The sequence below is a fragment of the Sciurus carolinensis genome, unplaced genomic scaffold (assembly GCF_902686445.1).
Source record: "Sciurus carolinensis unplaced genomic scaffold, mSciCar1.2, whole genome shotgun sequence".
NCBI classification, from domain to species: domain Eukaryota; kingdom Metazoa; phylum Chordata; class Mammalia; order Rodentia; family Sciuridae; genus Sciurus; species Sciurus carolinensis.
Genome location: NW_025920122.1, coordinates 2,924,823 through 2,996,911, shown reverse-complemented (window position 1 = coordinate 2,996,911; position 72,089 = coordinate 2,924,823). Strand labels below are relative to the sequence as shown.

Here is a 72,089-nt window from a genome sequence, read left to right as displayed (position 1 = left end):
AATCTCTGGGACACTATGAAAGCAGTACTTAGAGGAAAATTTATTTCATGGAGCGCATTCAATAAAAGAAGTAAAACTCAACATTAAACACCCAACACTATGACTCAAAGCCCTAGAAAAAGAAGAACAGACCAACACCAAAAGTAGTAGAAGACAGGAAATAGTTAAATTCAGAGCTGAAATCAATGAAATTGAAAACAAAAGAAACAATACAAAAAGTTGACAAAATAATAGTTGGTTCTTCGAAAAAATAAACAAATTGATAAACCTTTAGCCACACTAACAAAGAGAACATGAGAGAAAACCCAAATCACTAAATCCGGAATGAACAAGAAAATATCACAACAGACAAGATTGAAATACAAAAGATAATTAGAAGCTATTTTGAAAATCTATACTCCAACATAAAAGAAAATTTTGAAGACATCAGCAGGTTTCTAGAGACATATGAATTGCCTAAACTGAATGAGGAGGACATACACAATTTAAATAGACGAATTTCAAATAATGAAATAGAAGAAGTCATCAAAAGCCTACCAACAAAGAAAAGTCTGGGACCAGATGGGTTCTCAGCCGAGTTCTACAAAACTTTAAAGAAGAGCTCATTCCAATACTTCTCAAAGTATTCCAGAAAATAGAAGAGGAGGGAACCCTCCCAAACTCATTCTATGAAGCCAATATTCCCCTGATAACTAAACCAGACAGAGACACATCGAGGAAAGAAAATTTCAGACCAATATCCTTAATGAACATCGACGAAAAAATTCTCAACAAAATTTTAGCAAATCGCATACAAAAATATATTAAAAAGATAGTGCACCATGATCGAGTGGGTTTCATCCCAGGGATGCATGATTGGTTCAACATCAGGAAATCAATAAATGTCATTCACCATATCAATAGATTTAAGTCAAGAATCACATGATTATTTCAATAGATGCGGAAAAAGCATTTGATAAAATACAGCACCCCTTCATAGTCAAAACACTAGAAAAAATAGGGATGGTGGGAACATTCCTTAACATTGTAAAGGCCATCTCTGCTAAGCCCATGGCTAATATCATTCTAAATGGTGAAAAACTGAAAGCATTCCCCCTAAAAACTGAAACAAGGCAGGGATGCTCTCTTTCACCACTTCTATTCAATATCATCCTTGAAACTCTAGCCAGAGCAATTAGACAAACCAAAGAAATTAAAGGGATATGAATAGGAAAAGAAGAACTCAAACTATGCCTATTTGCTCATGATATGATTATATACATAGAGGAACCAGGAAATTCCACCAGAAAACTTTTAGAACTCATAAATGAATTCAGTAAAGTAGCGGGATATAAGATCAATGCACATAAATCTAATGCATTTTTATACATAAATGATGAATCTTTGGAAAGAATAATTAGGAAAACTACCCCATTCACAATAGCCTCGAAAAAAATAAAATACTTGGGAATCAATCTCACAAAAGAGGTGAAAGACCTCTACAATGAGAACTACAGAACACTAAGGAAAGAAATTAAAGAAAACCTTAGAAGATGGAAAGATCTCCCATGTTCTTGGATAGGAAGAATTAATATTGTCAAAATGGCCATACTACAAAAGCGCTATACAGATTCAATGCAATTCCAATTAAAATCCCACTGACGTACCTTACAGAAACAGAGCAAGCAATTATGAAATTCATCTGGAAGAATACAAAACCCAGAATAGCTAAAGCAATCCTTAGCAGAAAGAGCGAAGCAGGGGGTATCGCCATACCAGATCTTCAACTCTACTACAAAGCAATAGTAACAAAATGGCATGATATTGTTACCAAAATAGAAAGGTAGATCAATGGTTCAAAATAGAGGACATGGACACAAACCCAAATAAATGCAATTTTTCTCATATTAGACAAAGGGGCCAAAAATATGCAATGGAGAAACGATAGCCTCTTCAACAAATGGTGCTGGGAGAATTGGAAATCCGTTTGCAACCAAATGAAACTAAACCCATATCTCTCACCATGCACGAAACTAAACTCAAAATGGATTAAGGACCTTGGAATCAGACCAGAGACCCTGCAGATTATAGAAGAAAAGTAGGTCCACATCTTCAACATGTTGGCTTAGGACCAGACTTCCTTAACAGAACTCCCATAGCACAAGAAATAAAAGCAAGAATCAATAACTGGGATAGACTGAAACTAAAAAGCTTTCTCTCAGCAAAGGAAACTATCAGCAATGTGAAGAAAGAGCCTTCAGAGTGGGAGAAAATCTTTGCCACTCATACTTCAGATAGAGCACTAATCTCCAGAATCTACAAAGAACTCATAAAACTCTACACCAAGAATGCAAATAATCCAATCGACAAATGGGCTAAGGAAATGAATAGACACTTCACAGAAGAAGATCTATAAGCAGTCAACAAACATATGGAAAAATGTTCAACATCTCTAGTAATAAGAGAAATGCAAATCAAAACCACCCTAAGATTCCATCTCACCCCAATTAGAAAGGCGATTATCAAGAATAAAAGCAACAACAGGTGTTGGCGTGGATGTGGGGAGAAAAGTACACTCATACGTTGCTGGTGGGGTTGCAAATTAGTGCAGTCATTTTGGAAAGCAGTGTGGAGATTCCTTAGAATACTTGGAATGGAACTACCATTTGAATCAGCTATCCCACTCCTTGGCCTATACCCAAAGGATTTAAAATCCACATACTACAGAGATAAGCCACATCAATGTTCATAGCTGCTCAATTCATAATAGCCAGATTGTGGAACCAACGTAGATGTCCTTCAATTGATGAATGGGTAAAGAAACTGTGGTATATATATATATATATATATACAATGGAATATTAATCAGCCATAAAGAAAGATAAAATTATGGCATTTGCAGGCAAATGGATGAAATTGGAGAATATCATGCTAAGTGAGATAAGCCAATCTCAAAAAAACCACAGGACGAATGATATCGCTAATAAGTGGATGATGACACATAATGGGGTGTGGGAGGGGTTAGTGTTAGGTTTAGAGTTAGGGTTAGGGAGGGGGGCAAGAATGGAGGAGGGAAGGACTGTATAGAGGGAAAAGAGTGGTGGGAGGGGTGGAGGGAAGGGAAAAATAACAGAATGAATCAAACAGCATTACCCTATATAAATTTATGATTTCACAAATGGTATGCCTTTTACACCATGTACAAACAGAGAAACAACATGTATCCCATTTGTTTACAATAAAAAAAAGAAATACAGGGGACATATAAATATATTTAAAAAAAAACACCCTGGGTATATAATCTACAGAATCTACGAAATTCTACAGGATAAATGAGGTGACCTGGTTCCTTTGCAAATAAACTATAGGGCAAACAAACAAACTAGGATAAAGGTGACCTAGAGGTTAAAAGATATTTAAGGACATATTAACAATATATGGATTTTATTTGAATCCTGATTCAAGCAAACAAATAATAACAAAAAACAAACAATATAATTTACCGAACACCACAAAAATCACTTCATGTGTCCCATCCACATCACACCTTCTCTTCCTTCCAAAATTAAATACCATCTTTACTTAAAAAAAAAAAAAGATGAACTTTTATCTGAAGGTCTCACACTCCATGTGTCCATGTGGCTGTGTCATGTGTTTCTGTGACAGGTTTCCCCCCATAAGGTTGAAAGCTCATGCATTTGAGGACTAGTTTATAAGCTACACAGGTAAAAACAGCAGCATGAGCCCCTTGCTGTGTCAGGTTTTCAGCTTCAGGAGGTACTTCTCACCTTGGGCAGGTCTGTGTCCCCTCAGGTCAGTCAGTGCTGGGTACTTCTCTGAACTGGTCACAAATGGATCCCCCAATTGTGAAATCTTCCACAACACCATGATTAGTAATAAGGATCATATGACCACTGCCCATTTCTTCCCCTCTGTTTGCAGCACTGACACTAGAACAGGCACCTTGGGAGCCAGATTCTACCATGATAGCCTCCATTCTGCAGATGAGGAAACCTAAGCTCAGGCAGAGTTGGCTGACTCTGGAGGAGTCCAGTCTGAGTCAAGCTGGCCTGGTGCTTGAGGAACTTCTTCCCCTGCTCTCCACCCTCTGCACTGACCCAAAGCCTGAGTAGCTCCTTCCTGTTATAGGACTCCAGGCTTTGTCCCCCTGACTCCAGACGACTCAGGTCTGATCATGCTTTGCTGTGGCAAGCTGTTGTGTGCCCTGTAGTGTGTTGAGCAGATCCCTGGCATCTACCTGCAAGATACCAGGAGCATGTTCCCTCCCTGCAATGGGCCCAAAATATCTCCAGTCATACTAAGTATCCCTGGGCCACATAACCATCCCTGGTTAAGAACCACTGTGTTTGAGATCAGGGTTTCACCTTTGATTTTGATAGAGTTTCATGGTGGCTCTTATTTGGGAGCTGCCCATTTAGATTTCTAACTTTCTAATGTAGGTCCCAATGGATCTAAATGATCCTGGAAGCTATGCACAAAGCTGATTGCATGCACATTTGTCCCCCCCTGGGAAGACAATTCATGTTTTTCATGTGATTTCTAGGCTGGTCTGAGAACACCACTTCTCTTTCTGAGATTGGATTTTTCCCTGCCTCTACCCACATCTCTCCCTTCCATTGTCCAGATGAAGGGGACAGGAAAGCCTTGCTTCCTTCCCGTGTGTGGTATTTTCTGGGGAAGACCCAACCCTTTATCATTATGGGGCAGGTGACGGGAGAGCCGGGGTGGAAGCAGGGAGGAAAGAATTGAGCCACTGAGTTGTGCAATCGAAGACCATTGCATGGCCGTCTTCATGGGAACCTTTCAACTGACCTTGCAGCTAAGAGCCCAGAGAGCCTGGACCACAGCCCCCAGAGGCTTCCCTGGGCAAGTCTCCATCTCACCTCACCTCACAGGTCCCACACTTGGTGGGATGATGGGCAGAATCTGGGCTTCTACCCACCAGATGCCAGCAACACCCCTCCCCCTCCAGGAGTGAAAACCCGAAATATCTGCAGGCACTGCTTAAAAGCTCTCTATTTGAGATAAGGTTTTCATGTTCTGTTTGATTGAAGTCAGGTCTTCACTGCCCTCATTTGGAAACCACTGGATTGGATAATTCCTCATGCAGGTTCTTTGTTTTCTTCCCGTGTCTCTTGTGTGGTAGCCACCTTCTTGCTAGGCATGCCCCGCAGCAGCCCTCTCCTGCACCTTGCTGCACCCTCTCCTTCCTTCGTGACCTTGAAATCTCTTTATCCCCTAGAACACAGCATTGTGGTTAAAGACATTCCGTGCAAGCAGACTGCCTGGGTTCAAAGTCCAGTTGCATCATCTCCAAGCTGTGTGACCTTGGGGAAATTGCTTCGCCTCTCTGAGCCTTGGTTTCCCAGGTTTAAAGTGAGGAGAATAAGAGTCTCTGCCTCCCAGGGTTCTAGTGGTAATGTGGTGATGTTATACATGTGAAGCTTCAAGCATGGTACTAGCACCTGCTTAGCATCTAATAAATTTGAGTTGCTATCATCCCTGTAATTATGGTTTCTCATTCCCCTTTCTTCTTGACCAGGGTCTGGGCAGGGGGATCCTTCAATCCATTGATCCCAAGCTTTGGGATGGCTTAGACTCAGGCATGTGGGGTTGAGTGCCATCATGTGTCCCTCCTTTCCTTAGCTGAATACTGACTTTTCCCTTAGTCTGTGCCAGGAGGCACCTGCAAATCCAGAAGGTAGAGCTGGTTTCCACCTGATCAGAGTGGTGATCAGGAGGGTTAGACGATAGGCAGAATCTGGTCTTTATCATCAGGACAAGGAAGAGCTGAACTGAGTTTTAAGGGGGTCAACACATCAACCAGACAACACCTGTTGTTGCTTTTATTCTTGATAATCGCCTTTCTAATTGGGGTGAGATGGAATCTTAGGGTGGTTTTGATTTGCATTTCTCTTATTACTAGAGATGTTGAACATTTTTCCATATGTTTGTTGATTGCTTGTAGATCTTCTTCTGTGAAGTGTCTATTCATTTCCTTAGCCCATTTGTCGATTGGATTACTTGCATTTTTGGTGTAGAGTTTTTTGAGTTCTTTATAGATTCTGGAGATTAGCGCTCTATCTGAAGTATGATTGGCAAAGATTTTCTCCCACTCTGTAGGCTCTTTCTTCGCATTGCTGATAGTTTCCTTTGCTGAGAGAAAGCTTTTTAGTTTGAATCTATCCCAGTTATTAATTCTTGCTTTTATTTCTTGTGCTATTGGAGTCCTGTTGAGGAAGTCTGGTCCTAAGCCGACATGTTGAAGCTCTGGACCTACTTTTTCTTCTATAAGATGCAAGGTCTTTGGTCTGATTCCAAGATCCTTAATCCATTTTGAGTTTAGTTTCGTGCATGGTGAGAGATATGGGTTTAGTTTCATTCTGTTGCATATGGATTTCCAATTCTCCCAGCACCATTTGTTGAAGAGGCTATCTTTTCTCCATTGCATATTTTTGGCCCCTTTGTCTAGTATGAGAAAATTGTATTTATTTGGGTTTGTGTCCGTGTCCTCTATTCTGTACCATTGATCCACCTTTCTATTTTGGTACCAATACCATGCCGTTTTTGTTACTTTTGCTTTGTAGTAGAGTTGAAGATCTGGTAGTGCGATACCCCCTGCTTCACTCTTTCTGCCAAGGATTGCTTTAGCTATTCTGGGTTTTTTATTCTTCCAGATGAATTTCATAATTTCTTGCTCTATTTCTGTAAGGTACATCATTGGGATTTTAATTGGAATTGCATTAAATCTGTATATCACTTTTGGTAGTATGGCCATTTTGACAATATTAATTCTTCCTATCCAAGAACATGGGAGATCTTTCCATCTTCTAAGGTTTTCTTGAATTTCTTTCTTTAGTGTTCTGTAGTTCTCATTGTAGAGGTCTTTCACCTCTTTTGTAAGATTGATTCCCAAGTATTTTATTTTTTTCGAAGCTATTGTGAATGGGGTAGTTTTCCTAATTTCTCTTTGTGAAGATATATTGCTTATGTATAGAAATGCCTTAGATTTATGTGCATTGATCTTATATCCCGCTCTTTTACTGAATTCACTTATGAGATCTAACAGTTTTCTGGTGGAATTTCCTGGTTCCTCTAAGTATACAATCATATCATCAGCAAATAGGGATAGTTTGAGTTCTTCTTTTCCTATTCGTATCCCTTTAATTTCTTTGGTCTGTCTAATTGCTCTGGCTAGAGTTTCAAGGACGATATTGAATAGAAGTGGTGAAAGAGGGCATCCCTGCTTTGTTCCAGTTTTTAGAGGGAATGCTTTCAGTTTTTCACCATTTAGAATGATATTAGCCATGGGCTTAGCATAGATGACCTTTACAATGTTAAGGAATGTTCCCACGATCCCTATTTTTTCTAGTGTTTTGAGCATGAAGGGATGCTGTATTTTATCAAATGCTTTTTCTGCATCTATCGAAATAATCATGTGATTCTTGACTTTAAGTCTATTGATATGGTGAATGACATTTATTGATTTCCTGATGTTGAACCAACCTTGCATCCCTGGGATGAAACCCACTTGATCATGGTGCACTATCTTTTTAATATGTTTTTGTATGCGATTTGCTAAAATTTTGTTGAGAATTTTTGCGTCGATGTTCATTAAGGATATTGGTCTGAAATTTTCTTTCCTCGATGTGACTCTGTCTGGTTTAGTTATCAGGGTAATATTGGCTTCATAGAATGAGTTTGGGAGGGTTCCCTCCTCTTCTATTTTCTGGAATACTTTGAGAAGTATTGGAATGAGCTCTTCTTTAAAGTTTTGTAGAACTCAGCTGAGAACCCATCTGGTCCTGGACTTTTCTTTGTTGGTAGGCTTTTGATGACTTCTTCTATTTCATTACTTGAAATTCGTCTATTTAAATTGTGTATGTCCTCATCGTTCAGATTAGGCAATTCATATGTCTCTAGAAACCTGTTGATATCTTTGAAATTTTTTATTTTGTTGGAGTATAGATTTTCAGAAGAGCTTCTAATTATGTTTTGTATTTCAGTCCTGTCTGTTGTGATATTTCCTTGTTCATTCTGAATTTTAGTGATTTGGGTTTTCTCTCATATTCTCTTTGTTAGTGTGGCTAAAGGTTTATCAATTTTGTTTATTTTTTCGAAGAACCAACTATTTATTTTGTCAATTTTTTGTATTGTTTCTTTTGTTTCAATTTCGTTGATTTCAGCTCTGAGTTTGACTATTTCCTGTCTTCTACTACTTTTGGTATTGGTCTGTTCTTCTATTTCTGGGGCTTTGAGCTGTGGTGTTAGGTCGTTATTTTTTGAGTTTTACTTCTTTTATTAAATGCGCTCCATGAAATAAATCTTCCTCTAAGTACTGCTTTCATAGTGTCCCAGAGATTTTGATATGATGTTTCTTTGTTCTCGTTTACCTCTAAGAATTTTTTAATTTCCTGCCTAATATCTTCTGTTATCCATTCACATATAATAGCATATTGTTTAATCTCCAGGTGTTGGAGTAGTTTCTGTTTTTTACTCTTTCATTTATTTCTAACTTCAATCCATTATGATCTGATAGAATACAAGGTAGTGTCTCTATCTTCTTGTATTTGCTGACATTAGTTTTGTGACAGAATATATGGTCTATTTTAGAGAAGGATCCATGTGCTGCTGAGAAGAAAGTGTATTCACTCTTGGTTGGATGGTATATTCTATAAATGTCTTTTAAGTCTAAATTATTGATTGTGTTATTGAGATCTATGTTTTCTTTGTTCAATTTTTGTTTGGAAGATCTGTCCAGTGGTGAGAGAGGTGTGATAAAATCACCTAGTATTATTGTGTTATGGTCTATTTGGTTTCTAAAATTGAGAAGGATTTGTTTAACATACATGGATGAGCCACTGTTTGGGGCATAGATGTTTATGATTGTTATATCTTGCTGATTTATGCTTCCCTTAAGCAGTATGAAATGTCCTTTCTTATCCCTTCTGACTGACATTGGCTTGAAGTCCACATTATCTGAAATGAGGATGGATACTCCAGCTTTTTTGCTGAGTCCATGTGCATGGTATGTTTTTCCCCATCCTTTCACATTTAGTCTATGAGTATCTCTTTCTATGAGGTGATTCTCTTGCAGGCAACATATTGTTGGATCTTTCTTTTTAATCCAATCCGCCAGTCTATGTCTTTTGATTGATGAATTCTGGCCATTAACATTCAGGGTTATTATTGAGATATGATTTGTACTCCCGGTCATTTGGTTCATATTTAAAATTTTAATTATTTATTTATTTATTTTTTGACACATCTTGGTTCCTCCTTTATTTGACAGTTCCTTTAGGATAATTCTTCCCTTTGCTGATTTGTTTCTTTGTTTTTTATTTCTTCCTCATGAAATATTTTGCCAAGAATGTTCTGTAATGCTGGCTTTCTTTTTGTAAATTCTTTTAGCTTTTGTTTATCATGGAATGATTTTATTTCATCGTCAAATTTGAAGGTAAGCTTTGCTGGGTATAAGATTCTTGGTTGGCACTCATTTTCTTTCAGAGCTTGAAAAATGTTGTTCCAGGCCCTTCTAGCTTTTAGGGTCTGGATTGAAAAATCTGCTGATATCTGTATTGGTTTCCCCGTGAATGTAATTTGGTTCTTTTCTCTCACAGCCTTTAAAATTCTGTCTTTATTTTGTATGTTAGGTATTTTCTTTATAATGTGCCTTGGTGTGGGTCTGTTGTAATTTTGTGTATTTGGAGTCCTATAAGCCTCTTGAACTTGATTTTCCATTTCATTCTTCAGATTTGGGAAATTTTCTGATATTATTTCATTGAATAGATTGTTCAGTCCTTTGGTTTGTTTCTCTAAGCCTTCCTCAATGTCAATAATTCTTAAATTTGGCCTTTTCATGATATCCCATAGTTCTTGCAGATTCTGTTCATGATTTCTTACCATCTTCTCTGTTTGTTCAACTTTGTTTTCGAGGTTAAATATTTTGTCTTCAATATCTGAGGTTCTGTCTTCCAGGTGTTCTATCCTATTTGTTATGCTTTCTATGGAGTTCTTAATTTGGTTTATTGTTTCCTTCATTTCAAGGATTTCTGTTTGTTTTTTTTTTCAATATCTCTAACTCTTCATTGAAATGATCTTTTGCTTCCTGAATTTGCTCTGTTAACTGTCGATTGGTGCGATCATTCAATGCCTCCATTTGCTCTTTCATCTCATCGTTTGCTTTCCTAATCATTTTAATTAGGTACATTCTGAACTCCCTTTCTGTCATTTCTTCTGCCATGCTGTCATTGGATTCTATTGATGTAACATCTAGATTTGTTTGGGGCATTTTCTTCCCTTGTTTTCTCATATTGTTCAGGAATCAGTGGGTCATTAAGATATTGCAGATTTCCTCTATCGACTTATAATGTCCCTGAAGATTGCTAGTATATCCCCTCTTATCCTTCAGTAGCCTGAAGTCTTGGAGGAAGTTGATAATGGGGAGCTCCACGAAGAAGCTGCCTCTCTAGGGTGGTGACCCTCAGGTGGTGTATATTCCCTGCTAGTATTCAGAGGTGTCTCCACTTGTTGACCCATGGTCATCCAATGGGTAGCTAGGCTGCGGGCTGAGGCAAGGCCTATTTGTGCCTGTGTCTCTGGTTTAACCGTCTCTGTGGGAAAACCTTTCCCGGTAGGGAAGACTCACTCCATGGGATGTCTCGCTGATCAGTTCCCCTCCTAGAGGTTCCCCTCAATCTACAACTACCACCTGGGCTGGGCTGTCTTTCTCTGCAACGTTCCCTGGGGCCCAGACCTACCTCCTGGGCCTGGGAGCCTCACCCTCCGCAGGCGAGTCTCCTTAGGCTGCCTCTCCCAGATAATCTGCCCCCAGTCCTGGAAACTTCGCTCCACCCCTAGGCGTGTCTCTGTGCGGCTCTTCCAGCAAGAAGCCACCTAACTCCTGGGACCCTACTCTGCACCTAATCGCCTGGCTATGCGTCCCCTCCTCTGAGCCGCCACCTGGAGCCCTGTACAATAGCTCCGAGACCCAGAGACCTGCCACACACCTCCTCCACTGGACAGCAGCCCGGTTTCCGACGCAGACACTAGGAGTCCAAGCAACTCACTTCACGTCTCCTCCTCCCGCCAACCTCCCGTAGCCCTAGGCAGTCATTCCAAGCCCAAGTGACCCGCCCTGTTCCTCCTCCTCCCCCTCGGGGTAGCCCCCCGGGTGTTCAGGGGCGGTGGCTCCGAGACCAAGTGACCCACCGCGCTCCTCCTCCAGGCAGGCCACCGGTGTTCAGGAGCGGTCGCTTTGAGTGCAATCAACTCACCACTCACCTCCTCCTCTGGCAACCGCCTGTGGCTCTGATGCAGTCACTCCTAGACCAAGCGACCCACCGCGCTTCTCCTCTTCCTCCGGGCAACCCCCCGGTGTTCAGAAGTGGTTGTTCTGGGTCCAAACAGCTCGCGATGCAGCTCCTCCTCTGGCAACCACCTGTGGCTCTGATGCAATCACTCCTAGACCAAGCGACCCTCTGCGCTTCTCCTCTTCCTCCGGGCAACCCCCGGTGTTCAGAAGCGATTACTCTGTGTCTAAACAGCTCACCACGCAGCTTCTCCTCAGGCAGCCGCCCGGAGCCCCAGTGGTTGCTTCGAGTCCAAGCGCTGTGCTGAGCCGCTTCCTCTACGATGATCCCAGTTGTCCGTGTTTACCGCTCCAGCGGGGGGAGGGGCGTCTCGCCGAGCAACTCCACTTCACAAAGTTCCCTGCGTTCCGGGGCTACCGCCCCATCCGGGATGCCTCCCCAATGGGAGAGACTCACATGGCAGCTTTGAATTGGTCCCAAGTCTCTCACTATCTCCTCTTTTGAATCCTGCATCCTGGAGCAACGTGAAATGCAGCCGCCCTCTAGTCCGCCATCTTGAAACTCCTGGATTCAGAATTTCTGAGCTAACCCCAGACATGCCAATTTCTAGAAGCCCAGGGCTTGGGTGCCTGCCTAACTCATGTCTCAGAGTAGATTTTCTCCTCCTCCTGCCTATCCCCACTTTAGAAGACAGGAAGATCTGGTCACACCCAGGATGACTCCCTCCGTCCCTGCTGGCTGGCTGGCCATTCTCCATCATCATTCGGCAAATAATTCCAGAATACACAAAAGTCATTTTTGTGCAGTACATCCCATTGGGTGACCATGGTTCATTTCGGCGAGCTGTCCATCTGGGGCCTGAAGGAGAGCCCAGCTGGGATACGCTGGCACCTTCGTGGGAAATTGGATTGAGGGAGCAGGGCTGGGGTGAGAGGAGCTCCTCCCTGTCCTGCTACATAGTCCTCCCCTCCCTGGGTTTCGCCCTGCACGCTGGCAGATTGCAGACTGTAAATTTGAGGGCAAACGGTAAACCTGCAAATGTGATAAATAAATATGTTGCTTCTGTGAGGATAGATGACGCTATTCTCCAGATTTATAGCCCTCCTCGCCCAATCGCCAGGCTTCCAGGTGACATTGCTCAACTTCCCCCTCTCCCTCCTCTCCCCTCCCCAACATCGAGTTCTGTAAATACCAACATGGACAGGGCACAAGTCTCCTCTCCAGACGGGAATACATCTTGACGGAGGTTGTCTTTGGGGATGATTATTTATAGCAGCTAAGAGCTATCCTATAGTAGGGCACAGGGTTTTCTTCCTCCTTTCTCTAAAATACAACATATTTTGGTTTTTCTGGTGGGAAAAAGGGCCAGATCAATGATTTGCCAATGATTTGCGCCCCCCCCCCGCGCCTCTCTCCTCTCTCTCTGCTTCTGTGTTTGTCTCTCCACATTTTCTCCCTCTTCTGTCTCTTGCACTTTCTGGACAGTCTCTGGATTTGATGCAGGTATTGTCACCATCTTTTGCATCTCAAAGCAATTCACTCAACTCCTCTGAACCTCTGGCCACCCTCAGGGCTGGGCTGGGTTCCCCCAGGGAGAACTGAATGAGGGGCTTTCCATCTGACTGAACACCTCCCACCCCCTCCCCTGCCTGCCAGAGGAGCTCTGGGGAACAGGGAGCTGTTTTCAGCAGATTGTCCTCCCCTCCTTCACCAGGTCCCTCCTGCCCTGTGTTCTCCATCTCAGTCAAAGGCTCCACCTCCTGGGAACTGCCCAGCTCAGGACCTTGGGGTCCTCTTTGCTCTTTTGGTGTCCTCCCCTCCCCCCATCTGTGGGTTCTTACTCCAGGTCTCCATTTAAATGCTCCTTTCTGACCCCACAGCCTCTGCCTCTCAGAGTTTTGAGTATCATCAGAGTGTTGGGCACTGAGCTGGTGTCAGACCACTGTCCTGTCTTTCTCTCTCCCTTTCCTTACTGTCAGAGTGAAGGGACTGGGCAGTGCAGCATCTGCCTGCAGATTCTCTTGCTGAGGAAACCACTTCCTTGGTCACCAGCCTGGGTGCCATTTGTCTCACTGTGTCTGGATCCTGCCAGTTGCCCCTGTGCTCCAGGATGAGGAGGCTGGAGAGGACCTTAGGGGTGGGGGGACAAAACAGAGAAATCCAGAGGCAGAGATGATGGAGAGACATCACAGGAGCCAAAACAGCCATCAAGAAAGAGATGAAGATGAGATGATGGGGAGAGGGTGACTGGGCGGGGGGAGGAAAGAGCCAGGGTGGGAGAGAGGAGAGGAGCAGGAGCAGCTGGAAGGGAACAAAGAGACCACAGAGGAGGAGGAGGGTGAGGAAGGGTAGCCAGGGAAGGGGAAGGACAGGAAAGAACAGAAATGAGAGTAGGGGAGGGGAAGAGGAGCCAGCCTCTGGAAAGAGGAGGGGTCCACACAGGACCTGTCCCCAGCATATCCATTGCCTCCCTCCCACACTGTCCCTGGGAGACATCTGCAGCCACCTCCAGGGTTGCTGGAGAAACCTGGAATAGATTGTAGCCTGGGGGTCCCAGCATTGAGGACCACTGGGATCTGCAGCTTTTCTTCCTCCATGGATGCACTTTCACATTCACATGGGGACTGTCACTTTCTGCAAAGGGGATGGTCTTTGAGGCCCTTGAGAGAGAGGGCAGCAGCCTGGGCTCTGGGGCTCAGGTCAGTGACTGCACATGCTGAGCGTACAGGTCCCCAGAAGAGGGCGTTGATCTCACTCTGTTGACCTCGTGGGTTGGTGGAGAGCAACTCAAGTCCTTTTCCTTCCCTGCCCCACTGGTCACCTACCCCAAGACTCTCTGATGGCTTACAGATACCTACTCAGGGTCTGGTTCAACGCGAACACTGCAGGAACAGGGAGTGATGCCCCTTCCGTTTTAGTCCCTAGAATCAGGAGCAGTGCCTGGCGCACAGTATGCGCTCTATTGGTGTTGAACGAATGAAGGAACGAACAGGTGCTGGCTTAGGTCCTTCCAAGTCTCAGATTTGACGACCTGATTTCACAGGGGTGAGGGGTGACAGCAAAGGCAGACACTGGCAGAGAAGGGGCACCAGCCTGTGTACCCCAGCCCCACCCCTGTTCCAGCTCTTCCCACCTTCTGGTTGTTCCCCATAAGGAGGAGGTTCAGCCGGATGTGGCAGAGAATCTGTGAGGCCCCAGGGGAAGAATCCAGGGCAGCTAGATGCTCCACGGCTTCTCTTTTTTCTGGTTGGCTGTGCAGATACTATCAAGAGAGGTAGAAGGAAATTGGCACATTAGTCGTGGGACCAAGCCTGGTACCAGAGTCAAGGCTTTATCTGAAATCAGGCCAGAGCTCAGAGTGACCAAGGTCAGGACTCATCCAGGTCCAGGATGGAAGCTCAGTCTGTGGCGAGAATTGGAGCTTGGGTGATGGATCAGGGCTCAGTCATCAGCATTGGTTCCAGGGTGGACTGACCCAGGTGGGAGGAGTCTCTGACCAGGGTCAGGATTCTGGGTGGTTAGGATCAGCCTGGGACTCAGTGTGGAGTGTGGGTAAGGGACCTGTGTGAGACCAGATCATGGATCAACACATGCCTGGAATCAGGGTTCAGTGCAGGGTTTAGCTATGAACCAGGTTCAAAGGTGTGGGATTGGGTTCTGTGACTCGGTCACACTTGGCTGAATAACAGGGTCCCAGTGTATCCTAGGGCACAGATAAGAGCACAGAACGGTTTCCAGGAGGCAGCACGAAGCTCTGAGAAGCGGGATGCTGCCCTCAGCTCTGAATAACCTCAGGAGCCTTCCCTATCTCAGTGACCTCAGGACGCTGGGTTCTGAACCCTCCCCAGGGTGGGGAGAAGACCCTGCCACTCTTTCTTCTGCCTCTCCAACTCCTGGTCCCACACCATCCACACTGCACATTTAAAACCTTGTCCTTCCTCCTGACTGGGAACCAGTCCCTGGGCACCTGCAGGTGTCCACAGAAGTCCCTCTGCTGTGGAGGGAGAGAGGACACAGTCTTCCTCTGGCTGTATTTAGAGGTGTGGAGACCACCCATGAGGGAACCTCTCCCATGGACGACCTCTTCTGTAACTTGCACACACCCAAGCAGAGATCCTTCCACCCACATACCCCCAACACGGTTGCCAGGGGACAAAAAGACCATGCAGAAGGCTGGCCCTCCAAAAAAAAGGCAGCTTCTCACACTTGGGGTCCATCCACACTGGTCATTTCCTTCTACACACACTCACAATTCCACAGACACCTTAGAAATGGGACGGTCATCCCACCCACTGGGGAACATGGTCTCACACAGAGGCATGCAGTTCTACAGAGCAGGGCTCACAAAAGCAATTAGACACACCTCTCCCCCAAACAGTCTCTATATCTACCTGTCTGTCACACACACACACACATACCCAAACATGCGCACACCAAGAATATATCCCATTTGTGAACACAACACTGCCATGTGGTGGAATTATGGACAAAACTCTCATTTAATGGTTGTGTTGACCTGAGGAATCTTCAGACAGAAGTGTGGGGTCAGAGGTGACCACCAGCAAAGAACTGGCCCAGGTCTTGGACTGAGTCTCCCAGACAGATGACCTCCAAGTGGGAGCAGAGGCCAGGCCCACAACTGCTTCATGAAAGAAGACTAGAAATTAACCTGGGGAAAGGAATGCATACAAAATACATTCAGAGCCCCCTGGCCGAGCCCTGGGGTGGCCCTAATCCTAATGATGAGGGAATCGGAGGAAAACAGGCCCCATTCCTGGTCCTTTGCATGACCAGGGTTGGGGGTGGAATGTATTAGTCATATACCTCTTAAAAAATATATCTTTCACTTGCCTTGCCCACGGTCACTTTACTGTTTGGGAATGAGTACTTACTGCTCCCCAAGACTTCAGAGGGAGGCCCAAGGAGGCAGCCCCAGACAGAACAGCAAAGAGGCTGTGACCTATGGCTTTTGCATCTACATCAGGGAATGTCGAGTGGACCAGATGAAAGCCACGGGGTCCCATATGGAGGAGGGAGGGGATCCTGGATCAGTGCTGTTTAAAATGTGTGATCAGTGACTCAGGCCCTCAGAAATCCTTTCGTTTGGTGTCTCAGCATCAAGAGAGCAGCAGTGTTCTGGAGAAGATGAGCCATTGGTGACCCTGTTCTTTGGAGGCCCCCCAGAGGAAGTGGGTCCTGTTGGGCTGTGGTCAAGGGGAGGCTAATCTCTGGGAAGGCAGGGTCTTCTGTTTTGGGCCTGGTTCCATCTGGTCTGGAGCAGCCTGGCTCTCTCAGCCTACCCCTAGGGGTCACAAGGGCAGTGTAAGATCAAGGTGTTAAGACCCCCCCACCACATGTCGCTGGGCTGTGTCTCACATTGCACAGGCATGAGGGCCTCCTGTTGGGTGAAGAGCCTTGGAAATGAGATCTGGAACCCCAAGTTCACCTCCTAAACACACAGGTGTGGGAAGAAGTGGTGTGATTCAGCCCTAGTAGGGGAAGGGTGACCTGCTTTTTCTCAATACCTCCTGACCTGCCTGGGGTATGCTCACGATGCCAGTGACCCCGCCTGGCAGTGCCCAAACTGCCCTGAGCACCAGGTCTCATCCTCCTACCTGGAACACCGGGAACCTAAGGCCTCGGAGGCACTGCCAGCACTTCCTCCCAAACAAGAGGTAACCTGGGCCATGTCAGTGCCAGGGCTTCCTGAAGGGAGAGAGGCAGCTGTGGAGGTGCAGCCCAGGATGCCGTTCCTAACACCCGCCCCTGGAGCCATTGCACCAAGGTCTTAAGTAGCTGGCCCTTTGGGGAGGGGACTTTTCTCATCTCCATGATGACAGTGAACCAGGGAGCCCACTGGTGGAACCTGGAGTTGTGGGTGCAGGGACTCTGGTGCCTGTGACCAGAACTGCCCCTACCAGGTGGCCCACATCTCAAAGAGGGAAGGGGCGGAGTGGAGGGTGCAGGGACCTGGACCATCTCTTCCCTCAAGCCTCTTTTGCCATGCAGGAAAGTTGCCGAGGGCAAGCCACGGCCACCGGCTGTCCCCAAACCAGAGAGGACAGGCGAGCAGGGGCGGCCGGGGCTGTCAGGCCCCCGGCCTGCTCGCCGGGCTTCACCGCGCTGCCGCATCATCTGGGCTAGTAGTTGTTGCGGACACCGGTAAGGTTGCGCCTCTGGAGCGCCACGTCCACCATCTTGATGTAGGCGGAGATGCTGCACCCCATGTCGGTCTTTTAGGGGTTGGACTCCAGCTTGCAGCAGCCCAGAGCACTTGAAGTTGCTGTCCTACTGGCTCTGCACGCACAGGAGCTGGTCCTGCCGCATGGCCACGCCCAGCAGGCAGACCATGCGGCCCAGCTGCACGAACAGGTCCTGCTGCAGGTCCTTGAAGTGCACCACCAGCACCTTCTTGCCAAGCTGGAGCCAGTCCAGCGTGTGGGTGGCCCACCAGGGGGCTAGTTGGGCACGAACTCCAGTCACTCTGCGGAGAGGAGGAGCCGGTGGTCAGGCAGGGCCTGGGGTGGAGCCGCCCTTGACCGTGCGTGGAGCAGCGCCTCCTCTGCCCTCCAGACCTCTCCCCGGCACCACTGCCTCCACTTGGTACCGCGTCCTTTGCTCCTCACTGAGGATGATAGCACCCCTCCGTGCCTACCACGTGCCAGGCACAGTCCTGTGTATGAATCTGTGTAACTATGGCAGAGAAAGATTCGGGTAACACAGGACACAGAAATATGCAATCATATAAATATAGATCATGCACATTATACTACACATACGAACATAGGAAATACGTAAATTATGTGCACTGCAGATCATACAAGATCAATATATAAATATAAAATTTATGTAATATTGCATGCATATATTATATGTATTGTTACATGCATATTTATATTATCACATATTAAATATATTACTTACCCCTTAATATAACTATAATGCATATATAAATTTATTTAATAATATGTGATATATGTAATATACAAATAACCATCTATCACATGTAAATAATGTATCTATAATATATAATAAAATACATGTCTAGAATTTATATTAACATGTCAATTATGTATTATGGGTATGTAGTTATATTTATATTTTAATAGCTATATTAATATAACTCTCAATTCCACTTAATCCTGACAACCTTATGGGGTTGTCATCATCACTTGATTGGAAACTGAGGCACAGAGAGGTTAAGTAACTTGCTCGGAGTCACTCATCTAGGACGTTATCGCACCTCCTTGAGGCTCAGTTTACCCATCTGCCAATCAGCAGTCCAGCATAGACCTACCTCCTACAGCTGCTGTGCAGACAGATTGGCAAAGACCCAGCACAACATCTGGGGCTCAGGAGGTGGGCCCCCCAGCATCTCTGGAGACACTTGAAATGACCAACCATGTTGGTATGAGCCTCCCTCCAAAAGCTCAGCTGCAACCCAAGCTGTTTCTGCCACAGACACGGACCCTCTGTCCCCTGCTGTGGCAAAGCTCCTAAATGACTTCACTGGAAAGAAGAACAAAAATTAAAAACAAAAGTCCTCAATTAACTCAGGATTCCTGGTGATTGGTTTCTCCCTGGACATCTGGTAATAAAGGCTCACTAAGCTACCGGACACCCCACAACCAGTGCCGGTTCCATCGCCACTGAGGCACCTGTGCGCCTGGCCAGTCTCTGCTCCATCGTCCTGTCCACGGGAGGAACCAGGCCCTGATGGATGTCTTCCCTCTACTTAGTTCCCCACAGAATCATTAACCACAGTCTCTGTCTCATGAAAGAGATCCAGGACAATTCACCTTGTGTAATCATATCACATGGAATTTTACTTTGGACTCACTCCAGGGAGGTTGTAAAATTAACGTGGTGGTAACAAAGGGGGGTGTGGGAGCCTAGACCCAGATATAATTGGGAGGGGGGCAAGAGGAAGGGGGGGATGGGCCTGCACAACAGCTGGTTGGCCTCTGCTTTTGAGGGGCAACCCTCCTGTTGGACACCCAGTGCATCCTAAGTGGTAATTCTCAAACTTTCAATGGCACTCCAAGCACCTTGGAAATCCTGTTGAAATGCAGATTCGGTTCCAGGAGGAGGAGGCTGGGCCCTGTCTGAGTCTTCTCTGTAACTTTGATGTCTGTGCTGCTGGTCTGTGGTCACACTTTGAGTAGGAGTGGTTTCTAAGCCTGTGTTCGCACCAGGAACTCCTAGAGGTCTGGTCAAACTGCAGAGGGCCTGGCCCACTCCCAGAATTTCAGATTCAGTAGGGCTTGGGCCCAGCCTGAGAATTTGCATATCTAACAAGCTCCCTGGCCATACTGCTGCTGGTGGGGTGGGGGTGGGGAGTCCCCAAAAGCAAGGGTCTCAAACTCAAGTGGAGAGGGAGGTAGAAGAGGCACCCGCTGGGTGGGGCCTGGGAGCTCTGTCTGTGGGAAGGGTCTTTGCTTGAAGACCTGTGTTGGACCTGGGAGGGGGATGTTGGGAGAAGCCCTCTTTCCAGACTGATGTGGGACTCCATGCTCATGTGAGACGGGTGTGGCAGACCACCACCCAACCACAGCCTCCTGGTCTGAAGCCGAGCTGGTGGACGTGGCCAGGAGAGGGGGTGGTCTGAATGCATCCCTGGGGGCAGTGTCTCCTGGTGGGCAAGGCCTCCACTTGAAGTCCCTCAGTCTGTGCCTGGGGCTTTAGCCAGGTGACTTGGCCCACCTGGGGGATGGGTAGCCTGTCTCCCTTCGCCTGGTTCCTGGAGGGTTTAAATAGACTGCAGATACTCAGGGCCCATGGGCTTCCCTGCTTGATCCCCTCCCTTCCCCTCGGAATGAGGGAGGTCAGAGCTGCAGGAGACCCAGCTTCTCAGGCCAGTCCTGCCCCTGTGTATCCCAATGACCATGGCAGTCTCTAACTCTCTGGGCCTTGGTTCATCAATAGGGAACCCAGGGCTCTGGACCCTGCCTGGCCTTTGGAAGGAACTGAGAGCCTTTCAAACAGACAGATGAGCCTGCTCCACCCTGGTGATGCTCAGGGCTGCAGCTGGGCCCTGGGATTTTCCCAGGCTCCTCTGGGGCTTCTGATATGCAGCTCAGACTAAGGATCAGGCTTTGGAGGTCTCCCAAGTCTGCTCCAGCTCTAGCAAGCAGGGTCCGTGCCCCTGGGACCTGACACTGCCACACGCACCCCCAGTCACCTCAGTCAACCTCTGACTAGGCTCGCTTCCAATTGTTCTGCAGTTAAATAATTTAGAGGCCTCTTTACTCCTGGGAATAAGTGAATGCATGTCACACAGTCCTAGCTTCCCCCCACTCCTGGGAGAAGAAGCTGGTCTGTGAGAGGGACACACCAGCCCCCGAGTGAGCTGGGAATCCAGGGGCACAGTTGGTCAGGCAGGGCCAAGGTTTCGCATGAGGAGACCAATGCAGAACTCTTCTCTGTGGAGGGGCTGGGGCTTTGCGGTCTGGTGGCTGGACCTGGGGACAGCTCACATCAGCTCCCATTCACAGAGAACTTGCTGCGTGTCCATGGCTCTGGACCAGGTGGCTCACGGCCACCAAGAGCTCAATGATGTAGGCTGGGAAGATAGCTCAGTTGGCCCTGGGTTCGATCCCCAGCAATGCAAAAAAAAAAAAAAAAAAAAGAGTTCATTGACAGGTGCCCTGATCAAACCATTACAAATGGAAAATATTGCACGTAAACACCTGTAGTCCCCTGACACACCAAACCTCCCAGTTCAGAACACACTCCTCTGTCAGGCCAAACCATCTGACATGAAGCCTACATAGAACACAGTGTGGACTCACTGGTGAAGCACTGAATAATAGAATGGTTGGCTGGAGATGCTCTGGGACCACCATAAGTCAAACCTGCATTAAGTTGAACCGTCATGAATCGAGAGCCATCTGTATCCATGATCACAGTGCGGGGCCCCTAAGGGCCTGAGTTCGGGAGCAAGAGTCCTCGGGTTTAGATCCCAGTTTGGCCACTTCTTGGAAAAACTCCTTTTCCTGCCTCATCTTGACTGAGATATCACTGATATGCAAAACCCCACATGTGATTTAATATCTGCGATTTGGCAAGTTGGGGTTTGTGTATACAGTGGTGCTACTCTCACTACGATGAAGGTCAGAATCATTTCTCTCACCCCTCTGTGTCTCCTTGTGTCTTTGTGTGTGTGTGTGTGTGTGTGTGTGCGTGCGCGCGCGTGTGCACGCGTGCGCACATGTGCTAAGAACATTCCACCTGAGATGTGACAAAACTTAAGGACAGAACACCTTCTTGTTGGTTACAGGCACCTGTTGCACAGAAGCTCTCCGGAACCTAATCATCGGGCATGACGGTGACTTTGAACTCCCTGAACGGCGACTCCCTGTTCCCTCTCCTCCTGGAAAAGCTCCTTGACTTCTCTGAACTTGGGTTGTCTCAACTATAAAATGGGGAGGATTATGTAGGAGTTTAGGAAGTTAACCCTTATCAATAAGGCTCAGTAGTGGTGACCATGGTGACAGAGGTCATCAGGTCAGCACTATGGGACTTTAAGACCCGGAGGTGTTAGAGACACACAGATGGCAGAATTTGGATCTGAGTTCCAAGCTCTGGCTACCAGCCTGGGCTGCTCTCTGTGCTGAGATGCTTATCCATACACAGCCCTCTGGTAGATCATCTTGGGGGTCAACCCTGTGGCTTCCCAGCTGTGTGACCTGAGGACAGTCACTTAACCTCTCTGAGTCTCCCAACCCAGGATGGTTGGGAGGATTCATGAAATGATGCTCTGAACCTGGGCTCTTAAGAGCTCCTGGCCTGGGGCAGGATTCGTGTCTCTGGATTCCCAGGATAGGGCTCTTCAACCTGCCTGGATGTCACATGACATCCAGAGGTTCTCCTGCCCTGTGATCTTCTCACCCCTTCTGCAGAGGCTCAGCCTAAGTTCAGGTACCTCAGGAGATTTCTAAGAGTCAGTGCTGGGACTTGAGTCCCAGGGATCTTGCAGCCAGGTAACAGCTGGGGTCTGGCGGCTGATGCTTGTGGGTGTGGTGGTCGGTGGGTCCCCGAGAAGCTCCGCCCTGCATAGGGACTGCAATGTGACCCCTCAAGAGCGACCTCCTGGACTCCATGCACGAGAGGCCCCACCAGGCCCTGGCCCGTCGCCCTGACCCCTGCACCTGGGCCCTCTGCTCCGCTCCCAGGTCATACCTTTGCCCTTCCAGTGTGCACGTGGGTCGCAAAGCTGATGTGACCTCCGTACTTTCCCCGTGGGCAGTTTCATGTCATGCACTGCATTGGTGGGACCATGCCTGACAGGGACCTTGGTTCCTTTGTGATTTCCTTTTCACGAAGCTCCATTTCGTGATGAGCTCAGCGATGGAAAGGCAGCCAGGTAGGGGGTACACAGGAGCCCGTGCAGACTCCAAGGGGAAAAATACATCATCAGGAATGTAACCAGACGGTCCAGGGACGCCCAGCCACACCCCATTCACCTGGGACCTGAGGCATGTTTCTTTGTTTGCGATGGGGTCAACCTCAGGTCATATTTATGGAGATTAAAAAGCGAACATGAACGAGAAAAATGACCCACTGGGAGAGAGCTCCAGATTCCAGACTTTGGTGCTTAGGAGTGATTCTAGAGGAAGCCCCAGAGGTGTCGTGGGGTGGGGGATTCCACCGAGCAGAATATCTGCCAGATAGAGAAGCACCTAGAAAGCAGGTGCTGAGAATCCAGGCATGTGCTTTCCTGAGCGCAGCAGGGGGTGGGTGGCCAGGCAGTCCTCTAAGGTGACCTGCGGGCATCAAGGGGAATCAGATGAAAGGCTGGGGCCAGCAGAATGACTGACCCCACCACCAGGGGTGCACTTCCCCACCGCTGCTGACAGGAGACCAGCCCTCCATTCATTAATGTGGCAGGGATTTAAATCCGCGACTTTTTAAGAGTCACCGGAATATTGGCTTCTTTGGGAGCATCCACTTGACTCGCGAGTTCTGACAGGGCTTCCCAGGCAGCTGCCTCAGGATGCTGTGCAAAAGGCTCCTGTGGCTGGAGTCACAGTCACAGAGAGCGAGACAGGGCAGACCCTCCAGAGACCTGAAGAGAGAAGAGGATCCTGAGAGACAGCGAGAAGGTGCAGATGGACACAGAGGCAGAGAGCACTGTACTTTGCAAATGCTAAGCCTCCCATGGAAGGGAAGTGGGAGGAGGAGATGGGAAGGGGACAGAGGTTCCCTCATTCCTTCACTCCTTGACTCTATTGTCCACCCCCGGCCCCCGCCAATCTCTTATTTTTTTTTTATTTTAATTTTTTGGTACCAGGTGTCGAACCCAGAGTTCTTACCCACTGAGCCACCTCCCCAGCCCTATTTTGTATTTTATTTAGAAACAGGGTCTTGCCAAGTTGCTTAGGGCCTCCTTTTTGCTGAGGCTCGAGATCCTCCTTCCTCAGACTTCTGAGCCTCTAGGATGAGAGGTGTGTGCCACCATCTGGATCCTTACCAGGCTCCTGGTGGAGTGAACCCTTAGCCAGGGCGAGAGGAGAGAAGAACACAGAAAATGCAGGGGAGGGCAGAAGATGCCAGGTGGCCGGTCAGACCCAGGAGGACTTCGGGGATCCCAACACTGGCTTCTCTTAGTGGAGGAAAGGGGAGGGGCAAGAGACAGGGGTGCCCCCAGGCATCCAGCAAGTGAGAACCCCAAAGGATTTAATCTCTCATCAGGAGCTACTGGGGGTCAGAACAGCACAGAACCATCCCCAGGTCACCCACTCAGGTCCCAAGTCGGACACCTGAGCCTCGGTCCCTCACTTCTGTTCAGTGACCTCCTCCACACCCACCTCACTGTCCCCTCTTCAGCATGATCCATGCCTGCATGGCCTGCAGCCTCCCAGTTGCCAGGAAGGGCATCTCAGATGTGCTGCCTGTGAACATGTCCCATCTGCTCCTCTGGACAGTGCCATGACTCCCAGAGAACATTCCAGGTGCCAAGCTAGATGCAGTCCTGGCTTCCCTTCCCGCCACCCCCAGCCCCACTCCCTCCACTGCACGACACCAACAAACTGTATTTGTCCACCAGTCCTGCCGCCTGTGTCTGCATCTCTGCCTGGGACTCTCTCTCCTTTGGAGAAAGTCCAGTCTGTCCCCTGTGCCCACGCCTAAGAGTGAGTTAGCAAAACAGCACCCCGAATGGGGCTGGGACCCTGGTATACATCTGATACCTGGTCACACTGCCCAGTATGAGGAGCAGTGATGTGGATATGTTAGTCATAAGAGCTATGGAGAAGATATACTGGGGTCAAGGAGGACCTCAGCCCTCCAGACTTTGCAAAGGTGGCTTTTACCTGCAGCTTGAGAGCAGGCAGATGAGCTGAAGGGTAGGTTGGCAGAGCCCACTGTCCCAGGACAGCACAGGCAAGCCTCTGGTGCATTTCAAACTGTGAAGTGCTCCTTCCACCTGGAGTCTCATGTCCAAGAGAGGTTGCCCTGGGGACAGGAGGCTGGGGTTGCCTCCCCCGGCTCCTTCCTGCCTCAGGGGTTATGAGGACTCTGTTCACTACAGCATCTTTCAAAGGTGACAGTGGGGACTCGGTGGTGTCCACATGAACTGATGCTTCTGAGGCCGGGGGTTCTTCTCTGCCTACACCCAACTGCAGGCCAGGAGCTCCCGGGAAGCCCCCAGTGAATGGACAGCTGGTTCAACCCCTCAGCTGCCCGTGACCAGCCACCCTGCCTTTCTCAGCCAGACTGAGACCGGGTGAACAGACCCAGCTCGAGGTAGAGGTATTTATGGGAGGTTTATATTTTCTTTTCTTTCTCTTTTTTTGAAAGTTGAGTTAGGATCTGAGTAGACACCTCACCCCAGTAAGAATCCCCGGCTATTCCTGCAAGACTAGATCAAAACAGGGCGAGATGGAGTTATGGGACACTGTGGGTCTGGAAGGAAGGGGACTGGGCAGTCAGCCCCAGTTGGGAGGTCCCAGCACTGGCTTGGCATCGAAATCCCCTGGGGAGAGTTTACAAAACCCGAGGCCCTGGACACTGCGACATTGACCTTGAAGACTCAAGAGCTCCAGGTAACTTCAGCGTCATCAGGGATCAACCTCCCTTGGACGTAGACTAGGTGACTCTTACACCTCCTGCCTCAAACATGAGCCTAGGGACCCCTTTGGAAAATCTGAGTCCAGTACTGACCAGATAGTATAGATGAGGAAGTTAAGACGGAAGAGGTGGAGAATCCTGTCCAGGGTCCCATCGCTGAGAAGCCTCAGGGAGAACCTTCAGGCTGAAAGTTCGATGCTCTGACTGTCCACAGAGTCCGTGTCCCCTTCTCTGAGGTTAGGAGGTTGGGGGTCATGAAGGCTTGGCCTACAGGTCACTGTGCACCATGTACACTTACCACAGGCAGCTCTACAGAATGAAGTCGCTTTGTTTCTGAGGGAGAACAGAACCTCAGAATCCTTCTTAACACATCATCTTAAAGGAGGGACCACTGGAATGGACTCATGAGATTAATGCACTTTGGATCCTTGACATCAATGATCCTGAAGGACCCTTCTATTTGTGACAGGAGGGTTAGATGGTGGCTGAGCCATGGAATGCTTTCTGACCTGTTCCCTCTGGCCACTGCTACCGAATTTGCCTGGGTCCCTCGCAGAAATCTCCCTAAAGACAGTACAGCCTAGGCTTCAGAAGCACAGGGTCTGAGTTCAAATCCTGATGTGAACATTCAACACTCTCAGCATGGAGACTTGTACATAACAGGTGCTCAGTAAAATGAGTACAGACTGAGATGGGATTCCAGGGTGGGGTCCCTGCCCTACTGCCCTGTGACTCCAACGTTCAACCTGTCCTTCTTCACCCTTTTGACCTTGTTTTCCAGTCTCTACCTCCCCCTGCTTCTCTCGCTGGGAAAGACATGTGCCCTGAGATCTCCCAAGCTAGGGTTCAGGGATGGCTATCAGCCCCAGGCTGTGCTTGGCACCCAGACCATAATACTCAGCCTATTTTCTATGTGCTGAGCATGTTACATGTATCCATTCATGGTCTTTTACAACCTCTTATTTGTGCATAGTCACACAGGATCAGAGAGGTTGTTGCTTGCCTGAGGTCACACAGCCAAGAAAGTTATAACCTCAGTAAGAAACCTAGGAATTTCTTGCCTGTTTGATAGAGTGAAAAGGACATGGGCTTTTGATTGTGTGGTTTAGGCATGTTATTTCCCCTCTCCCAACCCAGGCTCCCTCTGCAGGGCTAGACAAGACCACACACACTGGCACAGCCAGGAGAGCATCTGTGGTGGTCTGAACCTCCACAAGTTGCCTGGCACAGTCGGCGCTCAGAAAGGGGCATTCCTCTGCCTTGTGGGTCTCCTGCTGCCCCCTCCGTCTCCTCACCTTTATTGTAAAGGGAACCGTTGAAGTAGTAGCTGCCAGTGTAGAAGCCAGTGGCCAGCTCGATGAGGTGGTGGGCCCATGTGTTGCCAGGGCCTGGGAAGCTGGCCAGAGCAATCAGCTGCCTGGACTTGGCTGGGAGGAAACTTCTGTCCGTGCAGCAGTTGTCTATAAAGGATTGGGCACAGATAAGGGTCAGCAGGATAGCAGGTAGGGCCCCGTCCAAGAAGGACAAGGGTGTGAGTCTCACCCCAGGCCACTTCTCAGCTCTGTGACCCAGCACAGCATAGTTACGCTTCTGTGGGCCTTGGTTTCTCCATCTGTAAAATGGGGCAGTGGCTCTTCCCTCAAGATTGAGGTGAGGGTTAAATGAGATAATGCAAGAAAAGGGATAATGCTGAGCTGTTGCTGCAGGCCAGGGGCCAGCTCTCTGCTTGGCACATAGTGGGGATTCCAGGACAGCCAGCTAGGTGGGTGGCGAGTCCACAGCCTCGGCTTCCGCCAGCAGAGTGAGCCTTTTGCTCTCTTCTCCAGAGGGAGCCCTCCACGTCGCTGGGACCCCAGGATGGGATCGAGCCCAAAGTTCTCCCTTGACCTCCAAGCCCTGCATGGCCCACTGAGCACCAGGGCTGGCTCTGCCTGGTCCCCCTCTGTCTTTCCTCCCTGACCCCAGGAACTGGCACAACCTCACTTCCAGCTTGTCTCCTGCACATCGCCGATGGCAGTAGTGATTCAGGTGATCCCAGTCACAACTGCTTGACAAAAGGGATGCATCGGGGAAACGCACCATGAGGGGACTCTACCCAGGTGACAACCCCAGCACCTACTTAGACGAGCCAAGCCCACAGCCTCGCGCCTGCAATCTAGGGCTCAGCTTGGTGCTCCCTGGCTGCACAGCCTGCAGCATCGACGGTCCTGAACACAGCAGGCAACTAATGCAGTGACCTGCAATCGCACCTCTCTGCCTGTCTCAATGCGGAAAAGGGGGAGGACGAAACTACTGGACAACAGGAACTTGTGAGCTCCGTCCCAATTGGAGGGGACCACAGTTTTACACTGGGGCTGTCAGAAACCCTCCCTGGAGATTATTTCTGGCTCCCCACAACCTTGGCAAATGTTTCTGGGGGTGGATGAGTGGGGGTGAGGATGGGTGGGGAGTGGGAGGCAGGACGCGAGGGGATCAGAGGGAAGAAGGGCTGGATACCAGGATGAGGACAAGATCTACTTGGTGGGGCTTTCATGGGGATTAAATGAGATCATGCATAGATTTTGTTAATACTCTAACGTGCTCCAACAGAGCAGTCATGCCTTTTCTGCAGGGCTCACTTCTCTCATCTGTAGAATGGGCTGGGTGAGCACCCTTCTGATATTCCCCAGCCTCTGACTTTCTAAAGTGCTCTGGAGGCCACTACTGGCAGAGTACATGGAAAGGGAGCCCCGGCACCTCCCACCACAACCCTGCCGGAGCCTCTGGGGCCCAGGGGCTTCTTTGGGCCCCTGTGCCTGGAAGGGAAGCTGGCCTGGCACCCCAGGACCACCGTCTCCAGGACCAGTGTCTCTCCAGCCGCTCACAGTCACATGTCCCATGGTGGCTGCCCCCTCCACTGTCAGCCCCACCCCTGCAGCAGTGCTCCCTGAGGTCCCTGAGGTCCCCAGAGATCCTGCAGTGCTACACTCAGCCCAAGCACAGGTCCTGTCCACCTGGCAGCAGCGGATCCCTCTGCTCTCTGGTGCTCCTCCCCAGGGTTTCACCTGCTCTGCGTTAGCTCAGGCTCATTGAGGTTCCACCGTGAGTCTCACTGATTACACACAAGCCTCTGGGAGGGCAGATGGGTCTGAAGTCCTAGATTTAAACACCAGGTCTGCCCCTCATTTCCTGGGTGATCTTGAGGAAATGGTTCCACTGAGCCTCAGTTTCCCCAGATGTAAAATGGAATGACTGATGGCCTGCAGGTGTTGGGAGGGTTAAACTGAAGAGGAACATAGGGCACTGGCTGGCGGCTCACGCCCTGTGAAGGGCCAGGGTGATGGTTGAGCTGTTGCTGCAGGCCAGGGGCCAGCTCTCCAGAACACACCTGAGCACCTTGGTGTGGTCATCTGCGAGTGGCTCTCCTGGGAACGCACTTCAAAGAGGAGCCAGGCGATGGGACTCCGGACAGAAAGACCACACTCTGTGTTTGGATAGCAGTCGGAATCGCCAGGAGGTCATTGGTGTGCGCACTTAAAAGTTTGTGTGATTCGCTCTATGGGAATGGGACTTCAAAGATGCCCCAGGAAACAGGCAATTAGTATTCATGAGAAGCCTAGTGCCATACAACGTTTGCAACTTACTCCAAAATGCATCAGAAATGAGAAGGACCCAGGGAAAGGCCAGGAGAGAGCTTTTTGGTCAAGTCAATGTGGCACAAGGTGAACAGACATAAGTCTGGAATGAGCACAGGGCTGCACCTTCTGAAACTTTTTCTTTTTCTCCGGGTTTGACTTATTTTATAATGAAGGGTTGGGTGTGGGGGCAGGGAGCTGGCTCCTTCACTTCTGCAAACAGAATTCTCTGTTTAAGTATTTCTTGGGAGTCAGGAATAACCCAGAGGAAGAGACTCATTCTCCACACTAAAAAGAAAGCTTAGTTGGGCCTCAAGCCTCTGGAGTCAGGCAGAGGCTGCAGGCAGCATCTGCTCAGCTTGGGAAGCAGGCAGACCTGGGCTTCATCCTGGACCTTCCCGACATTGACACATTGAACATGACTCTTCATTCCCCTGAGCCTTAGTTTCTTCACTTATAAAACAGAGTTCATAAACCTCAAAGGATTAACTGGGTATACGGAATGTAAAAGATTCTCAAGGTCTGTTGAAGAGCTGTGGTCTAACAGTGCAGTCTTGGGTCCTGGAGCACCAGGGTTTGAGTGCCCTGTCTTATCTTTGTGACTCTGGCCAAGCTTCTCAACCTCTCTGTGTTGTTATCTCATTTGTAAAATGGTCATCACAGCCTTTAGATCATGAGACTGTTGGGAAGTTTGTGTCAGTGAAGCCAGGTAAAGAGCTCCCAGATGCTTGCCACGTGATAAATGTTCAATGATAATTTAGTTCCCATCGGGAACATGCATAGGCACCCAATACATGGCAGCCTCGGTGGACCAGGCTCCTGGCAGCCAATGAACCTTCCCCGTGTACGGAAGTGGCCAGAGTGACATGGAAAAATTGAGAAGCATTGGGAACCTGCAGGTAGGACACTGGGAATGAGCAAGCTCATCAGTTAGAGGCTTTTTATCTGCTATTGAAAGGATTTCAGCATCTATTTGGGCCACATCAAAGCTGCTCATGGTCACAGCATAATTAATCCATATAGGGCTCTCCACTCTGGTGGAGAGACACGGCTTCTCCCAGACTAACCAACACAGCCCTGGACGCTGACAGACATCCATCCTTCCTCCATGCAATGGAGACAGAGCCAAGAGCCAGGCTTGCTGTCAGGCTCTGAGCAGGACTTCAGCTGCCACAGAAGCAGCCAGGCTGGCCACTGCTGGAGCCCCTCCGGACCCGACAAGGGGGAAACCACTGATGGGGTTGCTTCCAGCTCTTACAGCACTTCTGTGCAAATCAGGAAAAGGTAACTTTCTACTGGGCAGATGTGATGTCATCTGCAGACCACCACAGGCTGGCTTTGGGGCACCATTTTCCTCAGACATCATGATTGTGCAGTGCCCAACCTGCCTAACTATACATGGCAAACTAGTTATAGGGAGATGAGTGGGCGGAGGTGTTTTGTTGATTCTTCAGGTTTCAGAGGGTGTGGGGAGTGTTCTTCCTACCCTGGGTAGAAGTTTCTAGCAAGGGCTCTGGAGGCCTGAAAGCAAATTGATTTCTTGGATGTGTAATTGTAGCCTGTTCCCTACCCCTCTGGGTCTCTCATCTATAAAACAGCCCTGATCATCAGTTTACTGATGATGTCCCATCACTGAATGAGATGAGGCTTAGCCTGAGGATGGGTGCACAGTGGGTTTGCTGCAAGGACATCCTCAGGGGCTTTCCCTGTGGTCCAGCACAGAATGCCCCCTAGGTGCCACGTACTGTTCATGATGCCCCAGGAGAAAAGGGCTACAGTGTGACTTCAGGAAAATCCCTCAACACTGGTTCTGTTTCCCTCCCTGAAAGAGGCATGATGACTGTCCCCACCTTATACTACAGCCGAGAAGATTCAGGGAGAAAATGCATGTGAAGGACTCTGTACTGAGTTTGACACAAAGTAAGAACTCAAGGAATCCCTAGTGTTGCTCACCACCACCACCATCACCACCATCAACAATCACCACCACCATCACCATCACCATCACCACCATCATCACTACCACCATCATCACTACCACCATCTTCATCCTCCTCCTCACCACCACACCTGGTGGCCCCAAGAGCAGAGCAGCAGGTGTGATCCCCACTAGCAAAGTAAAAACAATGGAAATGGAAGCAGAGTGAGACAGGGAGAGGAGCTGGGAGAGGAGGAGGAACCGAAGGAGGCATGGCCACCAGGGACAGAGGGACTGGGAGGTCAGCAACCTGCAACTTCACTTTGCAGCTGGAGAAACTGAGGCCAGGGGAGGAAAGGACTGCCCAGGACCTCACAGTGGGTCCATGCTGAAGCTGGTGGGGCCTGGGCCTTTTCTTCTTTTCCCTTTTTTAGCCAGGGAGCCACATTCTTTATTAGTCTTCACTGGACACCATTTCAAGAAACAAAATGCTTGTTAAATATCCAAACAGAAAATTCTATAAGCCTTTGAGTTGAAAATGGAGATGTATGACTCTTAAAAATTTCTTTACACTCTATCCTATTTATCACCATATTGCCTTTGAAAGTACCATTTGAGTTAATGACTTGATCATTATTATAACCTCCTTCATAAAAGTAATCTGCCTTGTTAGTTCTTAACCTTGGCTGACTCTGTAGTCACCCCAGGAATTTAAAATGCATTGAACCGAGTTTCACTCCTGGACACTGTGATTGATTATCTGGGGTATACCTTGGGCAAGGGTAGTTGAAAATGTCTCCCAGATTCTAATGCACAGCACAAGTTGAGATCTGCTGTATCAGATGACACCTCATCCCTCCAGTCATTACTTGAAACATTCCCAAGGATGGGCGAGATAGGAAAGGCCCAGAGACCCTAATTTAATGGAGTCTTCTTTTCCCCTTCCTTCCTCTTGAAGCCTTCCTTTCTAGAGTTTGGTTACTGATGATAACTTGGAGAAAACATTAATACACGGAGGTTGGTGGAACTGGTGGAGATGGTTAACTTAAGGAAATGGGTAAAACCAGACAAACTCAACTGTGGGATCATAACCTGAGCGACACTGTCAACTCGTGTGGTTTTTAATGTAAGTATACAGATAAACTCAAAGATAGATAATCTCTCCCTACAAGGTTAAGGTTAGGAAAGACCAGGGCAGACTGAGGAATTAACGAAAGTCCCCAGACATGGCAATGACAGACAGCAAGATCCTGGATAGGATTCTTGGACTGCTACTTGGTTATCAGCAAAATCTGGATTGGATGACCATGTGGAATTGATGCTGCTTTGATTTTGATGGTTGTTTGGTGGTGACCTGGGACAGCTGTCTTTTACTTAGGAAATACATTGAGACAATAAGGGGTAATTGAGAGTCAGGTCACCATTGTCTCAGTTCAGGAGAGTGAACACTCGGGTCGTATTAAAGTGTTCATTCTATTTTGGTAAATTTTACATATTTGAAAATTGTATCAAAATATTAAAAATGAAAATGTAAATCAATATCATTCTTCTGATCAAGATCTAACCCAACATATGGCCACACAGACTTGTATGTAAATGAACCGGAAAGACCGCAAGTGCCTATCCATCCATCAATGGTGCACAGTGCCGACACATTCAGCAACTCAGATGTGGATGCAGGTCACATCATGCCGAACTAGCAGAACAGGGACAGTAAGCAGAGCCGCAGTTGCTCAGGACTGAGGGTGGGAAGCACTGGCTGCAAGGAATCCAAGGAGGCAGCTTTGGGTGATGGATGCTCTGCATCTTGATCCCAATTGTCTCATGACTATCCACGATTGCCCCAGATCATCCCACGGCACCCTGAAAGGGGTGACTTGTTGCGTGTGAATTGTAACCCAACTGTAAACTCTCCCTGTTTCACTAGGACATACCAATTCCTTAAGAAGCTCGCACACGCCTCTCCAGCCCCCACCTTCTCATTCCCTACACCCAGCAACCCTGACTTTCTAGGTCCTCTGACCTTGTGATCTGGTGACTTAAAGAAGGGCCCACAGCTTAGGATCAGGTCACAGAATGCTTTCTGTTCTCAAAGAGCCACAGTGCCACAAGAAACTGCAGGAGCCATTGGAGGTGCCTGCGCGTCCACGAGCAGCCTTTTTTCTAGTGAATCACTGTGGCTCTGTTTTACCCAGATGCACCAGCTGAGCTGGGCGCCTGGGTTAAGAAAGTCACTCAGCAGAGTCCAGCTCTGAGTGCTGGGCCTCTTTCTACTGTCTTGATGCTTCTATGCTCAGAGGAGAGCCACCAGAAATCCTTGGTGATGAGGGACAGAAGTAGGGTCCTATGAGGGACAGAGGTGGGGTCTTCAGAACCTCCTGCTTGGGCATTCCTCTATCCCCTATGGAGGATCCCCAGGCCTCGCCAAGTCCACCAGCCTTGCCCCTGCTCCTGCCCCTGCCTTCTGCCCCTCCCCTCTGCCCCTGCCCCTGCCCCTGCCCCCTGCCCTGTGGCCTGCAAGGTCTCTCCAGCTGCGGCTCCACTGGAGGTAATGGCCAGGAGTGCGGGCATCACATGGGCTCTGTGTGTGCAGGCTCACCTTGGACCTGCTTCTGGTCCACGACAGTGACTGGGGGTCCCGCAGCTCTCCAACTCCTCGGTGCTGCACTTCTTCATGCACAGCTGCTCCTCCTCCCTCTGGTGGAGCGGGAACTGCATGATGGGGAAGCCGCAGTGGCAGGGGGTGCCCGCAAGGGCGGCCAGCAGGTACTCCTGGGGACGGTGGGGAGGAGAAGCAGGCATGTCACCAAGCCCGGGATGCCCTGACTCCAAATCTGGGGCAGATCTGCACCCCTATGCCCGGGCCCAGGGCCTCCCTGGGCTCCAGGGTTCCTGGTCCATGCGCGAGCGACCCCTGCGATCCTGCCTGTCTGGGTACCTGGGATTGTTATTCAATTGCCTGCATCAACTCAGTGTTTGAAACTTAAAAATTTGAAGGGAAATTGATCACTCCTACAGGAAGTACTCACGGAGAAGTTGTGCATATTTCCAGAAACTAAATACAATCGCTCAGTCCTATAGAAACAGCAAGGTACCACCAGACTCTGTGCCTGGCATTCCTGGTCCGCAGATCCAGCCAATGTGGATTGAAAATATTCAGGGAAAAATTGCACATATATTGATAATGTGCACACAGATATTTTCTTTTTCTTTATTCCTTAGAGTATAGAAATTATTTATATACCTTGGCATTGTGTTAGGATTGTAAGTTATCTAGAGGTGAAGATTTTTGTTTTGTTTTGTTTTGTTTTTTGGTACCAGGGATTGAACCCAGGGGTGCTTAACCACTGAGCCACATCCCCAGCCTTTTTTTTTTTTTTTTTTTACTTTTTATCCTGACACAGAGTCTTGCTAAGTTGCTTAGATCCTCACTAAGTGACTGAGGCTGGCCTCCAACTTGCAATCCTCCTGCTTCAACCTCCCTCGCTGCTGGGATGACAGGCATGCACCATCATGTCCTGCTAGAAATGAGTTAAAGCATACGGCAAGATGTACAAGGCTCTCTACAGGAACTCCACCATTTTACATTAAGAACTCCAGCCTATGAGGACACAGTCATCTTTGGGACACCTGAGGCCCCTGCCCTGCGGTTACTGAGGAATTAAATGCTACCTAGGCACTCTCACCTGCCAAGACTCTGAACCTGGGGGTCAGCTGCATTTTTCTGCAAAAGAGAGATCAGTTGAGGGACATATTAAAGACACTTCAGCATTGAGGGGAAGTTTTCTCCTGGAGGACTTGAAAGAACTGGAAAAGAAATGTTTCTGTCAGGCAGCACGCCACAGTCAGTGCCCCTCCGTCTGATGGTGACACTCAGCCCACGCTTGGGGGACAGCTGTGGGAGTTGGTTCTTCTCAGCCAGAAGGGAGCCTGACCCTTGTGTGCTCTTCCCTGCATGGAGAGAGCTGCCCCTGATTGCTTTATTTGTCCCGGTCCAACCTGCTTCTGAACCAGACCCATAGCCCCGCCTTGTCCTGGGTTGCCCCGAATCCAGGAATAATCTGGTTTCAGACCCTAGTCACACCCAGAGAACTGTGTCACAAAGTGTGGATTCTCTCTGCCAGATGTCAAATAGGAATGGTGGTCCTTGGCTGGAGAGCAGAGACAGAGACACTGACATGCAGGGGGTCCCCTCGGTCACTCTAAATCTCAGACCCTCCACCTTGGGCATGGGCAGCTCTGTCTCCCCACCCCCTAATGTCCTCAGTGGTGCCCCAGGGCCCCTGAGGAGAGCTGAGTAAACAGGAAGGGGGCGGTTCACAGTGGGGCTTCCTATCCACCCATCTCCAGCACTTTCTTCCAGTTGCAGGGAAGGCTGATGGGCCGATGTGACCTCACCACCTTGGTCTGCCACCTGTAGGTCCTCCAGGGCCCAGGGAAGCTGAGGAGCTAGGCGTATGAGTTTGGAGTGGCCCCCAGCGTCCACCCCAGCTGCCCTGCTCACATGTGCCGTGAGCTCAGGTGGCGGCCTTTACCAGCTAAGTCTTGGTTTTCTCATCTGGGAAATGGGGGTGAAAACTCCAAACCCACAGCTTGGGTGGGAAGTGAACTGCAGGCCCCATGAGGACAGGACACTCTGAGCTGTTGCCTCTGGGCCTTCGGGAGAGATGCTCCTGGATCAGGAGCCAAAGGAGCGAGGAACCAAGATGGTGAGGCTGGGAGGCCAGGACTTGGGTGGTCTCAGCCCAGGAGAGGTCACATAATGGGCTCCTTGGGCACCTCAGGTGCCAGCTCTGCATCCAGCTCTGTGCTGGGACCTGGGGGACCTGGGAAGTGCAAGGTCCTTCTTCCTTCCTGATCTGGCCACTGTCTGGCTGGGGAGGAAGTGTTCCCAGGATCTTTGGCCATGAAAGGGGCCTGTGGGCACCACTGTCATGTGCCCAGGGTTCTGGACGCCACTTGCTGCATCTGTGCTCACACCAGCAGTGATGGGGACTGTCCCTGATGGGTTGTCCTTGTCCTGGCCTGGAAACCTCCTGCTCACACTCCTAAGCCCCATTCAAATGTCACCACCTTCCTGAGCCTTCCCTCAGAGGGAGGGAAACCCACCCCTTCAGGTCCCCATCAAACGACCACAACCCCCTCTCATGGTCTGACCTCGCCCATCCCAACCGGGTCACTGCTTCACGGCTCTGCATTGGTTCCCACAGCTATGCTGCATGACTCTCTCCCCACACTGAGTGCTGTGAGCAGGAGGGACCCTGCCTCACCTTCTCTGTGCAGAGATCCACACACTTGTCCACAGACATGTTTGGCATGGCGGCTGTCACAAGCCAGGGAGAGGTTCTGAGGTCTGGAAGCATCCTCGGAATACCGCACTTCCATCTGAAGAACAGGAAGAAAAAAGCAGAGTCATACTGAGAAGGAGTCAGATGTCCTTGGGGGAAACACCTTCTAGAGGAAGCTCTTGGAAGTGGAGGCCCAGAGAGGGCAAGAGTCTTGCCCAAGATCACACAGCAAGTCAAAACAGAGACAGAAAGAGCAATTGCAGGCCTTTTTTTTTTTTTTATCTTGAACAAGCTTGTTCAGAGTCAATGTGCTCTATAACCGAGGGAATGTTCTTCTTGGGGCTGGCATCTTTGTCAACAATCCAGGTCCCAAGATGAATTTCCTCCTGGGTCACTTTATCCTCTTCCCTTCGGCAGCATTGTGACGTGCCACTTCCCGGTTCATGGCGGCAAAGCCCTGTTTGGGGAAGTCATATGGTCCATGGAGGATTCTCCTGATCCCATCATGATCCTGCAGTGTGGGCAGTGTGGAATCCACTGCTGTCTCCCCCAGAGAAGTCGCCTCCTAGAAAACATTCAGAGCCCTTGTCCTCGCCCAGGTTCCCTGGACACAGCACATAAGACAGTGTTTCACTGAAGCTGTGCTCTCAGCTGGGGGCCCAGGAAGCTCGGGAGGGAGACCTGCCCCCAGAGTTGTCCCACCTTCAGGAAAAGCAGACTGGCCTTGGCCTCATGTGCTGCTTCCCTCACGGGACTTGCCCCTGACTGTGGGCTGCCTGCCTGGGGAAGGGGGCCCCTTCACAGCCCCTGGGTGTCCAGTGGCTACTTTCCATAGCAGGGGTCGAGTGTGAGCTTCGTCTCCAGCAGTCACTGTACTAAAGGGAACCTGGGTGGGCGCAGCTGGGGACCATGAGGGTGTCCCCTGTGCTGTGCAGAGTCATCAGTAAGGTTGCTCAAGTGAAAGATGGGAAACAACAGAGGCGTCCAACAGTGAGGGATTAGACAAATAGATTAGGTAAGGACACCAATGGTGGAATTCTATGCCTCCATTTTAAGTAATGGTGTTCAAGCTTTTTAAAATTTTTTTTAATTTAGTTGTGGAGGGACTTTTATTTTATTCATTAATTTATTTATTCATTTATTTATGTGCGGTGCTGAGGATGGAACCCCATGTCTCATACATGCTAGGCAAGTGCTCTACCACTGAGCTACAACCTCAGCCCCTGTTAAAGGTTATTGTTATCAAGTGAAGATGTGTTTGAGATACAAAATTAAATAAAATCCAAGAATATAAAGTTTCACTAAAGTATCAATTTTGTAAAGAAAAAAAAAACCTATCAATAGAAATCTCATGATGATGTTTCTGGAAAGTAGGTCTGAGGGGTGACTTTTCTGTGTTGATTTGGCTAGTCCAAGGTGCCCAGTTGTTTGGTACAAGTCTAGATATTGCCATGAAGATATGTGTATATGTGAAGATATGTATATATGTGAAGACATTGTGTATATGTGTATTGTGTAATTTTGTATCTATGATTATTTAGTAAAGGAGATTACCCTTGATGATACAGTTTGACATTGTCTAATCAGTTGAAGGCCTTAAGAAGAGAAGCTGAAGTTTCTGCGGAGGAAGATTTGGTTTTAAGACTGCAGAATTCACCCTGCCTGCATTTCCAGGCTTCTGGCCTGGCTTACCAAGTCAGACTTGCCAACTCCTACAGTATGCCAACCAACTCCTTAAAAATAAATCTCTTAATATGTGTATATCCACACAGTCTGTTAGTTGTATGTCAGAGAACTCAGATCCCATAGGATTAGAGGTAAATTTTCTGTCTATCTTTTGGCTCAACTCCTTTCTTACTCTTTCTATGAGAAATATATATTTTTATGAACTAAAGACAAATAAAAAATAAGAAGTGACTCCTGTCAAATTTGTATCATGCACATTTAAAATTAGGCTCAATTACTTCTCAGATCTCAAGTTGAACATACCTTCCCAGAAGCAGCCGTCACCTAAAACAAAGGACACTTTTGACATTGTGTGGATCTCAATCACAAGCACAAGAATAGATAGGTGCCAATCATTAAGTTCCTATTATGTGCTGTTCACTCTGATGAGCACATTTTATTTTTGATACTTAACCACTGAGCCACATCTCCGGTCCCCCTTTTTCTTGGAAGACAGGGTCTCACTAAGTTGCTTAGGGTCTTGCTAAGTTGCTGAGGCTGGCCTCAAACCCGCAATCCTCCTTCCTAAGCCTCTGGAGCCCTGGGATTTCAGGTGTGCACCACTGTACCCGACTGTTGAGCAGTTTGGAAACATCAGCTGGTCCCATTCTCTTGAAGACTCCACAAAGTTCATGGAGAGTCACTTCACATTTGACAGAAGCAGGACTTAGAGGAACCTAAGGAGCCACTGTTTGCAAAACCTTACTGAGGCTCATCTCAGAAACACGTCAGCCTGTGGAAAAAGCAAAGCCAACTGCAGAAATCAGATGCCTCCACCTGTAATAGACCTGGGCGTGTCCATAAGGTACAACTGGACACTCTTTAGCACACACACAGGTGTCTATATGTTCAGAGAAACAGATATGAAATAACTCCCTGAGAAGGTTGGGGGTGTTTACCAATGATGCTTTTAAATTTTAGCCACCAAAGACATTCGAGTGATTATTTTTACCACCCGATATCTGGTGGTCAGAAGTCCTTCACTGTGGTGTCAAATCAAACCAGGGACAGCTGATTTTGGTTAAATGGCTAATTTCTGGAGCATGCTGTGGTGACACCAGGCAGTTGTATCCTCATGTTCCCTGACTCTGGCCCCAGTCTGGTGTGAGAGCTGCCAGCAGTGACCTCCCGTGAACTCCCTGTGAGCTTCCCACACAGATGGGAAGCAGAGGTCAGTCCAGTCAAGGAGCCTCACACCTAAAGTCATGGAAATATCCAGAAGAGTGCAGAGCTGCCTCTGATGGCCTCGTGTCTTGGCAGTTGGAAGGCTGGACTGTCTGTCCTCCAGTCCCCAGACAAGGAAGCATCAGACTCAGACACTGTGGGGAACCCTGGGCAGCCTCCCATCCTATGGCTGCTCCGGGGAAGCCCATTTCTGAGGCTCAGGGAGTGTGCCAGGCAGGGCACTGGGGCAGGCAGGCCACAGCTGGGTGGGTGGCCCTCACTTAACCAGAAAGTCCAGTGGGCTGGACCCCAGCAATGCTGGCCTGCTCCAGAACCAGCTCCGGCTCCCTTGAACCCCACAAGCACTCAGGGAGTGGGGCTGGTCCCAGGCTCCCTGCGACTGTGCTGGACCCTCAGTCTGCTCCCCAGCCCTGCAAGGAAGGGATCTTGCCCCCCAACTCATCCTCCACGGTTGGTCCTTCCCTGAGCCCCTCCCACCACCCAGGGGGTCTGAGACACTCAGGTCCCAAGAGAGCTGCCTGGGAAGGGGTGACTGGAGTTTGGGCATGTGCTGTGGGGTGTGTCCATTCATCTGCACATGTGGCAGGCAGGAGTTGAGCGCACCACAGGAAGAAAGCCCGATGGCACCCAGGTGTGCTCAGGTGTTGGGACATGAGGCTGAGCATGCATCTCGCACACGCTCCTGGTGTGTGACCTGCTGTGCACTAGCATGTGAGCATCAGCCTATGTCCCTGCATGTGTGCATGTGTGTGCCTGTCTGTGTGTGGCAATGGGCATGGATTCTCCCATTAGGCCTGTGGATGCTGAATGGTGAGGATCCCAGGGAGACCCAAGGGCCTCGTGGATCTCTTGGTCATCCAGGGGAAAGGGAAGGCATGTGCCCACCTGCCTGGCTGGTCTCCTGGCAATGGGTGTCCAGCTGTCCTCTGTGTGCTTGAGGACACTTGTGCGGACACTGGGTGGTCACCATCACACCTCCATGAGTCCAGTCTCACTACGGGGGGGTTGTGCATGTGGAGAGGATGACCCCAGGGGCTCTCTCTGGGTTGCCTGGCAACAGTTAGTGGATTGGAGGGCTCCCCACCACCTAGCACAGAGAAAGGCCAAGTTTGTGCCCACCTCCTCATATCCCAGCCAGCTCCATGCCACCAGGGCTTTGGCATTTCCCAACAATTCCATGAGCAGCTGGCACCTGGTTGGAACATGCTATTTCCCCAGTGCCAGTACCACACGGAGAGAAATAGGAAGGGTGGGGACCAGCCCAGGCAGGCCCTCACCAGGAAGCCAAGAGCACTCGGGACCCTTACGCCTGATGCCCACAGCCAGGGACAATTCTGGTGTCTGTGTATGATGTATCTCAGATGGTCTTTGGGGTCCCTTTGCTGATTTGGGTCCTCCTTACTGTTATTGGGGGTTGCTCTTGCAGCCTCTTGCAGCCATGACCTTGAGTAACCGAAGACACTGGGGTGTCTGTCAGGGTCCATGTGCTCCTCACCTGGGGTCCCATGGCCAAGTGCTCTGGCCTCCCCACTTCCCCCATTGGGCACACCTTTCCTGGGCTCAGTCTGATAGAGCCACATCAGCATGCATCTCAGATGGCCTCGAGGGTCCAGCCACAACCCAGGGTCCTGGAAGGTCTGCCAGCTGGTGTCCCAGCAGAAGGCCTTGGTACTTCCTTGAACCAACAGACTCAGGATGGGCAGTCCTGGCCACACAACAGGGAACTTATGACCAGGAGATGCCAGCTCTAGCCCGATTGGGCTTCTCCCCTCTGGAACCCTTCATCATCACCTGTAGAACAAGAAGCTCTCCTCATGAAGCACCAACTGGCAACTCCACACCCCTCAGCTTTTGACCATGGGTAGTTTCCCTGTATCCCAGAGCCTCAGAGTGCTCACGTGTAGGATTGCAGCATGAATATGGGGTGGGCCATTCAGAGATGGACAGGAGCAAGCCTTGTGAACCTGGTATTGAGGAAGGGGCAGTCCAAGGCCCGGCTCCTGGCTTGCTGTCCTTAGAAAAGATGGGGAGAGGAGAAAGGAAGACTTTGCTGTCATGGTTCTGCAGAGATTGGTCACCTTTGGCATTTAAGCAGCTGCTAATGAGTCCCTGAGTCCCCTGCTTGTTGAGGAGGGCTCACCTGAATGTCCTGAATATCAAAGAAGGTCAGGTTTTCAGAGGTCTGAAAGGGCTAGAGACCATCAGAAGCTACCACTGTGTGTCTCTTTGGTCAAGGTGTGTTCTGGGGCCAGAGGATAGTTTGGGAAGTCAATTCCAGGGTGGAGAATCTTCCTGCAGTATGCTTGGGAGGTGGGGGTGGGAAACTGTTGAGTCACAGGGGCTTCCTGACATTCAGTGCAGGGGCTGGAGAGCCTTCTCAGTCAGCAGAGTTCTTTAGCTCAAGTCCCAGGAGCCTGGGCAGCCTCTCGGAGGCTGCTTCTCTCTGCAGGTGGCTTTCTACTGCACCTTGGTGATCTGGGCACAGTGAGTAGGAATGACAGCCCTGACCCTTGATGTTCCACTTCCCTCCTTCTGGGACATAGGTCACCTGGCTCTCCCCTTCAGGGGTGAGAAGCTCTCTTCTCTTCAAAAATGAAGCAACCAGGGGATCTTTTGTCCTTCCCGACACTCTCCTGCTCTCCACAGCAGTGAGAAGATGTCTTCTCATATGCGGGGAACTCTGGCATTCAGAAGGAAGGGCATCTGCTTAGGCAGGCATGCCCTTAGCTTTGTGCCCTTGGGCAGGTGTCTTCACTTCACTGAGCCTCAGTTTTCCTCATCTGTAAGTGGGTCTCATCATGTGTTCCCTGCACAGCTGGGTGGAAGTCCCTGGAATGGACTTTAGGACTGTCTGAGACTCAGCAAATGCTGTGCCACTTCCTGTTCCCTTCTCATCATTTGTCCATGGTGTGTGAAGTTGCAGCACAAATCAGGGATCTCTGTTTTCCCAGCAATAGTGCAAACTTCATAATGCCTTTCTTCAAGATGCATAAGACAGACTGCTTAGAGTCAGGGCAGGGCCAGTTTGCTGTCATCTGGGTTTCAGCCCCACAGAAGGGCAGTCAGCACACAGCCACCCACAAGTCTGACAGGTAGCAGCCCAGCGTGTTTCTAAGGAACATTGCAACCCAAATCTTGCAAGACTTTCAGGCCAGTGAAGATTCTGGCAACACCCTATGAAATCATAATATTCACAAGTCTATCAGGTGTCTCCCTCTGGGAGGAGAGCCACTCTTGCAGACACGTTAGCAAACTACTGTCAAAAATGGGCTTCAGCCAGGTGTGGTGGCGCATGCCTGTCGTCCCAGTGACTTGGGAGGCTGAGGCAGGAGGATCGTGAGTTCAGAGCCAGTCTCAACAACTTGGCGAGGCCCTAAGCAACTCAGTGAGACACTGTCCCTAATAAAATACAAAAAGGGGCTTGGAATTTGGCCCAATGGTTTAGTTCTCCTGGGTTAAATAGCCATTTTTTTAAGACTCCAATCAAGGAGGAAGACCATTTCTTGGTTCTTTTGTAACCAGGCAGAGTCCAGGTGTCCAGGAGTCTGTGTCAAGGCAGAACAGCAGGTGCCTGCAGATATTGCCAGTAAAAGCACCCTGTGGGCTCAGAAAAAGGTGGGCTGGTCCCTTACCCCAGGCAGAGGCCCATTCAGGTTAGTGTTGGGAGATAAGCAGCCTCCTTTGGATCTCCAGGGAAACTCCACTAGGAAACAGTGTTAATACCGAGTAACGACTCTGCACAGAGAATCTGGCTTCTGCCTACATGTTTCCTCCAGCGCTAGCTTATTTCTCTTTCTGATGTGATACGTGCTAGGGTCGTGTGCCAGTGGCTTGGAAGGCACCTCTTTCTGATTCATTTATGCATAAAACAGATCCCAGGCATGGAAAGTCAGAGAAAAGACCTTGGTGGTTTCATATTGCTTAGAGTCAGGGAACAAAGCAGAAGGAGGGCCAGGGTTGGGGAGAGGAGTTAAGCTGGAGCTGAGGAGTCCCCTGCCAAGAGGAGATGGGTCCTGAGTCCAATTCAAGGGGTCATGGTGTCTACAGTACTGGACTGAGTGAGCACCCCAACTGGGAGACCTGGGTTCCAGCCCATGATGGGTCCCTAAGAGGTGACATGGCTTTGGGAAAAAACCACACCTGCCTGTTATTTCCAGAAATCACCTCTAGGTTTCTGCAGACTCCACTTCCTTTGCCTGGATCTCTCTCCCATTCCTTGGTGACTTGCCCTTAGTCTAAATATTATCCCCCTATCCACCAGGTACAACCATATGCATTTTTGAGGCCCCCATACATACCCTCTACTCTTTGGAGCCTCCTTGGGGTTGTTCAACTAAGCTGCTTCTGCTGTCTAAGTCTGAGCTTCTACATGTGTAAAATGGAGACACCAAGGAGGTGTCACCAATGTGACATGCAACCAATGACTTTTGCTGATTCTGGGTTTCTGCTTGTGACTGGAGAACATGGCGTTCCCATTCCCCTGAACCTCCTTAGAATGCAATTGAACCCAAATGCAGCTCCCGAAGTCCTCTGAATATACCACCCATGCATGGTTGTACCGACCTTATTGCTATCGGGGAGGGACAGTGCTCGGTTCCCCATCAAGCCTCCGTGTACCTGGTCCAGTGGGAGCTCATCAAATGGTCTGTTTCAGGAAAGATCTCAAGACTGTTTCCAGATGCCATGTTGTCGACTGGGAGCTCACTGTGAGTCCCCCTTGGACATATCAGCAGCCATCTGTCTTCTTATCCAAGCTGCCTCCATTCAACCCTCAGCCACAATAGCCTTGAGGTTGACAAGGCTGGGATTGTCCTTCAGAGTCCAGCTGAAGGTGCTCAGGCTGCAGACCTTGTACAGTGACTGTTCAGAACTGGGTGGACTTTGAGAATCTAGGGCTCCACTCTCAGTAGAAATGACCAAGATCCCCACTCTTGGACATGATGCAAAGATGCTTCTGTCTGGTTCACGACTGCCCCCCAGGGCAATGGCAGCAGGCAAGCTGAGGGGTGCCACGGTATTCCTGCCAGTGTTAGGGACGGCTTCCCAGCACCCACCCAGCTACGGGAACACAACACACCTCACCCTAACAGATTCTAGTGATGTCTGCGTGTTGAGGTGGATATACTTCAGCTAATGGAAAAGTCTTTGATGGTTTATGGGAGGGTTATGATGCCAGGTGATCATGATATCTGTGAACTGTGACCATGTGTGTGTGTGTGTGTGTGTGTATGACAGAGAGAGAGAGACAGACAGACAGATAGAGACAGAGAGAGAGGAGGTCCAGATTATCCGGCCAACTGAACTGTAGCTAAGGAGGTCTGACTAATGTCTTACTAAGGACAAGTACAACCCAAATCTCCTTATCTGGCTCTGCCTCATCTACTGGCATATTTTAGATGCAGTAGCTTCCCCTGTAAGTCTTCCTAACTTGGAGGCCATCACTTCAGATGGCCTAAGTGTCACCATCCACATAACATAAATATGGGCATAAAGGAGACCTGAGCATGCAAAATCTGCCCCTTCAGAGACACCAAGTCACACCAGACACCCACTGGCTGACCCTCCTCCAGCGTGGATTCCACAGACCACCTCTGCTCCTGCCAGCCAGGTGTCACACCTGAGTTGAGACGTGTGGCAGGGAGATGGGGCAACCTGTTGGTGGTGATCAGCATGGGTGCCAAGCCTATGCATGGTGGGGCAGCTCAAGCTGGGCTTCAGAAATATAGGATTTGAAACACTGAACACATTATCAAGCTAGGAGGGTTTGTTTGTTTGTTTGTGTTTTGGTACCAGGAATTGAACTCAGGGTCACGTGACCCCTGAGCCACCTCCCCAGCCCTATTTTGTATTTTATTTAGAGACAGGGTCTCACTGAGTTGCTTAGGGCCTCATTTTTTAGCTGAGGCTGGCTTTGAAGTGGCGATCCTCCTGCCTCAGCCTCCCTAGCTGCTGGGATGACTGGCGTGAGCCACCTCGTCCAGCAAGCAATGACTTTTGTGAAATATGAAATTCACATAAATGAGGACTTTTTTAGATAACAAAGGTGCTAACTTTCTGCTGAATCCTGTGCCGGCAGGTCTGCATCCTAGGAGAGATCTACTGAGATCTAGCCTCATTATTCAAAGTCTGTTCCAGCCTGGTGTTGCCTGGGGCTCCTTAGAAAGGCAGAATTGTGTGGACTTGCTGATGCAGAAGCTGAACTAGGTCTCGGGGACCTCTGAAGCACATTCCAACTGGGGACACCCAGGCCACAGGGTCAGAAGATTTCATGGTGGAGTTCTGTCACTGCCTCCAGATCAATGGTGGGATGGGATAAGCCCAGCCCCCACTCCTTGGCAAGCCCTTTAACTCTTTTTAGGTCTGAAGGTCACCTGGCACTAGACCTCGAGATCTTTGGCAAGTTCACTCTGATGCTTTCATTCGCTGATTTTAAAGGGGGCTAATTAATCATGGCAGTGACCTGAAAAGTCTGTAGGGAAGGTAAGTAAAACCAAGCCCTCCCCAGGCTGAGCACAGTGCCTGGCAGGTGTCTGATGGAATGTTTACTAAATGTATTTCAACAGCCCTGTCCCTCAGGAACAGGGCCATGCCACGATGGGACAATGCTCCCAGAGGAGGAACTGGTTCCTTCCCTCTTCTGTCTGCCTCCTTCTTCCCTGGGTTTGCAGACTGGTGATTCTTCCAACAAGACTCCAACTGGAAGCATCCATAGACCCCGAAGTGGGTCAGGAAGGTGTGGAAGCCTCCAGAGTTGGTCTAAATCCTCTGCTGTCTGCCATGGAGACTCAGACTCAGCGTCCTCATCTATCAATTGGGAACAGTTAAATACCAGGGACCATTTCAAGGGTCACTGTGGAGAGCAGAGGGGCTGCTCCAGAGGCCATGCTCAGAAAGGACAGAGGGTCTGCAGGTATCAACAAGACAGTGATGGCCATTGTCATCATGACCATCACTAGAGACAGCAAGGAAGGACAAGTTCAGGCTTTAGCTCAGTTTGGGAAGGAGGAAGTCAGGTAGGAATGAGGGGGGCCACTGGCACGGGAGGCAGGGGAAGGCAGGGACCCTGGGGATGTTCGCAGCAGCTGGACCCAAGGCCTCTGCCAAGGCCGGCGGGAAGGAGGTGGGCAGGTGGCACCTGTCGACTGGGGTGATGGGAGCCATGGAAGGCGTGGGGCAGATGGTGGGGATGGGACCTGAGGAGATGCAGGCGGGCAGACTCACATACACCTGTGGGCCGACTGCTGCATAAGCTGGAGCTGGTAGACGGAGAGGCAGTTGGCACCGCTGCACACACTGCCCTACTCGCCCTTGCACTCCATGACACACTGGGCCACGTCATGTCAGCCACCTGGATCTTGTGGCTGAAGTAGCACTCAGCACCGAACTCCAGCCTGGTGTACAGGTAACCCCTGGGGGAGGCTGCTGTCAGGCGGGGGCACCCAGGACCCCGACCGAGACCCCGCACATGCACCCCGGCAGACAGGGGCCTTTGGGAGAAAAGGACACCCCAAGGTCGTCAGGAGAGCCCAGGGATCCAGGAGATGGGGTGAAGGAAACTCCAAGAGACCCCCAAGAGGAGTCAGGGAGGCTGGGGAGTTGGGGGCCTTGGAGGTGTGGGGGGGGGGACCCTGAGGTCAGGAAGACCCAGAAGAGGAACAGGAGCACCCCAGGGCCACCCCTCTGCCCATCTCTGCCTGAGGCATGGCCCACCCACATGACTCACCACCCATATCCACAGTGTATCCTCCTCTGCCATGTGTCCCCACCCACTCCCTTGGTCCTCCCTGTCTGGGGACAGGAGACATTCATCTCTCTATTCCAGGAAACATCACCCAGGATTGATGCCTCCATGTCCCTATAGGATTGGAGGCAGGGGAGGAGCACAGACTCACTTTCCTTCTGAAGGTGGTAAAACTATGCTCCTGACCCAGCCAAGGAAGAAATGCCTTTTACAAAACAAAACAAGTCAGGCATGCTTAGATTTTTAACTTTTATTTTTCCCCCCCGTAAGTATGGAATCCTTCCTAAAAAGGACGCTCAGTGGCTACATGGTCTAGAAACAAATGACGGGCTGGCTCTTGCTCTAGCCCCGGGTCTGGGGTGCTTGGGAGGGGAGGGAGACAGGCTCTGCTCAGCCCCTTCGTCCACGGTGGTCTCTGAGACATGGTGGCCTCAGGAAGCAGCCTGCAAAATACCGGGCACCTGAAGAGCATCCTGTGGGGACCGTCAGCTCCCTGGATGGCATGGTCCCAGATGGAGGGACATGCCCAGCCAGACCTGTGGCCTCCACACCAGGTGGCTTGGGTCAAATGTGGCATTGCTGCAGCCAGCTGCTCACTCGGGCAGGTGGGGCAAGAGCAGCTTAGACAAGCCGAGCATCTTGGGACCCGATGCCCAGCCAAATACTGGGGCTGGCAAGCCTCCTACATCTGCCCCCTCAGCCTCCTGTCTTTCCAGCCCTGGTTCTCAGATATCCCAGTTCTCTCATTTATAAAGACCCCACTGACAGAAGCAGCACTTTCTGAGAACAGGGCCCAGAGCATTAGCAATTCCAAGGCAAGAGAGACCTCATCACTCAGAGGCCCAAAGGACAGAGGCCTGGGGAGGCAGGGGACACATCATTTCTGTTTCAGGGAAAGAACAAAGGGGCCAGGGAATCTCCTGGGTCAGGAGGGTGGAGGTTCTGAACTGTACTCACAAACCCCCAGGGAGGTGCTGCCAGCAGCTAGTACACACTTGAAGAGGTAGTGCCTCACTGGAGGTCCTTAGGTGACCGGGGACTTGCCCTGGGAGGGAATTGTGAGGCCCACCCCTTTCCCCTGCCTCTCATTTCCTAAAAGGTGAGTGACTGTAGTATTTCATGTGCTCCCCCCATGATGCGCCATCTCCACACAGGCCCAAAGCAACAAGGCCCCTCAATCGTAGTTTGGAAACCCCTAGACTGTGAGCCAAAATACAACTTTTCTCTGTATAAGTTAATTGTCTCAGGTATTTTGTTACAGTGATGGGAAGCTGATGAACACAGAGGGCATGTACCTTCTAAGGTGCTGTGGTTTGGATGTGGTTTGAGGGTCTCCCAGGAGTCCATGTGTCAAAGGCCTGGTTTCCATGGTGGTGCCTTGGGGAGGTGGAGGAGGCTTAAGATGTAGGGCCTCGTGAGACATCTTGGGTCACTGGGGGTGTGCCCTTGAAAGGGATTAAGGTCATTCTTGTGGGACTCTTGGTGGTTCCTGTGAGTCAGCTGTTATAAAAGGAGCAAGCCTGGCCCTTCCCTCTCTCACTGCTTCCTAGTTTATGAGATGATGATTCTTCCCACACACTCTACTATCAATACCTAGAGAACTCCTATTCATCCTTCAAAACCCAGCTCAGGGTCCTACCTTTGTACTCTGTACCGAGTCCCCCATGGGCTCCCTTCACCCCTTCATGTCCCCACTGTAAGCGCTCCTGGCTCAGCACCCATCCTGCTTCAGTGTCTGTAGCCCAGCATGCTCATCTGCTGAGTGTGGATCACGGCACTCCAGCCTCATAGGAAGCTGTGCGCCAAGTGCTGTGGGACAGGGCTTGGCAGGAGCGAGACTTCCAAATGGAAACTGCTCAGCCTGTCCATGCCTCACTTTCCCCAGCGAGATGGGGAGCCCTGTGGCAGGGTTGTGGCTGTCTGGCCCCTGATCCCAGCACATGTGCACAGCCAATGCTGCTGACCTGAGCTGACTCACTCAAGGGCTCTAACGCTTCCTGGCTGTCACCTACCGAGGGGCCTCTTCAGCACATCCGGCCCCTGTGGTGGTACCAGTGCAACCCATCTCATGGGTTGCTCTGGGTACGTGTCCATCTCCCTCCTAGGCTGGGAGCTGCCTGAGGACAGGGGCTCTGTGGAACCCCTCCATCTCCCCATGGGTTGGCAAGTTCATTAATAAGTCCACGTCATCAAGGACTTGAGGTCCTTCCCAAGCTGGAGAGGGTCCTGGGTTCATGACTTTAATGGTGGGCTTCTCAGGCAGCTAATTATAAAGGGGACAGTATTTGTTAAGCAGGGACAGTAGGAAGAGTCCCTCAGTGGCCACCCATTAGCTCATTTCTGCACAAGCCATACAGCTGTGACCAGTAGAGCTTGTGACCCTCACAGTCAGCCAACTGAAGTGTGGTAGTAAGTGGATTCAAGGTCTCCCTTTGAGCCACCACAAGGTCAAGGTCCCAGGAGACCAGGGGAGGAGATAAGCTCAGTCCCATGTGAGCCCTAGGGGTCCTGTCCCTGTTCACAGGTCTTACACAGACTCATCTGCTCTTTAAAACTCACTCCCTCCACTGCCAGGCACATTCTTTGTTTTTCTGGGGAGTGCAGGTGGGTGGGATTGAGCCCAGGGGTGTTTACCCCTGAGTCACATTCCCATCCCTTTTTATTTTATTATTTTGAGACATGGTTTTGCTACCTTGTTGAGATTTGCCTCCAACTTTCCATCCTCCTGCCTCAGCCTCCCGAGTTGCTGGGATTACAGGCCTGCGCCGCCCCCTGAGTGCACAGTCTAATCAAACTCATTCTAATCAGCTTCTGCTCAGATTGGAAAGCCTGTCTGGAGAGCTGAGTGTTTCTCCCAGGAGAGCATTCAGGGGTTTCTATGCTGAGAAACCATCAGATGCCCCCATTCCTGGGCCCTCACCTCACCCTTCAAATGAGCCTCGTGCAGACAGAGTGTCCTGCTCACACAATCCCCAGCCACATGCAAGTTCTCTCAATCCTGTTAGCTTTCAGCTCATTGAGGCATGTTTGGCAATGCCATCGGCTACCTGGCCACAGGCCTGATGCTGGACTCTTGCACACACGCTCCCAAGGACCACAGCTGCACCACTGCTGTTTAAAGAGCATCAGGTGATGGCGTGATGCTCGCCCACCAACCCCACGCTCTGCCCACGGCACACTCGCTCCAGGGTGCAGCCTCACACAGTCACCCTGCAGGCCCGCTCATCCCTGTGTGTGCACACGCATGTGCACTCACAAGCCTAAGTCCTGCTCTCCTGGCGCTCACGGAATGCCCCCTGCAGAGCAGGAGGGAGAAGGGAAAAGTCGACATGGAGCAGTCTGGGGACCACGGGGTGCCTACTGTTCAGCACAGTTGTCCTGGCAATGGAAGATGGTCATCTTTTTGTAGTTGAAAAAGGACACGCCTCTCAGGGCCCACCTCTGGGTGTCATCGAGGTAGCAGCAGATGTACTTGGCTTTGGAGAGAAGTCAGGTATGGGAGGAGACTCAGCACGCCGCAGTGGCTGGCCTGGTGGGGCCCTGGGTACTGATTCCTTCCTTCTGGGGAAAACAAGACTGGAGGCCGGGGTCTTGGTGGAACCTGATCCAGGAGGGGCCTGGGGTTTTGTAGGCCCACTGGGAGTGGGAGGGAGGCTTTTGTGGCCTGGGCCTTGATCTCCTGGTGACATCTGGGTGCCCAGAAACCCAAGCCAAGGTCACTCCCTGAGCTCCAAATGGAGCGTGCTATGCCACCCAGGATAAGGCCCGTACTAAGGCACCTCTAGAGACTTAACCTCTGACAGCACCTCGGCCATTCCTGCCAGCCACCTCCAGAGGCTTCTTTATGGTGGGGGTGAAACTAACAATTCTGTTAGGTTGAAATGGAGTGGTTTGTGTAAATGTCCCTACCATGATGTCCTGCACATAATAGGTGTGAAGTTTATGTAAGCAGATTAAGTAGCCATTCACAGTGTTGTTTAAAGTACTTTACAGTTTGTCTCTATGGTGGTTCAAGGCAAATGCTCCCATCCAAAGGACCATTTCAAATTGTATAAACAGCCATCCAACTATAAACCATGCACTTATTTTTCTTAAAGCAATAAACTTTCCTATAATTCATGGTGAACAGTGAACTCTCATGCAAAAGGCAGGACTTTACAGTTTAGTCTTTTCCCATTTTTTTTTTTTTTTTGGTACTGAGGATTGAACCCAGGAGCACTTAAGCACTGAACCACATCCCCAGCTTTTTTATGTTTTTGTTTTTTTTTTAGAGACAGTGTCTCACTAAGTTCCTTAAGGCCTCACTGAAGTTCCTGAGGCTGGCTTTGAACTTGTGATCCTCCTGCTTCAGCCTCTTGAGCTGCTGGAATTACAAGAGAGCACCACTGTGCTCGTTTCCCTTACATCTTAAAATTACTATTATTATTATTTGGATTAGCACTTTGGTAAGTCCTCTTAAGTACATTGTCTCCATTGAATCTTTACCATAATCTCATGAGAATACTAGTCCCATTCTATACAGAAGAGGAAACGAAAGCCCAGAGAGGTTATGGCTTTGCCCAAGATAACACAGCTTGCACTCATAAATCCAGAATTGGATGCAAGCAATCTGGCTCCAGAGCCCACATTCTGAACTTCTTGCTTCTTGAATCAGGGGATCTTCTCAATGCCCCATTAGTAGCGGGAAGCCTTGGAAAGGTGTCCTGCCTGAGATAGACACTAATGGTGGCTGAACAAAGCTCCAGTTGGGTCTCTAAGACACCCACACCAGCTCTTCCCACTGCGACACACAAAAGCAACTGGAGGTGGGATGGTGGATCCAGCCAGCACTTTGAATTTAGTGGACCTCAGAGGCTCTGACCAAAGAAAATGCTAAAGTGCCAGTCTAAACAGTGAACCTTGCTCTCCCATGCCTTGTCGTGAGGAGCAGGGCCTAGCAGAGGATGCCAGCCTGTCACCAAGACATCAGGCCCCAGATGCTCCCCTGCCAGGAGCAGTGTTCCCAGCTCTGCAGGAGACGAGCCTCCACAGGGCCCCCTGGTATTTCTCCAGGAGACAGGAGCCCTGCTCAGCTAAGAACTGCTACCTTTAGAGGAAGCATCACCTGCCCGGAGCAGAGACCTCAGACAGTGATACTCTGGAGGTTCGTAGCTGCTTTCTGGCTCGTGCCCACTAGGCAAGCGCTGTCCCGTGGAGCCACGCCCCTGTCCTGTTCAGTCTGCCTTCTCATGAACCCATTTCACAGATGAGGTGACAAAGCACCACTACTCTTCCCTGCATCAGCCTCACAAGCCAATCTTACTTTGGGCACATGGTGTAAGTGCTGATTGGCAGCTACTGACATCCCTTCTGCCTCCCTCTTTTCTCAATGAACCAGGAGCCAGGTACTCTGCCCAGCTTGCAAGGGCCTCCCTTCAAGTTTAAGCTCAGGTCCGCCTTCCAGTTATTTCAAGGGAGTTGTGCTTCCTCTGGACACACGGACTTCAAGATAAAAGGGCCACAGGAGGACCTGAGTGAACAGGCTGGCTTGGAGAAAGTGGCAACATGACTAAGGGGCTGTCAGTTTAGGATGAGGATGGGTGTGTCTGGTCACCCAGGGGACAGCGGTCACATTGGATAGATCTAATTACAGAATTAGATCTAATTACAATCTAATTACAGAAGTGAAAACGTATGTACGCAGGTGGCTTCATAGCTCCTCTGTGGCATGGAGGGGTGGACCCCGTGGGCACTCTGCCTGCAGGACACTCCTCTTCCTGGTTTCCAGATCTTGAATCCCATAGGGGCTACCAGATTGCCCACCTAGAAGAGGACACCCTACTGTTCACTGAATTGCTGCAGGTTAAAGCCTCTCCTGGCTAATGGCGTTGGTATTGTGTGAGTCCAGAGCTTCCAGCAGCCACCATTGTCTGGAGCCAGCACAAGCCAGGAGGACCAGAAGGGAGAGCAGAGAGGAGCCAAGCTGACCCTTCCAGAAGGATGCTCAGCATGAAGTCACTAGAACTCCAGGCCAGGGAGCCCCTGTGTTTTCTTCTTTAGTTGAAGCCCCAAGTGGGGTTTTTCTGTCCTTTGCCACCACTGGGGCACACTGACCAATCTGTGCTGATCTCTAGCTATGTCACTTAGTCACTTGCCCAAGTTCACCCAGGAGTGAGGGTCTCAGACCCAACCCAAGTCTAGGTCCATCCCTTCCCGTGTGCCACAGTGCGGGGCTATCTGCCACCTGTTCAGACCACCCTGGAGGGGGATGGGAGAAGCTGGGTCCCCTGGGATGTGCTTAGGCAGCCCCTGTCCCCAAAGTCTGCACTTTGAAGTGCTGGGCTGCCCCCGCTTCCCCTCCAGCAGGCTTGAACAGAGACTTGTTGATTGACCTCCATGCCCTTATCTGTGAACAGGAGGGAGAGAAGACTCAGGGCCCTTCCTTATGCGGGTGTGTTACATACCAGGGCCTGATGAGCTGGCAGAGCCCTGGGGTTTCCTACCTGTCCTGGGAGAGACCTGGGAACCCCTTTCCTGCTGGTCTTGGGTGCAGGCTGCCACCCACATGACCATCAGTCCTGTCCTTGGGGCTCTATGGCCCTGCTGGGCTCATCAGCATGGGGACCGAGAGGCCCCTGCCATCTTCTTCAGTCTGTCCTTGGGCCCCTCTTCAAATCCTTTTGTGGCAGCAGACTCTCTTGGAGACGGGGGTGAGGGGTGGTCAGGTGTGTCAAACAGGGACAGGCTCCCAGGTCACTTGAGGGTGGATTCGCGGCCAAGCTCATGCTATCAGCTCGTTTCCACGGTGACCGACTACAAGGGTGGCCAGGACCCCTTAGCTGGGCTATTTGTCTTAAGCCCAGAAACCAGCATCAGGACCCCTCCTCACGGCGGGGTGTTTTTCTTTCCTAACTTTGTCCTGTTGCTCCAGTTAACCTTTCACGCAGTTCTGCTCTCCCGGAGCAAGGCAGTCTCCTCCCAGGGCTGGATGCAAAATGGCTCGTGAACAGACTGGTGATAGGAGGTGACTCGCTGTCCTGGAGTCAGGCAGGTCTAGGCTCCAGTCCTGAGGACAGTGCCACGGGAATCTCTGAATGTCACTCAAGCTCTTGGAAGTAGGATTTTTCTCCCTGAAAAGTGGAAACAAAAATTCTATTAGGGATGCTATTTATTGAAAGAAAAAAAAAAAAGAAACCAAGAGTCTTAATCCCCAGGAACTCAGAATGCTGCCTTATTTGAAATAAGATCACTGCATATGTAATTGAGTTCTGAGGCCACACTGGAGGACAGTGGGCTCAATCCAATCTGACCGCATTCTTTCTAAGAAGATGGCCATATGGGGTTGGGTGTGGTGGTGCACGCCTGTCATCCCAAGCAACTTGGGAGGCTGAGGCAGGAGGATCATGAGTTCAAATCGAGCCTCAGCAACTTAGCCAGACCCTAAGTGACTTAGAAAGACCCCTTTCTCAAAATAAAAACCCTGTTTCAAAATAAAAAATTAGAATGTGCTGGGGATGTAGTTGAGTGGTTAAATGCACCGGGGTTCAATAACTAATACCAAAAACAAACACACACACAAAACAGGCACAGTGGTGCATGCCAGTCATCCCAGCAGCTCAGGAGGCTAAGACAGGAGATTCACAAGTTTGAGGTCAGTCTCAGTAATTTAGCAAGGCCCTGAGCAACTTAGTGAGAACTTGGTGAGACCCTGTCTCCAAATAAATAAATAAATGAACAAATAAATAAATCAGGCTGGGAATATAACTCAGTGGTCAAGCACCCCTGGCCTATGAAGAGACAGGGACAGAAGAATGCCTTGTGTCAACAGAAGCAGAGGATGGAGTAACAGCAGAAGCCAAGGGAGGTGATGGCAGCAGGGCAGAGGCACAGGGCAGTTGTCCCCAGAGCCCTCTGGAGTGCACAGCCCTGTCAACCCCTTGATTTTGGACCTGTGAGCTCTGGAGGTGTGTGAGCCTCAACCCCTGGGTTGAAGGACCTGTTTAGGGAACTCAGCTGTGGTGGCCTCAGAAAAAAAAAAACGCATCGATTGTCCACTGATGTTACACACAATGAGTCTGCATGCCGAGCTGAACACAGGGACCTGCTCAGACTGGAAACTCAAGTAGGTACTCTACTGCTAGGGACGCTCCGCCACCCTGGAAGTGGCCCTGGGGCTGACCACTCCAGGATGTCCGTGCTTTACGTGCAGGGACTGGCATTTCCTGTTCATGTGCAAGGGCCTGGGGGCAGGAGAGTCCCACAGCTCCCTCCACTGCTCCTCCCCCAGGAGGCCACCAAAGGGTACACCTGGTGACCTTGAAGCTGCTCCCTGATGAACTGTCTCCTGAGTGATTTTCCCATTACTGTGCATTATGTTTTCAAATTAGAAATAATTTCGACTCCTTGTGGAAGAATTTTATCAAAGGAAAGGTGCTATAATGGGGGAAGCGGGTTACACCATTAAATATGCCAAAAGACGCTGGAGATGCAGCTGGCGATGTGGGAGGGGAGACACCAGCTCCTGGCAGGTTGGCTGTTGGGGTCCGGCCATCTTACTCCTGGGCTCTGTCTGTTTTAACATATTCTAATTTTTCTACAATGAGCATGTATGGCTTTGATAATTGAGGGTTAGTGTTTGAAAATATAACTTCTTTTTTTTTTACCTATCTGTCTTCCCTTAAGGGACTGTGAATATTCCTTAGAGGAAAAACGTTTGAATTATTTCTAAGTCCACATCTCCCAGGAAGGGGCTAGGCATACAATAAGTGCATGATGAGAATGAGGAAGGAAGGAAGGAAGGAAGGAAAGAAGGAAGGAAGGAAGGAAGTCAGTCAGTCTCCAACCATCTGCATTCAAATACAGGTTTACCCTCTCCTGCCCAGCCCCTCCCCTCTGCCTTGCTGCCTCCAACAGAGCCCTCGCTGGCTTGAGGAAGCCCGTGTATTTAGCACCAGGTGGGAGAAGCTGCTGAGCTTTAATCCACATGGTTGTCTATCCTTGCTGGGCTCTGAATAAGTTCCTCCTGGACAGGCTGGATCTGTGTATCCTTAATACCACTGATCCCAAGGCTGCCTGTGGACAGCACCAGCCAGGGCTACCTTATGCTTCTTTCTTTCTTCTCTTTGCATTTCATAAACTATAGAGCATTGCTGGGCTCAGTGTGCAAGACTAACTAGCATAGCAGCGGAGAAGGCTCACACACTTTGGAGTTAAATGTACCTCGTTTTAAACCTGTTTTTCCATGAACTACCTGTGTAACCCCGGGTGAGTGATTTCTGGGTCTCAGTTTTACCATCTGTGAAACGGGACAATCTCTGAACTGAGTTGGACTAATTCAATGAAAGACTCACAGGTGTTAAGTCTTTAATGATCAGTCAATAGATATCAGTTACTGATAAAAACAACAGCAACTAATAAGTGACCTATGGTATAAGCCAGAAGATGAGATGAGCATTTTTCACATATCATTTCATTATGATATGAAAAGTAAATAAAGCTTGATGGCATGTAGTAGTTGCTCAAGAAAGGGTGACTAGTAGCAGAGGCAGCAGCATATGGCGGTTCAGCAGCATCAGTGAGGGATGGTTCCAGCATCCCCTGTGGATACCAAAATCAGCAAATGCTCAAGTCCCTTGCATAAAATGGTGTCATGTTTGCACAGAACCTGTGCACACACTCCTGGAACTTTAAGTCATCTCTAGATTATTTACAACTCCCAATACAAAGTGGATTCTATGTAAGTAGTTGTCACTCTGTATCACTGAGACAAAATGGTAAGAAAAATGTCTGCAACCTTTTTATTCTCGATTATTTTCCATCTGTGTCTCATCGAATCTGAGGGTGTGGAACACACAGACATCAAGGGCTGACTGTTTCATTCTCACAACAAATGGAGACATGGTTGTGCATGTATCAACTGTGCCAGGAGGATTGATACCCTACAAGGCATCTAGACAGGTACAGGCCATGACCATTCCTACGTGGGCCAGGCAGGAAACTCCAGGGAGCAGGGTTTCATGGAACCTGGAAGGGGCAGTTTCCTGGAGATGGAAAAGCTGAGACTTGGCAGTCCTCCTGGGAGTGGGGGACCCACCATGTGTTCCTCCAAACACTCATCCACCCAATCAGGAGTGGAGAGCCAGCTCAGCACCAGGCGCTGTCCCAGGTGCTGATGAAACTGAGACAAGGACAGGCATCCCTGACTTCCAGGAGCTGGCAGGGTACCAGGGTGCTCTCCACAGTGATAAGGGTGGTGCCCAAAGAGAGGCTGGGGGATGTGGTTGTGACCAGGTAGGAAGTGGGACCTGTTGGGTCACCCTGGGAAGCATCTGTGTAAAGCAAGGTTTGAGTGGAGGCTCAAAGGAAGGGAAGAAGGGAGTCTTAGAAAGATCTGGGGAAAGAGTATCCAGGGTGGAAGAACAGCCTACCCAGAGTTCCCGAGGTAGGAATGGACTGGGCATGCCTGGTGAATGGCAGGAAGATGGCCGAGGGGGACATATTCCAAGGTGGGGTTGGGAGGTGGCCAGGCAAGTGGGTCTGACCTTGAATCATGACAAGGAGCTTTGGGGTTTTCCAAGGAAAGGTGGAGCTGGGTGTGGCCAGCCTCTCCAGTGGGCGGTCGTCCTGCTTCACCTGTACCTGTGAGATGGGCTCCTTCCCAGGCAGACCCCACGAGCACCCCTGAATATCTCTGATCATCTGTGCTGGGCTGGGGGTGCCAGATGCTTTCCTGAGCATCAGTTCCCTGAATGCTCGGAACTGCCCGGAAGGGAGCCATCATTATCCCCATTTTACAGATTTCAAAACTGAGGCCCAAGAAGGCCAAGTACTTCGCCTGCACCACATGGCTGGATGGGGTGGAGGTGGAGTGTGAGGCCCAGGCCCCCACCTGTCTTGCTGTGTCCCACTTGCCCTCTCCCTTCCCAGTGAACACTGGGGTCTCCAAGAGGCAGAGATCTAGGGAAGTCCCCAGGGCAGGAGCATGGAATCTGCTGGAGGCCTCTGGACTGGGAGGAGCTCCTTCGGTCACCCCGCGTCTCTCCATGGTGCAGAGAGGACTTTCTGTGAGTTGAATCTGTGGACACAAGGCTGGTCAGGTGTTCCCTCTACCTCAGTGTATTCTCCCAGCCATCTGGCCTGAGTTCTGGGGACCACATCCCTGTCAATCTCATGGATTGCCGGGTTCCTCCCCAGCACTCTAGGCAGATGGGGATACCGGTAGACTTGGAGTGCTGTCACAGGGAGACCTGGTTCAAGCTCCAGGGCTACTGCAGCCGAGAGCCAGTGTCTTCACTCCTGCCAGCCTGTGTCACATCTGTCAGCTAAGCACAGCATTCTATGTGTCATGTTCAGCCCAGGGAATTCAGTGAAAATCAGCAAAGCTGTTTATGCCTGATGGACTAAGAAAATGCAATCAAACATGGCCAGGGCAGTGGTGTCCCCTGTGGACCCATTGCCAAGGACCCAGAATGTGGACCATTGGTGGTATGGTGGAGCCCAAGCCCTGTCACTTGGTAGCCAGGAGAACACGGGCTCTTGGAACGCATTTCCTCCTCTATATCACAGGAATCATGGCAGCCAAGTATAGATTTGTGAAAATAACTCCAAACATGCCAAGTGCTTATAACAGGACTGGGCCCTGAAATACCAGAGAGCTGACTGGTGTGATTTTTGTGTGTGTTTCACAGTTTGGAGGAAGATGTGTGGGGGGTGTGGGGCGGAGCTTGAAGCCCTGATGGACAGCTGGGCTCAAATGCAAACTTGCTGATTGACAAGTTGTGCAAACTTGCACAGGCTGCTTAACCTCTCTGAGCTTCAGTATTTTTCTACTGTGGAGTGGGGGTAATACTGAAATCTTGCAGTGTCTATGAGCTTGGGACAGATGGTTCCTATTAAATGCCAGTGCTAGAACTGTATTACCCTCTGGCGTGTCCCTCTGTCCCTCTCCCAGGCCCTGATCCATAGTGCTCTTACCATGCTTCTCTTCCTTCTCCTGGAGGGCTCTCCCCTTGGGGGCTCAGCTGGAGGATCCCCCATAGTTACCCAGTTTGGCTCTCTCAGAGGCGTCCTTGCCCTTTAAGGAGGGTCTGTGCTTGCGGGGATGCTGGAAGCTTCACCCTCTGGGAAACCCTGGGCCAGGTGCAGGTTGCCCAAGAAAGGCAGCTCATTGCCCTGGGTGGAGCCTTCCCTGGCCAGGCTGGCCTGGCTCTGGGATACAGCAGGCTTGCCCACCAAGCCAGAGTGCAGGAAGACCAGGCTCCCTGTGGTCAGGTAGAGCAGCAGGAAGGTGAAGAAGCGCACAGGTTCCCTGCAGAAGTAACACTGGAATTTAAACCAGAGTTTGGCCATAACGGGGTCATTCCGGACTGGCTCCCAGGGCTGAGTTGGATGGGAGGTGATGGAGGGGGCTCAGGGTTCCGGGCTTCCCCTAGGGATGGCACCCCTGGGGGTTCTCAGTCTTCTTCCACCTGCAAAGGTGGCTGCCAAGGACAAGAACAGGTCCAGCACTTGGTTGAAGCCAAGAGAAAGGCCACCCAATTTCAAGGTTAAGGTCAAGCTGGGCTTCTTGAGACCAAGTAAGGGACCATTCAGGAGGGGGTCCCATGTCCCTACATCTTGTTGTTCATCTCAGAATTCCCAAGTGATGCTGGAAATGGCAATTTAGCAGAGGGTTCCGGGACAGTCCACCCCTGGTCCCTGCTGGCTCCATGGGCCTGAGGAGCTGGATGATCTCACCAGGGCCTTGATTCTGACCTCTTCTCCCAACTGGGCCCAAGCTCAGAATGTCCACCCTCTGGGATCAGAAACCAGCAGGCCTCCAGCTGTCAGGCATCAGGACACTCGGTTGTCACCTGCAAAGGACCAGACACCAGCATGAGGAGCCCCTCGCCACGACAGAACTTACAGGACACGTGAGCATCCTTCACCCAGGATGCTGAAGATCAGGGACAGGAGGAACCGGGGAATGGTGTGGAGCACCTCAGGGGTGGAGCAGAAGGGAGCCCAGGCCTGGGTCTTCACCCCCAATGGAGAAGCAGGAGCTTGACTTCTACTGGGTCCTAGTTTGGGGATAAACTTTATCTTAGCCAAGAAAATGTTCTTTTAGGCTGGTGACAGACAGATGTCCCTCAGGACCCATGGAGAGTTGGTTCCAAGACTGGCCCCACCCCACAGATACCCAAATCCAGATGCTCAGATCTCTTCTAGAAATTGCACAAAGTCTTTAATCATCACCAGATTGCTCTGATACTTGGTGCAATGTCAATGCTATATAGTTTTTATACTGTATTTAAGGAACAGGGACAAGAAATAAGTCTGTGCATGTCGTGTGTTCAGCACAATAATTTTTTGGAGTATTTTTGGTCCATTGTGGGTTGCATCTCTGGTTGCAAAATCTGCAGACAGAGAGGCCAACTGTCCTCTGCCCACATCTCCTGTATGTTTGTCAAATGTGAATGTTGGCATGTGGATTATGTCCCCAAAGCAATTCCTAGGTCCTGTGGAACTACCTGCTGGGTCCAACTGATTTTAAATTTACCCAAATTCACTCATTTTTCCCCCAACAAATACTTAACAAGACCTCTCTTATGCACCCAGATCTGTCCTAGGAGAGGAGATAGAGGAGCCAGAGGGATCAAAGCCCTTTGCTCACCAGTCTCAAGTTCTGTGGGCAGGAATCAAATCCACAGGCCCTCTCCTCTACTCCATGAAGAACAGTAGGAGGGACAGTGGTGTTATTCAGCAAAACATGCATTCATTCCATGTACATTAAGCATCTACTTTGTGCCTAGCTTTGTGCCAAGCCTTACTTCCTTCTTTTCGTCAGTCCTGTGGGAGGTAAGGATCTCCCTAGTTCACAGATAAGGAAACTGAGATCTTCTCACTGGTGGGAGTTAGAGATGGAATTTGAAGCCAGGATGGTTCAAAATCTCAAAGTCCATCTCTTAATCATGGCCTTTTTGACTCTGCCTTTCCCTCCATGCCATCTGGACATCACTTGAGAATACAGAGACATCTTCAGAGCCTTAAGCCATCTGTACTTCTTCCAGTTACATACAGGGGCTCAACTTTTCTCAGAGAAGGGCCTGAGGAGCATCTGATTCCCAACAGCCCGGGAGCCTGGTCCACATGAAGATTCCTGACCATCCTGATCAGCACCTCTAGCTGAGGGGGAAGCCTACAGGTGACCTCGGAGGATGGGACGAGGAGAGTTGAGAACCACTGCTTCGTGAGTTAATGCTCAGGATTGTCGGCCAGGAAGAAAAGCTGAATGTAAGTTAGGGACTGCAATAACTCCATTTGGGCAATTTGAGCTGTTTCATATTCTCTGCAGAAGGGTTGCAAGACACTCCATCTCAGTCAACACAACTAGGTTCAATCGTCAGGCAGTGGAGGGTCTGAACTGGGACAGCCCCTCCTCATCCAGAGAGCAGCAGAAGAGTTCAGCTGCAGTTTAGAATCTGCCATTCCCTTCATTCAGGAACTAAGTACTGAACACCTACTATGCACCAACCTCCTTGGCATTTGGAATAGAACAGTGAACAAAACAATAAAAAAGACGTATCCTGTGCAGTCAATCTATCCATTCAATCATCCATCCATCTCTCTGTTCATTCAGGTATCCATCCATTCATTCATCCAACCAAAGATCCATCCTTTCTTCCATCCATCCATCCATCCATCCACACGTCAATCCATCCATCCATCCATCCATCCACCCATCCATCCACCCATCCATCCATCCATCCATTCACACATCCACCCATCCATATCCATCTATCCACCCATCTACCCATCCGTCCATTCATCCATTCATCCATCCATTCATCTCTTATCCACCCAGGCATTCACTTATACTTCCATCCATTTACAAACACATGTGATTGCCCACTAGGTAATCCCAAGTCAAGTGGTAGAAAGGAAACAAATTAGGCAAAATTGATTAAGGAGTTAATAATTCATAGAATTAAAAAATAACTTGAAGAACTGAGTTTTTAGGCAAAAAGGCAAACATAGAGCAAATTTACTCAATAAAAGGAAAATGTTAAGTGTGTATTAGGAATTAGAAGAGCAATACCGCAGAAACATGGTTTACTATTACAAGAAAATAATATGTACTACAGTGTACTCAAAATAAACTGCTGAATTATCACACTGCAGTTGAACTTCCAGCTTTTTTACCCAATTTCCTCATCATTAAGTCAATGAAGGCAGAGCCTCTGTAGTCGTGGTCACCATATGCCCAGTACCCTGACAAACTCAACACACAAAGCAAAAGCACACCTAGTTCCATCACATGCAGGGCGTTTCCTGGGAGCACCAAGTGGGTTGTTTGCCATTCACCTAGAACTGAAAATGACTGAAGAAAATGGAAACCAGACTAGAACCATAAGAAAGGGAGAAACCGAAAATGGTCATGAGCCCTTATTTCTAGTACATGGGTTATTAGTTACCTAAAACATAAAAGGGGGAATTAACACAAATTATTTTAGAAGGTAAACAGAATGTGAACCCAATTCACATTATAAAACTAACCATTTAGAAATTGCATAACAAGTTGTTAAAAATCTCTTACCAATGCCTAATAAAAAACCATTTGTGGGACTAAACAATCAGGGTTCTCACAGTGTAAAGTCTAGGTTTCAAATACAGCTGCTGCTATTTACTAAACACAGGTTCTGACATAATTCCTAAGCTCAGGTCAGCTTCCTCACTCATGTGGGATGCAGCTGTTGCAATGGGGTTTCCTTCAGTTGGTTTTCCTAGGTATGAAATCCAATCCATCACAAATGATCATTTCTGCCTTATTGGACATGGTTTATTTCATTAACCAGAGATTATAGGATGTGCTTATGTGTTTTGCCAGTGTGGAATACTAAAGATCATGAACTTTCACAACTTTGTGATAGTAGCTTGCAGCCTGGTAAAGTGGGCATGTACTGACCCATGGTGAGTTAATTTGCTCAGACTACCAGTTTCCTTATCTGCAAGGGAAAAAGGAAGGACTGATTCCATTGCTTTATGCCATTAAATTCCAAAATGATAAGGAAAATATAAGTAGAATTTGAATCTTCAAAGTGTTACTATTCCCATCTTTCAGAGGACATCATGTTTTTATATTTGAAACTATGCATATATTTAGGGGGAATATAGGTCTCATGAATTTGATGTTTTGTACCTTCCATAAGAACAGTAATTCTTCCTAAGCATTTTAAAGACTCTCAGTTCCTTTAAGAAATGAATGAAATCTATGAATTTTCTCCCCATATACATTTTATATATATATATATATATATATATATATATAACATTTTGTGCACTCTGCACCTGTGTATGTAGAAAAACAGGTGGATGTGAAGTCTGCATACAGCTTCAGGAAATCCTGCATGTTTTGAAGCATAACCTTGGGGGCCCTGGCAATGCATGGCTCCTTGCTCTGGGTCATGGTTGGTCTAATAAAACATGAAAACTTAAATTTTGAGTAAATTTTCAAAAATCGCCTCTAATTTTGCAGTGTCAGAATAGTTTAAAAGGACGATTTCAAATAATTTTTTAATGAAAATCTTGTGGAATCTCCTGAGTAGGACATGCCCCCTAGTCCAGGTGAGTAGAGATACAGGTCACAGGATTTTCTCTGAAGAGGATCCCATTCTTACAGATAAAATACTTGGTATCTCCTTCACCCAGCAGGTATTGGGTCTGGAGTGGTCTTCAAGTATCTTGTGGTTCAGATGCCTTAGCTGTCTGATAAGGAAAAAAGAGTCCAAAGAAAGGGAAGCAATGTCCTCTGGGTCTCACAATTTCCCTTAGCCTTGCTAATACACTAGCTTTTGATTGCTAGGAAAATTATGTAAAATTAATACTTACTTTACTTCTCCAAACCGTTCAATTTAAGGATGGTCTCATATGACCTCTCATTTGGGGCTTCCATGATCTATTTGATAATTTAAATGTCCAGAAAAATAATATCCCATTTAATGATTAAAGTTATTTCAGAACCCAATAAAATATGTCCATATTCCATAATCCAATATATCCAGAGAACTCTGGATTCTCTTTTCCTTTTGATGGATACAACTGAACTCTCAAAGATAGCCAAACACTCCCACATAATTTCATATCCCTCTACAGAGATAACACAGTGATTATCTGATTAGGGTTGTGCCAGGAATGTACTTATATTGCATTTTTTATTTTGGTTTTTGGAGAAGAGCATTTTCTTTGGAGGAACACAGAAAACCATCAAAAAATTGTTTACCCTTTCAATTTTTTTCCTAGTGTTCAACACCTATGATTAATTCCAAGATTATGATATTCTTTTACGCTGTGCCCTATGTGCTCTCATACACAGGGCCTGCATTCAACTGCATGGTGTCAGCTTTGCTGGAGTGACTGGCAGTGAGATGCCCTTGAGATCCTGGGCTCATGACGATAGAGCACACTGTGTCGCAAAGGTGAAGAAAGAACCGGTGACTTGAAATCAGTGGCAGTGTTTATTACAGGTAAGTTCTTCTCATGAGAAGAGTTCAAGTGAAAAAAAAATAATAAAAAGGTAAGGTACAAAAATTCCAACCTGTCCCAATATAGTTCATGAGGATGGACTCAATCAGAGGAAGAGAGGAGGAGACTCTGGGTGTGCAAAACCCCATAAGCCCCAAACATTGGCAGAAACCTCCTAAAACTCCATAACACAAATTCTCTAGCCTCCCAGCAGTTCTCCAGCTGAACTGGCTGTCCACCACTGTGGAACATTCAATGGGGACTGTAACTTGTATTTTATTCTTCATTCTGCTGAGTTTTTCCTCACCTTGATTTAAGCCCTTGGGACACCCTCTCTTTAGAGGCAGTCATGTTGCGAGACTGAAAGCAGAACTGTCTGAGGTGAACCTATTTTCCAGAGTCAGCTTTTGAACAAAAGCAAAATTCTCTGTCCTCTCATAGACCTGGGAGCATAAAGGATCCTCCACAGTGACAGACTGAAATTTACACCCTCTTCGAAGCCCTAGGGAGTTCATAAACAGGTTTAAATGCAGTTGAAGAAATTATTTCAGCCTCTCTTAAATACTAGTCCTACCTATTTTTTCTTCACTCTCTGCCTTTACTCCACCCTCCACCCTGACAGTCACAGTGTCTGTTGTGATCTATTCTGTACCACTCTTGGCAACCAGGCTGGACCTGTCCCTTGGGAATTGGAGGGGTCTAGAGGACTTTTAAAGCATACAATCAACTTAGTGTGACTGGAGAACCCTGCCCTCTTGTCCAGAATCACATGGTTACGTCCTATAGCGGAATCTTGACCACATCCCCATTTTCCCCTCTCTCTCCAGGACATACACACTGAGGGAGTCCTTTTATCTCAGTTCTAATCACAGAGGCCAGCCTACACTGTGTCTAGTAGGAAATTCTTCCTGAAACTCGACTGAGGTTGCATCAGCCTAATTGAATTTATTTGTACCTAAAATTGCATACCACAGGCCAGGGATGAGGCTCAGGGGTAGATCAATTTCCCAGCATGTACAACTCCCTGGGTTCCATCTTCAGACACTGTAAAACAAACAAGAACACAGATATCCTATACCATGATGTCAATCTCTATAATCCATGTGATAAAATTATTTGAAAGATCATCATGTGGATCATAGTATTTGAAGAAAACCCCAAGATTTAGCAAGACCGTTCCACACATCCAATAAGATATGAAATCTTTTATGTGGACTATCTCATTCAATCTCTTTTGTTTTCTTTCTAAATGCTTTTTTTGGTGCATAATAGTTATACCTAACAGTGGGGTTCATTTTGACATATTCATGAAGGCATTTAAAGGCTTTGCTTCTTTTTAATCCCCACTGCTTCCCTTTCTCCGTTCTTCCCCACTCCCTCTAATCTCTCCTTTACTTTACTGGTCTTGTTTCTTTTCATTTATTTACTTAAAAATTCATGCATTAAAGTTATACATAAATGTAGAATACACTGAGATATATTCATGCATGCATACAGCAAATTTGGTCCATTCCATTTCACAAGTCCGTCCCTTTACCACCCCTGCTCCCTCCTCCTTAATCCCTTTCCTCTACTGTTCTTATTGCTTCTGCATATTAGAAACTATTCAACCCTTAACTTTCTGAGACATTCGTATTTTCTTTAACATGAAGTTCTCCAGTTTTATCCATTTACCAGTAAATGATTTAATTTTATACTCTATAACTGAGTAAAACTCCACTGTGCATATGTACATTTTCTTTATCTGTTCATCAGCTGACAGGCACTTATGCTGGTTCCATAAATTGACTATTGTGAATTGTACTACTATAATCATTGATATGCTTGGGATTTTAGCTCTTTTGAATAAATACCAAGGAGCGGATAGCTGGGCCATGTGGTGTGTCCATCACTAGTCTTTTGAGGAATCTTCACACTGCTTTCTAACACTGTTGTACTTGTTTATAGTTCCACCAGCTATGTGTGAGTGTACATTTTCCCCACATCCTCACCAGAATCTATTGTTATTTATAATCCAGATGATTGCCTTTCTAACTGGAGTGAGATGAGATCTCAGTGCAGTTTTGATTTGCACTTCCTTGATTGCTAAGGATGGACTTTTTTCATATATTTGTTGGATAATTATAATTCTTCTTTTGAGAAATATCTGTTTAGTTCATTTGCCCATTTATTGATTGGGTAATGTGTTTCTGTGTATGTGTGTGTGTGTGTGTGTGTGTGCATGTGTGTGTGTGTTAAGATTTTGAGTTCACTACATATTCTGGCTATTAATCCTCTGTTGGAAGAGTAGCTGGCAAAGATGGTCTCCCATTCTGCAGACTCTCTTCATGCTCTTAATTGTTTCTTTTGCTGCGAAAGTTTTTAAATTTGGTGCCATCCCACTTATTGATTCTTGGTTTTATTTTTAGTACTTTCAGAGTTTTGTTAAGCAGTTCGGTGCTTGTGTGGCTATGTCGTTAGTGTTGATCCTATGTTTTATTCTAGCAGTTGCAGAGTTTCTGGTTTAGTTTTTAGGTGTTTTTTGTTTTTTATTAGTTCCAATTAGTTACACATGGTTGCAGAATGCTTTTCAACTAATTGTGCACAACTGGAGCAAATCCTCTCTTTTCTCTGTCTGTACACAATGCAGAGTCACAGGTTTTGTTCAATTATAGGTGCACATAAGGCAATAATGTCCATCTCATTCCACCATCCTTTCCACCCCACATCCCTCCCTTCCCTTCAATCCCCTCTGCCCAATCCAGAGTTCCTCCATCCTTTCCTACCCCCCCCCATCATGGATCACATCTGCATATCAGAGAAAACATTTGACCTTATAGCAGCTCAATTCACAATAGCTAAACTCTGTAACCATCCTAGATGCCCTTCAAAGATGAATGGATAATTCCTAGGTCTTTGATTCACCTTGGGTTGACTTTGGGGCAGGGTGAGAGACAGAGATCTAATATCATTCTTCTACATTCCAGTTTTCCCAGCAAATTCTATGAAGCAGATACATTATCACAGTCTCTTAGAGAAGCGGAGATGCAGGAAGGTGGAATAAACTTGTTCATTGACACTTAGCCTTATGAAATTCTGGATTTGTATGAAGTGGAAATAAATATAGGCACAAAACAAACTGAAGATTGGATAACCCAGGATTATAACCTTGGCCTAACACAACGAAAGCTTCTGATTGTTGGAGCTGTATTGGGTAGTAATAAGCTCTCTACCCCAAGAAATTATTTGCAATCCAGGTCTTGATAACTATTTGACAGGCACATGCTAGTGGAGTTCAAGTGTAAGAATGCTTAAATATTTAAAGTACCCCTTTAAGTCCTGGAGTTTTAGTCTTTCTTTACATCATTAATTTCCTGTGTCTCTTCCTCAGGTTTTCTGTGTCTTCTTTCTAACCAGCCTAAGCAAGTCCTCTCGGGATCTGTTTTTTTGCCACACCCACAGAGGTCCTGAGGTCCTGGTCAGGCCTGTTCTCTGCTACAGTTTCACACAAACAGAATAATTTTTTGTTTTTGCTTTGAAAAATAAGCTTGGAAAAAGTGATTTTCAGTGAAGCTAATGCAAAGGTCTCTGGGAGCCACAGAAATGCAAGCTTGTGGCTTGTGTAGAGGCTGCCTTGAGTCTCCTTTCTGTCGATGTGATCTGTTTTTATTTTTAATTTTAAATTTTTTAAATTTTTAATTTTTACTGACTGCATTGAGATTCACTGTACACAAATGGGGTACAACTTTTCTATGGTTGTGCACAATGTAGATTCATATCATTTGTATAATCATACATGTACATAGGATACTGATGTCTGACTCAGTCTACCATCTTTCATTCCCCTGACTCTTCCTCCTTCTCATTTCCCTCCATGTAATCCAAAGTTCCTCCATTCTTCTCTTAACCCCCATGCCCAGTATATATCATAATCCACTTATCAGAGAAAACATTCAGTCTTTGTTTTTTTTTGGGGGGGTATTGGCTTAATTTACTTAGGATGATATTCTCCAATTCCATCCACTTATCTGCAAATATCATGATATTATTCTTCTTTATGGCTGAATAATATTCTATTGTGTATATATACCACAGTTTCTTTATTCATTCATCTGTTGAAGGGCATCTAGGTTGGTTCCACAATCTAGCTATTGTGAATTGAGTAGCTATAAACACTGATGTGGCTGCATTACTGTAGTATGCTAATTTTAAGTCCTTTGGGTATAAACTGAGTGGGATAACTGGGTCAAAAGGTAGGTCTATTCCAAGTTTTCTGAGGATTCTCCACACTGCTTTCCAGAGTGACTGCACCAATTTGAAACTCCACCAGCAATGTAAAAGTATACCTTTTCCCCCTCATTCATGCCAACATCTATTATTGTTTGTGTTCTTGATAATAGCCATTCTAATTGGATTAAGATAAAATCTTAGGGTGGTTTTAATTTACATATGTCTAATTGTTAGAGGTGATGAGGACTTTTTCATATATTTGTCAATCACCTGTATATCTTCTTCCGTGAAGTGTCTCCCCGGGTCCTTAGCCCATTTATTGATTGGGTTCTGATGCTGCCTTTTCTGCCAGTCTCAGAAGGCATGCTGTCCCCACAGGCAGCACTGTTCCAGCCTCTTCACAGAGTTCAGGGAACTACTTCTCACCCCTGAACTCTGTGGGAAGGCTGAGACTTGCAGCCACTTGAAGGGGATCTCACTTCTTTGTCCACTTCCTCGCTTGCCCATGTCTGCCTTGGACCCAAGAAAGGACCCACATTTCAGCATGTGCTGTGCTGTTCATCACATCGTGTAATACACCCTGACCTGACCGCTCCCTGGAACAGCTACTCAGTGGCCCTTTCTTGCATTGGGCAGGGTGTGCACAGTGCTGTGCTTTCTCACCAAAAGAAGGCGAATTTATGAGAGATTTATTTTTCAAAGAACCCAATCTTGTCCCCATTAGCAGATTAATGTGATGCCCACCACAGTAGCCTCTGCTCATCCCCGGTGGGATCCCCATGCTGCTTCAGGGAACCGAGGCCTATGGTGGGTATGGCTTCTGTCTCTGCCCCTTTACATGCCCACTCACCATGTCAGGGCCCTGGTGGAAGAGATATCACAGCTTCTGCTCAATGATTTCTGAACTGATTTCCTGGATTCCTTTTCTATCTCAGTTGGGGAAATAACAATAGCTAATGGAGACCCACCTAAGGCATTACTCCTGTGATCAGGGCATGACATATATCTAAGTCCTTCTGGCACAGCAGAATACCTGAAACCTGGTAACTTATGGAAAAGAGAAATTTCTTTCTCACAGTTCTGGAGGCTGGAAGTCCAAGACATGTTGCTGGGAGATCTGGTCCCTGATGAGAGCTGGTCTTCCTTTCAAAGGAGGTGCCTTAAATGTTGTGCCCTCTGGAGAGCAAGAACACTATGTCATCACATGCAGAAGCTCAGAAGAAAGCAGAGCCCCACTGTAAGCCCTTCTAATAATGGCATGAAGCTCTTCATGAAGACAGATCCCTCATGACCCAAGGTGCTCCCTATCGGCCCTCTTGCCCACTCTGTTGCATTGGGAGTTAAGCTTCCAACACACGAATTTGGAAAGACGAAACACTCAAACCATAAGATGTTTTAAGTAATTGACTCTTATTATGAAGACTGTGGACTAGTTCTATTAGAGTTTCTTAAAGATAAAACTAAGGCATACAGAGATGATAAGACTTTCATGTCACTATGGAATAGTTTTAGAACAAAGTTGCAAACTCAGGCTTTTTATCTCCAAATGCTGAACTCCAGATTGCTACATATTCTATCCCACCTTGCAGTCTGACCCTCACTGGCCTTGGGCAGTATGCTACATGAATAAACTTTCTTGTGTGTTATTTCTTATTTGTAGTGCCACCTGCATATTGTATATTGTATACATCCCTCACAAGCAGTTCTGATGGACATAATCAATCCCAAAGGCTGATACCAGAAGGATCATAAGTATAGGGATAGTGCTATTTATCTGGCAACCGGTCTTGTCACAGGAATGAAGTGGCATCCTTTAAGACAAAGAAATTTCACTACTGAAACAATTTATACAGTTTTTACTTTAGCCCGCACCAGATTCTTAACACTTTAACACTATTATTATTACTGGAAGTTCTTACCTCTTTATTTTATTTTATTTTATTGCCTTCTTCCTTGCTTCTGATTTGGCACTTTACTTAGACCCTGGACACTTTTATACATTGCTTTGGGTCTGCTCTAGGAAATAACACCTTGCATGGCTTGAATTCAGAACAATTCCATATGTATGGGAAAAACTGGGTGAGTACTCCCTCTAACATTTAATAAATGAGGGGCTCACAACAAATATGAGATTGGGTGAGATTATTTGTCTTAATAGAACTAGACACTACACACTGTAGAAGCCAAGACCTCTATTCCACTTGTTCCTTCTCTGGCTCTCTCACTACTGGTGACAAGGCAGACCTTATTCTAAGACCTCATCGTGCTAACTTCTGGAGGTTCTGTGGAAGAGGATACTGTCCCCAGTCAAGATTGTTTTTCTCTACCGACTCAAAACCATCATGCAAGTCTGATGTACTCAACTGGTGCCCATACCTCAACCTTGAAAAACCATGTCCATGGTGAATCATTGTTAACAAGGGCAGTATTTTGTTCTTAGATGTTTTTATCTCAGGAAACAATGACTGGGACCACTGTGTAAAAGGGAATATGGAGTGAAGGATGTCTACCTATGTTAGTACTGCATGGGCCAGTTCATTACTCAGGTGACTTTTTATAGTGTTAACACAACTATTCAAAGATGGGAATCTAGGTGCCCAAGTCAAGTCATGTTTCAGATGTGCTCATCTCATTTGCTGGTTTTAAGTGGATCAAAAGGGAGATTACCATGGTGGGCCTGACATTATCAGAGGAGACTGACACATTCTCTAAGCAGTTTGTGCCCAGAGGGTTTCAATTGGCTGTGCTCGATCCTATGGTTTGTTTCTCTGGTTGACCCTTGAGTGATACAATTATTTCACAGATACAGACAAGATTATTAACCTCTCAGGTCTCTGACTTATGAGATGGGGATTCATGAGGTAAGTGATATTTATGAGTTTCCGATTATTTAGTAGACTCTAAGCAAGTGATTAGGATCATTATGGTTCTGGCTGGAAATCTAGGCAAAAGCAAAACATATACTGGCCTAAAATTGACAGCTTTTTTAGTGGAACTTCAGTGAGATGTGTGCATTTTCCCAAAGAAACAAAATGAAACTAAATATGTTTGAATCTCATGGAAAAGTATTTTTACCTGAAGATCAACACAAAATCCTCTGATTTCATTTTTCTGTCCATAGAACAATATTCAGCAAACAAGCTTTAAGACTTCACTTAGATGCTCCCCCCCAATACTGCATTGGACTTTTAATGACAGTCATCCAGATTTATTTTTCCTATTAGGGAATTTGAATTTTAGAATCTCAGATAAAGCACATGAAATAAACCAAGGATATCAGGCTAATGGATAGAGGGGTGCACTCACAGTCATAGGCTTTTGTCCATGGGAAACTGACTTGTTATTCACACGTGTCTGAGTTGCATTCTGCATTCTAGATTTGAAGACAATGTAACTTAAACCAGTTTGATATGAGAATGCTGAAATGATTAGGAAGTCAAAGTGGGCCTAAGATGCTACATGCCAGCCCACGTTTAAACATACATTTTAAAAACTCGAGAACAGCTTTCTAAAGAAATCAATGATGCATGGTGCCATGGAACAGGGATG

General features: G+C 48.3%; 1 pseudogene; it reads right to left on the bottom strand.

The window, feature by feature from the left end:
- Positions 1–17,452: 17,452 nt before the first annotated feature.
- LOC124973809 (WSC domain-containing protein 2-like) lies at positions 17,453–59,180 on the bottom strand (annotated as a pseudogene).
- Between the last annotated feature and the right edge of the window lie 12,909 nt (positions 59,181–72,089).